Below are 72,089 nucleotides of genomic sequence, written 5' to 3'. Positions count from 1 at the left end.
AGTGCTCCAAAAGACAAGAAACGCCAAGAGAGAATAACGCGCTAGTTATTTTTGTTTTTGTTGTACTTCCAGAGGCTGTTAGGGGCCCGTTATAAAAACGGGGCGTGCAAACACGGATACAGGATACTAGTCAAGACACCAGAAACGCCGATAACAACTGAAAAATCACACAGCGGCGGAACCGAAGGCAGACACAAATATTTATCTGCGCGTTCCCACGTAAGAGGCCATACCTATCAATCAAGTGCGAGTTGTAGTCTACGTGAGAGATATATGTTCACTATCTCGACTTTTCTCTTATGTCTGTGTTTCCACGTCATGTCTTCTTAACATGAATACCTACCAACTAGCTCAGCTATATTCTATATTTGCCATTCTCTTTACTGCCGTATTTATGTACCGATTTACTGGAGTAATAATGAAAGGAAAAATTGTATTAACGCACCGAGATATATATATTACTTATCTATTTTAATTATTTATGCACAGTGTACTATATAGGTCCAAGACTGGAAGAATATGCTATGCAGCGAGTTGGGTCATCGCGCTTTAAGGCTTGACTCGTGATATTTCTGGAGAAGAAAAAGATATTACAACTTCTGGGGAGCTCTTCTCAATGCGTTCATCCTAAGGAGATGTCCCAGTCCATTTCGGCAGAGCGCATTCAGTGATTCGAAAAAGCGGTGAGCCGTGATGTCACCTCGCTCTTGACCGCGTCGCCGCACCGAACCCGCAAGCACATTCCTAGCGCAAGAAGAGAGTGGACGAAATGCACAAAAACAGGAACTTTTCAAGTCTGAATTTGCATATGAATGTGTGCCAAATATTTGAGAACGATGCAGGGAATGCGTACCGACCTTACAGCTGCGTTAGACGAGCGGCCGCAATAAATCTAAATCGATGGCTAACACGATCCAAAGACAGGTACACTGAAAATCAGATCTCTCAGGGCTGCGTTCGTTGCATTGAAGCGCATTCCGTCCGTATCATTTGTGTCGAGAGTGTTTGAAAGCTTCGCGATGTCATGATGACGCAGCAGAACAAGAACCGGAAACAGGGGGCGCGCTTCTCACCGAGCTCCCGCTATTCTGCGGCCGCTGAAATAGACAGTTCATTACATGGACACATCGAGAAGAGCTCCTCCGGCGAAGTGCTGTATTTTATTTCCATATTTCCCATTTGAATTAAAAGCAAATACTAACGGCGGCGCGCCGTAATTATGGCGCGGCGACGGCGGCGGCGGCGTGATCTCTCTTGGGACTTGGGCGGCGGCGCGAGCGGCGTGACCAAAAACAAGCGGCGGCGGCGGCGCGGCGCGGCGGCGCACACCTCTAGTCCGAAGATGGTTCGATGGGTTCGATGAGGTGGTTTACCGGGGATGTGCGCTCGACGACACGGTAGGGGCCTTCGTATTTCGGCAGTAGTTTTGAAGAGAGGCCAGTTGCAGTGGCAGGGACCGAGAGCAATACGAGCGCACCAGGGAGGAACATGGGCTCAGAAGTGGTGGCGCCACCACGAACGCTCCTCTGCCGTTCTTGTGCATGCGTTGTAAAGGTCTCGGCAAGCTCGCCACACTCTTCCGCAAGCCTGGCGGTGTCAGAAATAGGCGCACACTCAGATGAATCCGGTTTGTATGGGAGTATCGTGTCGATGGTGTGCGACGGGTGCCTTCCGTACAATAAGAAGGGTGAAAAACCAGTTGTGATTTAAGGGGCGTTATTATAGGTGTAGGTTACGAAGGGCAGAATGGCATCCCAATCTGTGTGATCGGCGGCGACGTACATTGAGAGCATATCGCCGAGCTTGCGGTTAACGCGCTCGGTTAGGCCATTCGTCTGCGGGTGCTAAGCAGTAGTTTTACGGTGAACAGCATGATACTCTTTGAGAATAGCATCGACGACTTCCGACTAGAAGACACGGCCTCGGCCACTCAGAAGCTCCTGGGGTGGACAGTGACGCATCATGAATCGGTGTAGCAGGAAGGATGCAACATCGCCCGCTGTAGCCGCTGGGAGGGTGGCTGTTTCGGCGTATCGCGTTAGATGGTCAACAGCGACGATGGCCCAGCGGTTACCAACCCATGAACCCATGTCAGAGGAAGTGGTCCATACAAATCGATGACCACGCGCCCGAACGGACGGTAAGGTAATGGTTGTAGACCGGCTGGTGACACGTGCGTTGAAGGTTTTCGGCGTTGGCAATCGAGGCAGGAGCGAACGAACTTCTGCACGTAGCGGTGCATCACTCGCCAGAAGTATCGTTCTCGAATGCGGTGGGAAGTTGTTTATACCCCAGAGTGCGCGCATTGCGGATCAGAGTGGAAGGACTCGCATATTTCAGAACGCAGACTGCGGGGTATCACAAGTAGCCACTGGCGGCCGTCGGCGTTGTAATTGCGTCGGTGAAGTAGGGCATCACGAATGGCGAAATGGTGGGCTTGACGATGCGATGCGCGAGTAGTTCGTGTTGCCGACGGATCAGTGAGCACGTCTATCAGCGAGGCGATCCATTTGTGCTTGCCCTGTTTGGTTGCAATGGTGTGAACGGAGATGGAAGAAACAACAATGTTAGGCACTGAGTAGGGATCCCTGTCGTCAGGCAAGGGGGAGCGCGAGAGTGCGTCGACGTCAGCATGCTGGCGTCCGTTGCGGTACAGCACGCGGATATCGTAGCCCTGTAAGCGAAGTGCCCAGTGGGCGAGGCGGCCTGAGGGATCATTCAATGACGACAACGGTGTCGGAGAGACTGGCGCAGTAGACTGACACCGCCGTTGACAAGTTTGCAGGCACTTTGGTGTCGTCTTTGACGAATACCTTGCTCGCAGACAATGGACTGCCTGCCGGCGTCAAATCAGAGAATGGTGAGACCTCTATTTCAGCTGGTGCGCAAGGAATTACGGCGTCGTGGTGGGAGAGAAAATCCCATCCTAGGATGTCGTCGTGAGAGCATGCAGGAGTTATGATCAACTCGACAGCGTACAGAGCATCCTTAATCAATACGCGGGCTGTGAACACCGCTGTAGGGTGAATACATTGGGCGCTGGCTGTACGGAGGTAGAGTCCAGAAAGTGGCGTCGTCACTTTTCGCAGTAGTCGGCTAAGTTTGGCGTCAATAACGGATACGGCGGCTCCAGTGTCAATGAGGGCAGATGCGCGCACACCGTCCACAAACACGTCTAACACGTTCGATGGGCTTCGCTGAGGGCTTTCGCAGTTCCATAGCGTCGCAGCCCTTGCCTCGTGGACTGCGACGACTAGGTTTCCTGGTCACAAGGGACCGGACGTGGCCGCATCGGTGACAGTGAACAGCGTCGTGGTGACGGCGAACGGTGGGTAGATTGAGCTGGGCGAGACGACGGTGACATAGGCGGCGGTAAATCGGGATACGGGCGGCTTTACTGACTGGGGATGGTTGAGACGACACGAGGCGGCTGCACGCGATTGCAATAGCGGGCTACATGACCGGCGCAACCGCACGCGAAGCAGATCGGGCGTTTGTTGAAAGTGCGCCATCGGTTCGCCGGGGTAGGTCCCATCCATGGCGCAAGATGCGGTGGACAAGGCGTCTGCTGATATGATTGCATGATGGGCTGCATTGGTGGCCTAGGGATGACCTGAAGCAAGGTGTGTGACCGAGCTTGTTGGTATTCCCTAGTGACGTGAACAGCGCGTGTAATACGCAAGGACGAAGAACCGACGAGGACTAGCCCTGACTTCCAACTGAAATTTATTAACACAAACATGGAAAAACGAGCAGTAGGCACACGTGTTCACCGCTCATTTGAAATGCGCATGACGGCAGACATGGAGAGGGAACCAAGAAACAAAAAGAATTAATAAGCAAAAACCACAAAACCGCGAAAAGATATCAGGAAAGGAACCGGAGTATGCTTAGGTTATCTGACCGGATGAAGTTGGGTAATCTATTTCTTTGTCAGTGAGGGCGATTGAAGGTTTGCTGATGCAATTGCCTTTAGCGATAGCTGCAGCTTCAATGATTATGCGCGTGCAATCCTGACGATTCCTAGCTAAATATGTGTGTTATCAAATGCTGGAGCGCACCCGCATTGTGAACAGTGCATTGCAAAAAAACCTTCTGTCCCTCTGCGTACCTCTTGGTTATGCTCCTGCAAACGTACAGGTGCTCCCAAAATAATTCGGAGCGGTGGCCGCTCGTTGGCGGAGCGCGCCGGTGAAAAAGTAGTGCCTGCGCGTGCGCGGTTTCCCTAGCAAGCGCGTCTCGTTCCCCAAAGCATCTAAATAGGTGTTGGTTTGCTCCAGAAGAATAGAGCTGGGTGCTTTTTAGCGTTTTGCGGATGCGGTCTCAACGCTCTGTGCGCGCGTATGCACGCCGTGGAGCATACGTGCGCGTACATGCGCGTTAATGGGCATCAGTGCTTTTGAAAGTCAATAGTTTAACTGGCTCATTAGTTGCGGACCATCCCGCCGCTCATTTTCGACAACACCTGCGGTAGCAAAAATCAGAAAGAGGCATACTGCACCTCAACCGTTCAATAAAGCACGTAAAAGTGTATTAAGCACCAAGTAACTTCGAGTAATTCAAAAGTCCAAAGGCTAATCTTAAGTAATTAGGGTAATTAGGAAAACCACAACAGTGACACCACACGAAACATTTATTACAGCTAGCTAATATGTTTTACTAGGCAAGTAAACGTAATTATTAATTAAATGTTTTTGACACGCGCACGATAACACAAAGAATGAAGCATAAATTCCAGACTGCGTGTTAATACTGGTCACGCCAAATTAAAAAATATTACGAGTTCCACTAATTACAATCAATTCAAGGCTCCGCAACAGCAGTCCGTAAATTCAACGATATGACGGTCAATCAATAGTCACAACTAATTAACCAAAATGAAGCAATTGGAAACAGAATGACAACGACGCGTAACGTTTTTGTCGTCAAAGTCGTTTTGAGAATCGATAAGAGGGCCTATATAGCTTTCCTTTTCTTTTTTATTTTTGGCGATGGCACTTCTGTCTCTTCAGATACGCCTGCATGATACGTTACTATAGATTTGCCATGCGTGACTGTGTGTAGCGCGGCAAAAGGTGCACGTTCATCCGACGTATTCGTGAGCAGTTTGCGCACGTTAAGAAGATGTGAAGATATAAAAACCATCGAACTGTCGCGAAATTCGACGAGCGGAGGATAGTTGACTTATCCATTCAAGGTGTTTCTCAACGCGAGATATGCCGCCTCACACAGAGGTCTATGAGTGCCGTGAACAGAATTATTCAGGCCTACAGGTCTGAAGATGGCCGACTGAAAGATGCTGCTCTACCAGGACGCAGCCGATGCACATTGGAAGAGTCCGACCGCCTCATCGTTGCTGCAGCAGTTGCGGATCCTTTTCAGAGCGTCCAGCAAATTAAGGCCGCTCTCGACCTTCAAGTCGGTGTAGTAAGAAGGCGCCTGCGAGAAGTCGGACTTCACTGGTTTATCGCTGCCCGAAAACCACACCTGACGGAGCGGCAAAGACGTCAGCGCCTTGAATTTGCTAGAGCGCATGAGCATTGGACGGTGGAAGATTGGAAGGAGGTGATCCTCTCAGATGAGAGCACATTTTGTTCAAGGTGGGACCAGGAGCTCCACGTTTGGAGGCCATACAAGTGCAGGTGTGTGTCTTTTGATTGTGTGGCCATATTTCTTCCAGACGTTTCTACGTAGAGGCACACCTTTTTTTTCCTTTTCTTTGTGCAGATACGACCCTGGATATATTTCCGAGGTCCACAGCAGCGGCCGGTGTGCTGTAAACGTCTGGGGAGCAGTAAGCAAAGATGGCCTCGGCCCGCTAGTGCGGCTGTCACGATCTTTCACAGCTGGGGCCTACTGCGAAATCCTCGACAGCAATCTGCTTCCGTATGCTCTGGACGGGCCATTTAAAGACGGGTGCTTCTGGTTTCAGGAAGACCTCAGCCCAGTGCACACTGCCAGAGCTGTTCGGAATCTCCAGGAGGAACGTGCTGTTCTCACACTTCCGTGGCCTCCAAAAGGCGCTGACTTTAATATCATCGAGAACGTGTGGGGACAATTGAAGCAAACCATGTCCCGCATGAATCTAGGAGACGCCAGTGCTGACGAACTGTGGTTTGCCATAGCTGGCGAGTGGCAGCGCCTCGGCGAGAAAAAGGACTTTATAGAGTCACCCTACGAGTCACTTCCACGCCGTATGCAAGCTGCGATTCGCGTGGATGGTGCATGCACGCGATATTGATGTTATCACCCAACGTGCCTATATTTGTCCATGGTGCAAGCATGGTATTAAACTGCATAGATAGGCCACCATATTGCCACGCGCAGTGCTTTTTGGTTTGTTCATTATGTGTTTACTTGCCAGCGTCCGACAGCGCCCGTTTGCTTAATCAACGTTCAAAGCAAAGTCCGTGTTTCCAACTCTCTTTGTAGCCGCGCGAGCAATCTGATTTGATAGAGAGAGTGCTTCGCACTTTCTTCACTAGAGCCATGTTATCGGCACAATTATATGGTATCAAAAAGAATAGCGCCGAGGCATAAAAGCCCACCAGAAAAGCGCCGTGGCCATCTTCTTCCCGCCGACGCTCGCCTACGCACGCCGCTCTGTCACCTTCTTCACCGCTTATTTTTGTCATTTTCGGTCTATTTCAGAGCACAAGTTTGTTTAAAGGGCCCCTCAGCAGCCCGCGTTCAATGACGAGACAGTTTCCTCCTCGCCTCCGCTTCCCTTTTTATAGGTGATATATCCCCCTCGCCACATTTTCTTTTAGTAGCACGGGAAACATGTCAGCACTAAGCGGTCGATCTCCGTTCTTTTGCTGCGCTAAAAATGTAACAGGGGACGACACGAGAACACAGAAGTGCGCACTTCTCTGTTCTAGTGTCGTCCCCTGTTACATTTTTAGCGCAGCAAAAGAACGATGCCGTACCAACTAGCCCCCATTGAATCCTTATTCGGTCGATCTTATCAGGATTCCGTGCTGCTCGCTAAACGCTGTTATCGCAGATTGCGCAGTCGGAAACACACAAACTGAAGTAAAATCAGTTGATCGCACACGATAGTCATGCGAGACAAGGAAGAACGGTTGGGCGGCTGCATGGGATGTGTTGTCGCAGCGCTAACAGGGACAAACGATATGCTTTTAACGCAAGGCAACGCCTATATACATAAACTAGGGAACGAATCTTGCTTGCCAGGGACGCCACGAATGCGCAGACCATGGCTGTATATTTCCGCGCGTGTGCTCCGCCGACGAGCGGCCACCGCTCCGGCGCTCCGAATTATTTTGGGAGCACCTGTACATCAAGGCACCTGCCCCTCTGGCCGATATAAGTGGGTATCGATGCTGTTGTGAAACTGCTATTTGAGGCAGCCGCGATTGAGAGCTTGTCGAACATACTACGAACGCAGAGGTGGTATTTTAGTGCTCGAGCACACCTCTTCTCCACGTTCATCAACTTAATGAAATGACGCATTTTTTTGTTTTCCCTTTAGATCTTCATGACAGTCTCGTGGGCATACAAAAACGGTCTAAACGTGATTTAGGAGGTTTTATCTTGCAAACTTCCACTGTCGCTGAATAGAAGCATGAGTTAATAAACTCTAATTTTTTTTATCAGTCTTTGTTCTAGAAAAATCTACGGTCATATACAAATCAGAGATAATGGATGAGCAGGAAATGGTCATTAAAAACAATGCTTAGAACGTTCTTAAGGAAACAAGCTATGCCAAAGGCCATAAGGTCAACGTGGGTAGGGTCAACGTAGTGCTAACTTACAGCGCGAAGACTATATTTCACTTTTGAATCCGCATGTTTGGCTTCACCTACTTCAAAACATGAACGATCGTGAATGATTTCAGCGACGTGGATTCCTGTAATATTTTGGCCAATGAAGGCATGGAAAGTTGCGGGAACTACGCGATATATTTCTCAGAATGTGCATCTGTACTCATATTGAGGCTAGCCTTCATAGTCGCCCGCGTGTATGGCGACTGGCACCAAATAAAAAAAACATGGCTGATCCCTCTGTCATAGGAATCGGTATAACACAATAGTGAAAAGTGCATTCACCGATGTAGTCGAGCGTTTGTTGTGCATTGTTTCGGCACAAGGGCGAAGGAATGAATGCTCTAGCAACAGATTCTAATATGAACGGGAAGCATCTCGAAACTCGCAACGCGCTGCTCGAGCAGAAAGAACGCACGGAAAGGACATACACAGGATGAGCGCGAACTAAGTGTCATAGCTCGATAGTTAAAGCGCGCTGTTCAAACACAAGGGAGGACGCACGAAACGAACACACAAGTATACATAGGATGAGCGCGAACTAATTGTCTCAGTTGTAACTTATTCGTGTGCGAGCAGGGTGCTCCTTTCGCAAGAGCGGCCGCTGCAGTGAGCGAAGGGACCTTCATGCTCTCTCTAACTTCACGCAAACTTGCGGTACAAACCACCCTCCATCATGAGATAAGAGCGCGCGCAAGAGAGACCACGCCCTGTGGAGGCGCGCGCGCATTGCAATGTGCGGGGCGACGACCTCTAAAGCGTGCCGTTCGAGCTCTTCGTGCCATCTCGCTAGTCCTAACGAACACACGTGGAAGTGCCACCAAAGGTAAGTGCTGCATATATACAGCTCGCCATTAGTGTGCTGAAGAACGTGCCGTCTGTGTCCGTGTCGGTTCACGCCGCGCGTTGCGGAGCGAGGGGTTGTAGGTTGGACTCTGGGCGACCAAACTTTTTCTTCTAATTTTTTTTCTTTCCCATCTGTTAGTGTATATTTTAGGACGTCATATCCGTGACGTGGAGCCGTGGTGGACCCTGGCATAAAACACTTTCGAGTTAAAAAGCGCAATATGGAAGCAACGAAACAAAATAATTTGTCTTAGTACGATGTATTGGGGGCAATGTGACTATTTCTTCACACCTAACCTACAAAACTCTTTCATTCATTAGTCCGCTAAAATACATAAATAGTATGATTACCAGAAACACAGCAATAACACTGGGAAATGCCTTAGTGTAAATTCGTTAAGAAAAAGTAACTAACGACGAAAAAAGTCACACGAGCCTTCACAGCGTCGCACGCTATGAATAAAATGACCGGTATAGTTATTGTACATAGGTTGACGAGCGAAGCATGTTTTCGACTCACATATGAGGCGGGGTGTTTTTTTGACAAAGATTTAGGTGCGTGTCAAAGTACGATGTGCTCAGACCTGGTTATTTATTCAGGCAGCTGGAGTACACAGTACGCAGTAATACAATTTGTTTGTTGTGTTAAAATGTTACATCCTTCAATTCTGAAAACCATTGTTTCTGTTCGCGCGTAACACACATTTTCTCACTCATCTCGATGAAGCCTGCATAAGGCATACATACTTTATTCATGCTGTCGTTGAGCGAGGTGTTCAAAATTCCCGAAAAGCAGCCTCAAAATTTTTCGAGAGAAGGTACTGAATAAGTCCTAGTATTGAACTACATAACAAACACTTACGAGCCACTAAAAACGAGTAGAGGAAAACTTATCGCCCATATATAGGAGGTTTGCAGTTATAGTTGAATACGTGCTGGTGTTGCGAGCATATTCATTCGAATATGAAGGACTTCCTAAGGACTATGTTCCTCTCAAATCGTAAAAAAAAATTCAGATGCATGGAGAATTCTTAGCTGCTTCAACTGCGTTTGGCCCAACTGACGAGGTACATGATAATGATTTTTCTGGCTGGTCAGATACCAGGTGGTTTACCGATTTCATTCGTCCCCTGTTTACGCTGTATGTCGTTTCGCTGAGGTAGAATTTACGTCCCACACACATGCACCCGCGTGCGATGGACTAATTGCATACGCAGTGCCACATGTACTTCTTTTTCATTTTTTAGGTAATCAGCCATTTACACATGTTACCACTGCCTTGCGCAGCTTGGACTGTAATGTCTCGGAACGTTCCCGATTTTCGAAAGGTTCTCGCGAACAGCGGCAACAATAGAAATTATTCTGGAAATTACTCGGCCACCAGTGATAACGATGGAAACTTTGATGCCACACGTATCAATGCAGACGCGCCTTACAATGACCACTTTTACCGACGAGCGACGTCGGTGCTTGCCACTTCCACTGCAGTCTGAGCGTTACTTCTATTACTGGGAACAAGTCCTCCCAGTAAAACGTTTCATTTTTACCAGCTGCGTTATGCTTTCTTCACCATAACAGCCACGTGAAACCTGTTAGAGGTGCTGGTCCTTTTAGACAATTACTGTTCCTTGTACATGTATTTCTGCCTGTGCTGTCCACGGCGGCCAGCCCATCGACTATGCAGACGAGGATAATTGCCACCACGCCCCTGTATCAGCAGTGAAACCGTGACCAAGAACCGCACCCGCACGTGCTCAATCTTTCTACACAACATGATGGCGCCTCGATTGCATCCACTGTGGCTATAAAAGACTGCTACACCAACATCCGCGCAGTGCGCACGTCGGCTGTCATCAGAACGGCGTCATGACAAACCCATTACTATTCTTTGTACAGGTATTCCTGCCTGTGCTGTCCACGGCGGCCAGCGCATCGACTATGCAGACGAGGATAATAGACCGATCTCACCAGATGATCTGCGCATGCGCGAGCTTCTGACAGCGGCACTGCCGCCATCTTAGTTGCAGTACTCTTAACGCTGCTGGTGCGGGTGCTTGCTGCGTGCTTCAGGTATATTGGCGTTTGGCATGAATCCGCGGCATATAATACGATTGAACGCGGTTGAAAACCGTGTGCGGACCTCCAATGCATGTTATTTTATATCAGGTTACACTGCATATCCGGCACTGCAAAAGCAGAGTCGACACTGCTTACATGTGGCCAGGGCGTCTCGGCGTGTTGATGCGCTTGTGTCGCTTCGGTGTATACTTATTATTAATAAAAAAAAACGACAAATCACGTTCCTGTTGTCATGAGAGCAAGAATCTTATTTAGTGAACGTGAGCATGCGAGCGACACAGGTTACACGGAAAATAACTTGCCCGAACTAGAGCTCTTCGCGACTACGAACACGGGAGAAACCAAACTGACGGGACGAAAAAAAACGCTTTTCGCGCTTCTTTTTTTGCCGAAGCAACACTTTCCGTGTACAATGTGTTATCAACGCAGGACTTCAATCACAGTGATGCGTTAAACGTGAACAAATATGAAAGAGTAGCCGTGAAGCAGGTTAGAAGTGCGTCCGCGGGACGGCGACTGGCCGCATGCCGTTTGCAAAAGTTTAACGTCACGGAAATCTTGGGAGCGGCAAAATTTTCCCTACTGCACAAGAGATGGATCAGTCAGTAGATGTTTTGGCGTCCCACACAATGTGGCGGATGAGCAGTAGACCGCTTCGGCCACCAGCGGCGGATTCAGCGGGTGGCTGGGCGCCGATATCGTCGATAGACCTACCGCTTCGAAACTGCAGTGTACGGTACGTTAAGAGCCGCCCAAGCTCATATAAGAAGCTAAGCTCTACGTTGCGTTCGGGATAATGTCGCATATTGAAAGGAATGGGGAAATCCTGGCGGCGTTGTTGCTGAGATGCTGGCACAGCCGAGATTTTACAGTGCCCTACATGGCGAGAGCTGTACACGCACAGTATGCAGTTATAAGCTTGCTTTGTGTCACAGATCTCGTTCAATCATTACACTTGAAAGTCGTCATCGCACTTGGTTAGAGGTCGGTTTAGGCATCGCTATATACTTTAGCGATCTCTGTTTTGTCCGGAAAACACGTTCTATACAATCTGCCGCCGCTCTCGGCGATCGCCCAGGCAAAGGGATCTAGCACACGTTGCATGAAGTTTTGCTATCCCTGATCGGCCCATCAGTCACGCAGAAAGATAGTTGTGACGCAATAGAGCACTGCTAACTACCACGCCTTATACACACGGAGATCACAAACACATTGAGCAACACGTTGAAAGTGCACGGTAGTTGCCACTCTGTCCGACTTCTTTGACTGCAGGTCGCACACATTCCTGTCGGAGCTTGACGTCCTTTGAAAACGCATAAAATCCCAGTCCTTTTGCTTCAGGCTTCTGTTGTAGAATCCCAGCACACAGCACGTGAGTCCACCCATCGTGATTCACCCAAATACGGCCGCTAAAACTCGTCAATGCAGCTCGCCGATGCACCAGCTGGACGCAGCTGAACGTACCGAGTACTCTATGTACCGGCATGTACTGCGGCAGCGGTGGCGTAGTGCAACTCGCGGTGACATCCGTCTATTGCCACCACGCTCCTGTATCAGCAGTGAAACCGTGACCAACAACCGCACCCGCACGTGCTCAATCTTTCTACACCACATGATGGCGCCTCGACTGCATCGACTGTGGCTATAAAATGACTGCTACGCGAACATACGCGCAGTGGGCACGTCGGCTGGCATCAGAACGGCGTCATGACAAACCCATTACTGCTCCTTGTACAGGTAGGAGATGATTATTCTACAGTTAAACGAGCAACCATTGTTTTATTCAGCTGACGTGCCCAAACTGTCTATATGCTTTTTTTGTTAACACGCGGGATCTTGCCCTGTCGTTGCTATTGTTGTGCGGTGACATTGAGCTCAATCCCGGACCGAGTACTCAGGATCTTCTCAAGCAATTACTTGATGGCCAGAAACTTATGCAAGAAAGGCTAGATGACATTGAATCTAAGTTGCGAAATGTTGACAGCATCGAAAAAAGCGTGCAATGCCTTGAAAAAAGGCTTGTGAATTTAGAACATAGAAGCAGACGCAACAACCTTATCGTTTTCAGCATTCCAGAAAGCGAGAACGAATCAAACGATGGTTTTAACGACAATGAAGTCACTGATGTTTTTTGAAAATACGTTAGGAGTAGACATGTGCTCGGTAGAAAGAATACACAGAATGGGGCGTCGCCAGCTGAGCAAACCTTGCCCTATAATACTGAAATCGTTCGACCATCGTGAAAAAATAAGCGTATTCAAAAACTGTTTTAAGTTAAAAAGAAAGCGCGTGTCAGCCTCTGAAGACTTCTCCGCTGCCACAAGGCAAATAATAAAGCACCTCTGGGATAGCGCTGCCGATCTACGCAAGTCGGGAAAGAAAGTAAGGATTGTTTAAGATAAAATTAGAATTGACAATGAATTGTTTGAATGGGATGACGAACAAATGGCTATAGTACCAGTTTCAAAGAACCAAGGAAAGACAAGGCGAAGAGATGCATGACCACGCAATCGCACCGAAAGTTTTACTTGCCTAAACGTTAACGCTCGCAGCATTGTCAATAAAACAGTTGATTTGGAAAGCATAGTCATCGCTTGGTTAAGCAGCGACATTATTGACTATGAAATTGCACCCCCCGATTACTGCATGCATACAAGCGATAGACGTTCACGCGGTGGTGGAGTTGCGATTACGTTCAAAGACTCGTTGCAGGTGTTGAGATTGCCCGACATCGTGGGAATTGAATGTGTTGTAGTCAAGTTATAATGAAGGAATGTGCTTTAATAATTGGTGGTTTCTACAGGCCCCCGAATTCAGACAAATTCTACGAAAGACTTTACTTTTTATTGCCGCACAGAAATCACTCATGTAATCTAATGCTTGTTGGAGACTTTGATGTTCCCGATGTTGCCTGGGACAATGACTTTCCCTATGCGCTTTCAAATGATGTTGAAGATGTTCTTCATGTTATGCTGTTTCATGACTTAACGCAACTCTTCAAGTACCTATCCGTGTACAGGGTACCGAACAATCGGTCCTAGGATTATTCTTGGTCAAGCACAAGGTACTACAGCGACATCCTACTATCCAAATCTTAGAGGGCGTATCAGACCATAAAATTGTATGCCTAAGAACAGGCCCGTAGCCAAGAAGTTTTTTCGGGGGGCGGGGGACTTGCTGAAAGCCTTGACTATTTGAGAAAAACGCCTATTTTCATGATTTAGTTTCGCTAAAACACCATGTGTCATCAAAATTCCGGGGGTGGGGGTCGGGCCCCCAGTGACCCACCCCCCTGGCTACGGGCCTGCCTAAGAATGCAACCAAGTTGTGTCCGTAAGATCATGAAACGGGAAACGTATGTGCCAGTGTTTGCACGCGCAAGTGATGTTGACGTACTGCATGGACTACACAGCTCATTCTCGCACTTTGAATCCCTCTATGAATCGAACAGGCATTCAGTTCACCATCTGTGGAATTTTCTCAAGAGCTTTGTGATAAAGTGCATTGATGAATTTGTACCATGTAAGCTGAAAATACCACGTAACACTAACCCTTGGATAACCAGAGATAATTCGCTTAGGACGAACATTTAAAAAGGCAAAACAAAAATTCGACCGACGCAACAAAGCCTCCACAACCAACCTGACTTGCGCACTGAGACTGCAGCTTAAAAACTGCATTGCTGACGCCAAAGCTCGCTATCAAAACGTGCAGCTAAAGAAATTTATTTCTTCGTCCCCGGCAAAATTCTGGATGTATTTATTGCCAAATAAAAAATCAACGCCTACCCTTGTCACAGACAATAATGCTGTGACTAACAGCTCAGAGGTATGGCGCATACTCAATGAATACATCTGCTCAGTTTTCACTAATGATAACGGCATAGAACCCGAGTTTCTTTTGTTTGATGATTTGCCTCCAATTGACAATATACAAATAGAAGAAGAGGGCGTTCTTTCCCTCTTGCTCAAGCTAGATGAGAAGAAATCCAATGGAACCGACAACACGTCAAACGCCTTTTTAGTGCGCTACGCGGAATGGTGTTCTCAGTACCTCAGCCTAACATTCTGCAAATCCCTTTCTAGAGCAAAACTTCCCCATGACTGGCGTTACGCCAAGATAACTTCCTTACCAAAAAAGCGAACTAGTTCATATCCTCCGCGTACAGGCCAATATCACTGTTATGCCTGTGTGTTAACGTTCTAGAACACATAATATTGAAGCACCTTTCTGTGTTCATTGAAAGCAACAACATAATAGGCAGTTACCAGCATGGCTTCCGACGCGACATGTCGACGTTTACGCAACTGCTTGAAATGGTACATGACCTTGCCATTGCTTTAGACAAACGAATCCAAACTGATTTCTTATTTCTTGATTTTGAAAAAAGCGTTTAACTGCGTTTAACACCGTAAGCTACTTATCACACTAAAATCAATTCTGAAAAATGACTCCTTGTTGGCTTGGATCGAAGCATACTTGAGCTGCAGGCACCAGTGCATCATGGTCGATGGAATCAACTCGTCGTCCGCACCTGTCCTCTCCGGCATACCTCAGGGGTCTATCCTCGGGCATCTTTTCTTTTTGGTTTTTATTAATGATATCGTCCGTGATATTCCAGTTAAGATAAGGCTTTTCGCAGACGACTGCGTGCTTTGTCAAGAACTTGACGCTTGCAGCGACCAAATTCCTTTAAATAACTCTTTATCTAAAATTCAAGACTGCTGCGCAAAGTGGCAAATGAACATAAACACGGAAGAAAACTGTGGCGATGACCATACCGCGCTCAACAAATTCCCTAAAATTCCAATACAACCTAGGCCATCACTCCTTCTTTTTTGTCTCGCAGTATACGTACCTTGGCCTTGTCATCACATCTGTTTTAAGATGGAACGAGCATATATCTTATATTGAGAAAAAGGCTTTTAGAAAATTAGGTTACTTAAGACGGGAACTAGCTAAGGCAACCCGCGAGACTAAACTAGTCGCATATAAAACGTGCATAATACCAATACTAGAATATGCGTCGGCAGTCTGGGACCCGCACAAACAAGCTAACATACATAAACACGAATCGGTGCAGCGAAAAGCTGTATGGTTCACATTTAATGCGTACCGACGCGACGCATATTCCTCAGCTCTTTTGGAAAGTGCTAAACTGGAAACTTTGGAGTCGAGCCATTACCACGAAAGAATGAAGCTGTTCTATCTCATATATAACGACAAAGTAGCAAAACAGAAAAGCAATTACATCGAACCGATTTTGCGCCGCGAAACGCGCTCCTCCCACCCTAAAAGAATTACCGAACACCTCTGTAATACTACCATATACAGGTACTCCTTTTTCCCCCGTACAATTAACGAATGGAATAACTTGCCCCCAGAGGTTCTTGAAAGTGTCGATCTGAAATCGTTTCTTCGTGCGTTACCTGCTCCATCTGTCCAATAACTATACTTCATTTTTACAGTGCGCTTTATTCTTGTACAGATCTTATTCAAAGTGATAGCTTGATGTTCAATTTTGTTGCTCCTAGGGGCGAAGCTCCTTAGGGTGTGGGTCTGTCCCTCCTCTGTAGTATGTAGTAGTAGTAGTAGGTAGCCACCTCTAGTTCTCAGAAAGATCCCTAGATGGCGCGGAGGCGCTCGCTACGTTGCAGATGCGTGCTCTAGTCCCCCCCTCCTCTCTCGCCTCGCGATGCCGACGCTCCACGCTCGCTGCGTTGCAGATGCTGCCTAGCGAGTTTCTTGATTGAAAAAACCGACTGCTAGCGCTGCACAACCGTTCACTGACCACTCCGTACATATAGGCACTGGATTTTGACCTCCAAGGTAGTGCCTGTGTGAGATTTTTCCTGTGCGTCATTAAACAATAAAGATTCACAGCGTACATGTAAAATTAAAGTGAGCTGCAAGTTGCCATGGCTCTCATCGACCGTTTAGTATAAACACGCCCGATCTCACGTCGCTGATGATGTACTGGGCCGAATTCACGGAAGATTCACATATGGCGCGTGTCATTGGTGGAAGGCAATCGTTCGATTAAGTGCGGCGATGTACGCTAGGGGGACCGTTGTAATGAAGGGACCACGTAAACCAACAGTACAATAAAAGTTTGATGTTTATTATATACACGGTCTTTCTCACTTGTTTACTTGATCATATACTGGGCGAATTACTCGGAGTATTCACGGTTTACCATTGATTCCCTCCGGAGTTTCGCCTCACTCATCATCATTCACCCCGTGGATATGCTGTACATTTTTTGGTATATTAAACACGCCCGGGTGTGCGTATGTATCGTAGCCGACTTTATTTTCACGACCGTTGGAACCTGGTGACTTCTTTGTACTTTTTACCCGTAGAACATAAGCTATTCTGCCCCGTTTTCGAATGGTTTTTGTATTGTTTTGTATGACACGGTCATTGTTGGAATTGTGGACTGTGTTTGATGTTGCTTTTTTTTGTTTTGGTTTGTGAATCATCGCGGTTTTTTTTCTTTTCTGTTGTTAAATACTACCTTTACTGCTGTATATTCCGCTCAAGATTTCATACCTTTGTACTTCCTGCACATTGTTCATAGTACCGCCCTTCCCTGCCCAAAGTCTGACATTCAGACTGGCAGTATTCTCCTAAATAAAGAAATAAATAAATGCCTATCCGTTATCAATTTCGGCTTCACGAAGTAACTTCTACTTCGAGGCGCTTCGGCGGCCACGCTGCGCTAAAGTGACGAGGACGATGTCACTATTTTTTGCCAGATATGTGCGTCGATGCTCCATATAGCTTGCACGATGTAATATGCGTTGACAACAAATCACGCGCCATGGTAGCTGCTGGCATGAAAATTGAACAAGGAGCGGCGCTATGCTGTGTTTCGGTTTCCTAAAGCAACATATTCGATATCGACAATCCACCACTGGGCCCAGACTTTATTTGCACAGCATCCATAAGGCGTGACAATCCTGATGGACTCTCCATTCACAGCCGATCATATTGGGCGTCAGCAGCAGAGGGTAAGGCTGTTCAAGAAGTAAACAAGGTGTTCGCCAAATGCATTCTCGAGCCCTCATCGAACATTTGGGCCTCGTCAGTCGTTCTTGCCAGAAAAAGTAGAGGAGCTGGCACTAAGTAGCGTAAGGGTGGGTCACGGCAGAGCCGTTGGGCACCTGGAGTGTCCTGGCTTGGCTAGGGTTTTACTCTCTGACCCCTCTTTCACAACGCGTGAATCTATGATAGAATTTAAGAGATGCGCGCTTGAAACTTTCGGTTGGCTGACATTAGATCAAATGATATTAAAACACCTAAAGGCTTTAATGGATATGAATCCATGCTGCGGGGGGTATCACCCCTATCTATATAAATGCTAAAAACATGAAGAAAGACTATTGAAAGCGAAGCGGCGCTTCGAGATACCGAGCGCTCCTTTTTACAATGGAGCTATCTGTGACTAGGATCTGGAACATAGAGTTGTTGCATAACTATAAAGAAAACCTGGAAGCGAATAAACGCCGTCATCACGAAAACGTTGGAACTATACGAACGTTGCCAGCTCCTGAGACGCTCGCTATATTTGACGGTAGTATTCAGTCTTATTCTGTCAACCTGTGCGCGCTGTTATTTGATGCGTGAAGCCGTGTTTTAGTGCAGTGTGGTTTGTGCAGCTGGCCCAAAAGGTCACAGTTAAAATTTCAAACTGTTCGTGCATCGGTTTTAGTGGGCGCGCGCTACTAATAACGGGAGCCCTATCGGCGTTATGTCTGAACTTGGGAGCCCTATGAGCAGTGGGTAAAAGCCCTCTGCTCTTCCAGCTGGGTGTGTTTAGCAAAGTGACGTCCTGCCCAAACTTTTTTTTTCGTGCATTTCGTCTACGACCGGTATCCCCTGACTAGCACAAAAACTAATTTGGCAGTACCGCCTAAGCTGCACGATACGCAATCATACGATCACCCACGACAAGTTGCTCAACTGATGTCGTGCAGTTTCTGTAACATAAAATGTCTTTTACAGGAGGGTGCTTGGCACCAATGAATAAATGACTGTAGCCTTAGCTTCTCACAGTAATCATCAAAAATACCCTGCCCTCTTGCTCGACGAAGCAAAAGTCCACCACATCATGCTAACCGCAAACGAAAAGCTTCACGGAGAGCCTCAGCGTGAGCACCAAAGACATACCCTCAAAAGAGTTTGCGGTCCATCACTACGACTGACATGGTCATTTAAAATGCACGATGGTTGTTTTTAATCCATTGCTCTACTGAAGCAGCGCCTATTGAGGATTCCATCGTGTGTAAGGCCGAGAAGCCATCTTAACCGCGAACTTTTGTTTGCTCCGTGCCAGTTTAGCCAGATCAACACGCCTGTTCACGAGCTTGCAACATGCCGGTCCTCGCATGCAGCCGTCTCCAGGACTCAGAGGAGCAGCTCACGCCTCTGTGACAGCAAGTGTGGAGTTTTTTTGAACCAAATGCATTAACCGGGAACTGTGCTAAATATCACGGGGGCGTAAAGCGCGCCTAAGTATCTTTAAAGCTAACACAGTTGGAATCCAAGTGGGGCAATTCCTGATTGTAACGTGAACTCAAAAAGGCAGTTTCTAATAAAAATGAGCCAAATGCTGCATCTCTTTCAATCAAACTGAGCCACATTGATTAAACCAGCGCTGCTTCAACAATCGTGACCAAAAGATCCAGCATCGTCTGATCCAATGTGTTTCATTTGTGTCCTCGTTGCTTTGCTATCGTGTTTACGTTCCACAATTAGTTTTTCTAGGACGAGTAGGCACTTACTGAAGGACATGATACTGTAGGGCAAAACTCAAATATAAAGAGTAAGAGGCTGATTTTACTACTTATTTTTGCTTTTTTGTGTTACTTTTCGAGTTTAGCGCTACGGCATCAAGTCCTCCTTTCACTCCAAGAAGGTATGTATGAAATTAAAGCGATATGAAATGCAAATTTTGTGCACTGATCTATTCCTTGAAGCAGAAGAAGTGATCCGAAACGGTCCGGCATAAAACGAGCTCAGAAGAAGATCTGGAGCTTTTTTCAAAGCGTTCAATAGACGCCACGAACAAGAAAACGCTGCCGACAATCCAGAATAGCGTGCTTTTGCCAGGAAGGACCACTCGCTCTTCAAATCTAGTCATCGCCATTGCGCGCAGGCGACGGAGGGCGGCACTGATGGAGGAACAAGGTTGATGTCAATTTTATCGCACAATATTGCTACACCGAACATTCGATTCGTTATAGACTTCTCTTACGTGCTAATTCAAGCCCAATTGAAATTTTCCAATCTATAAGAACCAAATACAAAGTCTGCTCCTGAAAACCAACGATACCGGGCTATATAGGCTTTAACCGCAATATGGATTTCAGATATTGAGGGCCCACCAACACACTGGCAAATAATTGTTGGAAAAGGCCCCACCATATTGGCAGTAGCAAAAAAGTAAGTTTTTATCACTTTCAATTAAAGTGCATTTGGCTTTGTGCAGGCACTAATTTCTTGCCGCGTTATCTGCTCTTTGCGTGGCCACCGACGCACCACGTGCGGCTACCCTTAAATCCGAGATCACGTGCGATGAGACAGATGGCACCAATAAGAGCATCTCTACCAGTTCCCAGCGTCGTAGCGTCAAATGGCTCGTTCACGTAGTTGGGCTGAAGCCATACCAGATTCTGTTGACCGCAAATGTCTAGAATGCCGTAACGAAAGGTCAAATACCTGTTGATCGAGTTCATCCACAAAGAAATTCCTCGTCTAAACACTTTCATCAGGCCTTTCATTCGTCGCGATTTCAAGGTTGTCGTGTGATCGTCGACCAAGAACTACAACAGCGCCACGGCCCAGAATCCTCTTTCGAGAAGAGGGAGGCATCACGCAAGCTTCACTCTTTTTGCTGTTCCTTATGCTGCGATCACTCCCGTCTGAGGAAGGCGCATTTTCATTTTTTTAAGACAACGCGATTTTTTTGCTCAAGTTAGCAAGGCGTAAAACAAAACAGCTTTACCAAATCTTTCCAGCAATATTGTAATTGTGCGCGGAGATAAGAGCCACCGAAGAATACGCTTGATCAATAGGAATGGAAAGCCTAAAATAGAGAGAAAGAATGTAGAGTTCGTCGTAGGGCCTGTTGTTGTAGCATGGAACAGCCAACGAGGGCGAGAAGAATGCGTCATCTTGATTGTCACTGTTCAGAAACGTGCCGCTAGGCCTCTGGGACGCCATTTTGGTCGACGCTCGGGCGACAACCATCATATCGCGCTCGACTGTGCGTCACTGTGTGCGTAAATGCTGCTCTTCAGCCGCGGACTTCTTGTTCGCTGCAATGGACGTCATTCCTGACGTATGGATGTTGTAGTGCACATCTCGCAAGAGAAGCACATTTTAAGAATTGCATTCAAACGGAGTGCGAAAAAACCCTCCGTGCTTGCGCTGTAGGTGTTCCTATATAGCCCTTAGGTGGCCAGCTCACCGATTGAAGCTGCAGCCTTGTTTTCATCAACGGAAGGCGAGGCGGTGCAGTTACTGAATGATGTTTACGTGCGCATAAATTGTACTGCATTGTGCCTAATAATGACCACGATTAGCTTTGGATCAGTCTTGGCCCGAGGGTGCTTGTGATTAGCGATGATAGGAAAGTTGTGCGGGAAATTCCGAGCGCCTTCAGCATCTACCCTTTAGTTTCGCGCGATTTTGTCGCCCATGAATGCTCTGATGGTAAGAAAGATGGCACATCTAATATGGTGACTCAATAGCATAGCGTAAAATCTCAATATTTTTTATCTATAGTGTTGAATAGGGCCATGTGATTACTGTAACTACCGGAAACAGTTTTTGTATCGTGTATTAGGACGGTACACAGCAAAAACGCATATTAAAACGCTGAAGTTCACTTGAAACCGCTAAAGTGTGGCCTTTGTCATCTGCGCTTCTTCCTGTGTCTTATTCCCCTACACGTCAAGAGAAATTATCTTGGCGAAGGGCCACCGCGCGTATTCACAAAAAAAAGAAGAAAACGTGTTGCGCTAAAAGTTTTAGCATGATACTATTTCAAACAATCACGATGCAGGACTAATCATTTGCAAAGCCGGCTGACCAATGGGAAAACGAACTTGCGCAAAGATAGATTTTGTGAATTCAGCCCCAGGCCTATCACCTTAAGGTTGTCGTGCCGTGCGCAGCCGTCAATGTCTAGAGAGCTGGCGTTAGCGATTGGGTCATTGGCTGACATGGGTGGCATTGACAGTAAAATGACTTGAGCCGTATACAAATTCATTTTGCGTCTGCCCTTTATTATTGAAGTGGTTGCCGGCACGATACATCTGTATATGGTACCGGAAACCACTCAAGTTATTGCCGCAAGACCCCAAACACATCATTGGACAAACACGCAGCATTTATGCACTCTAAATGTTTCAGAACCACCAGTGGTGTGCTGCCGGGCGATTTCATATTTACAATGATCCGTTAATAATAAATCGTTTCCTTTTACTGCAATATCGATATGCCTGTAACTGGAAATAGTGTTTCAATACCTCATTTTTTTTATACGGGGCTCTCTTTCTGCAACAGTATTCTCTAACTTGAAATATTGGCATTGGATCTTTTTTTGAAAGGACAACATTGACCCAACGAGGAAACAACAAGACTGTTTTTTTAAAAAAAAGCGTACGCTTTCAAACTCCAGTTGTTCTCAATCACTCATAACTGTTATGTTTAACTCGACAATGGTTCCTTTCCAAAATGTTTGTTTTTCTTTGCCAGAGCACCTAACAGGCACCAAGCCTCAAAGCCACTCTGTTTTTTGTGTTCAGGTAACATACTAGACTGTCCGCATCATTTCCTGCAGTTTTCGAACGTAGGGTGCGAGCACATCATTGAAGCACATTTACTCATGATGATGATGATGCTAACCCTGCGCATATATTGACGTCCATGCAAAAATTTCCAACAACTGATTATTCTGATAAAGATCCGTTGTGTATTCTTGTTCATACTTTATCTGCCAGCTATGTAGGTGTTTTCAACTTTCTCTTGCCATAAGACCGCTTGCGTTCAGACAGGATGGGCAAATGTGACTGTTGAAACGGTTTCTTAGTCACACTTTCACACATGCCAGGCAGCAAGATTCAAATTATGGTCAAAATAGGTGAACATCACTAGAGATGTAACATAATTTATCTCATTCGGCGACAGCAGATGCACACACTTTATTCTATCATTTTAGAGCACGTAAGACTATGGTAAATTTCGGCCCCACTTCTATGTAGAGACAAATATGCAAATAGTTCATTATGTCCCTAGGACCCTTATTCCGACTTCCACTATGTTGTCGGCCATTCACCCCTCCCTCGTTCAAATCGTGAAATAATACGTACCACGTTAATCCTGACGAATAGCGAATGGCAATTTGGCTTATTGATAATTTTGACACCTACATGCTAGCCGTGAGGATGGTTAGGAGAGATGTGATGCGGAACATGAAAGGTTAACTTCGTTAAATATTGGAAAGAAAAAAACGCCTACTGGTCGATTCCACGAAAGATCAAAAGAGGGTGTATATTTGATGTTTCCTATTTTCCTGATAATTTTGTATGTTGTGCACATATGACTGCACAGCACGAAATCACAGTTCGTTTTCAAATAAAAAATTTTTTCAACACAGCAAAATTCGACAAGTGTCGCTGGTTGACGACGACCATTTTACGAAGAGTGCGTTTTCGTAACTTCGGAACCATGCTGGCAGCTACTGAAGCTATAAATTACAAATATCTTTCTTTTTAGCGGAAGTAGAAGTAAAGAGGAAATAGCTCTTATCATTTCACAGAATTCTGAGCAAATTATGTATTTTTAAAAGTTCACGAAAAACGCTGCGTTTTTGAAAATCAGTCATGTTTGGGACGCTATGGCTACTTCTGTGAACATCTTAGCTTGTTCATATTTGCAGTATAAATAGGCCTTTATGTGAATAATGAACCTCTGCATTTGTATTTCTCTAATAATTTTCAAAGTAGTAAATTTTTATGCTCGAAACACCAAAAAGAGAAAAGTGCTCCTCGATTCAAAAATCTATAATAAAAAAAACCCAATCTCAATTTTGTTCAAAGTCCCCCAAAATGTTCTCAAAGGACTACAGAATGATATTATGAAAACACATGTTGCATCATTTTTATTAGAACAAAAGCAGAAAATGTCAAACATTGTGTTTCCAGAGCGTGGTGGCTACTGCGTAAAGGACATTTCTAGTAACAAGAAAATACAGTAACACGTCTTTTTTTTTCTCTGAGATTCGCTAAACAACAGTAATGATCTATTGTCGGAAAGTGGGAACTGTTTCGTAAAGAAAGAAAGATCGTTCCAATTAAATGCATTTGCGACACCACTTATATTCCTCGTCGACGGGCAGCATGGACATTCTCATTCCGCTGGATAATTTTTTGAGTAAATGCGCTTATATAAAAGCAACGAAGCTAAACGCGAAATTTGTGTAGCTGAGCCGATCACGCATTGTAAAAATGTGAGAAAATCGCAAATGGCGACAGTGGTGAACGGCGAGTACCGCAGTGCAACCTAAGCACAGCAGCAACACATTGTTTGCCAGGCTTTGTCGCTCTGCACGAGAAAATGCTGGGGTGTCGTTTGCGTTGGTTACACGATACATTTTTCACCGCTCGTCGCTCTCCCGCCCGGTCTCTGGATCCGCACCGTGCGGATCGTGTGGTGGATCGAGTGGCCCGCGCTACACGCCTTCGTGTAAACGGAGTAGCATGCGTTACGCGGACAGGTGCAAAGGGCGGCGCGATAGACGCCCGCCTGAGCAGACGACAGCAACGAGCACGGCTGTGCCAATCAGCCAAACACCACCTGAGATAGAAGTTAAGCATCCAAATTGTGGTTCACTTTGGTGCGATCACTGTCCTTCGCTCTGAAGGTGGCTATGGGTAGGCGTTATAGCCATTACTGAGGTTTTGTACGGACTACCTCAAGGTGCACAAAAAGAAAATTCCGCTGCAGCGGAATTTTCGTTATGTAGAAGATATCGGATCGAGTCTCTTTTGAAGAGGGTCATGAAGTAGGATGCGCGCTCAATTCAAGTGGGAAACCAGATCTGTCAGCACTGCTTCAAGAGATACAAGGAGATGCAAAACAAAGCAGATGCAATGCAAACAAAACGTGTTTTGTCCGTGGCCAGAACTGCTGCCACCAATCTTCACGTAATCGATTCTTTTACAGCGAAAGCTGTTATGAGCTCATTTCACCGGCCGTTTTTGGCGCCGTAGTTGTCCGCCGCCGCCGCCGCCGGTGTCCGTAACCACTATCGCTCGAAATAAGAAAAAAAAACGATATAAGAAAAAATTTCCAGGATGGAACGAGGTTCGAACCTGGGCCCTCTGCGTGGGAGCCCAGTATTCAACCTCTGAGCCATGCCGGTGCTTGAAACTGCTGTGCAAAAAGGTCCTATACAGGCTTCATGTCGGGAAGGAACCACATTAACATATGCATTATAACGTGCTAGAAGAGTAAAACAAGCACCAAGCGTCGCACAACGCGAATTCTGTAATCAGGCGTCACACAATGCGAATTTCGCAACGAGACGGTTGTTGAATGCTTCCAACCCATTACAAAGGGCTCCGCCATAATTCTTCATCGTCATCAGGCACAGCATCAACAAAGTGCGCATAATGCCTTACATGCGTTTAGCAGGTACCAAGGCTCTCCGTAGAATGACGAAAAATGGCATAATGCCTGCTTTCCTACTTCTAAAAAATTACAATGATTTACAGCATAGTGGGTTCCTCGCAAGTGCACTTGTATTAGTTGCCAAGGAAGCCCATAAGCGCATGATCCATTTCCTCGGGGTCTCAGTAAAGTTCTCCAGCGGAATGAAAATGTCCATGCTGCCCGTCGACGAGGAATATAAGTGGTGTCGCAAATGCATTTAATTGGAACGATCTTTCTTTCTTTACGAAACAGTTCCCACTTTCCGACAATAGATCATTACTGTTGTTTAGCGAATCTCAGAGAAAAAAAAAGACGTGTTACTGTATTTTCTTGTTACTAGAAATGTCCTTTACGCAGTAGCCACCACGCTCTGGAAACACAATGTTTGACATTTTCTGCTTTTGTTCTAATAAAAATGATGCAACATGTGTTTTCATAATATCATTCTGCAGTCCTTTGAGAACATTTTGGGGGACTTTGAACAAAATTGAGATTGGGGTTTTTTTATTATAGATTTTCGAATTGAGGAGCACTTTTCTCTTTTTGGTGTTTCGAGCATGAAAATGTACTACTTTGAAAATTATTAGAGAAATACAAATGCAGAGGTTCATTATTCACATAAAGGCCTATTCATACTGCAAATATGAACAAGCTAACATGTTCACAGAAGTAGCCATAGCGTCCCAAATTTGACTGATTTTCAAAAACGCAGTGTTTTTCATGAATTTTTAAAAATACATAATTTGCTCAGAATTCCATGAAATGATAAGAGCTATTTCCTCTTTACTTTTACTTCCACCAAAAAAGAAAGATATTTGTAATTTATAGCTTCAGTAGCTGGCAGCATGATTGCGAATTTACGAAAACGCACTCTTCGTAAAATGGTCGTCGTCAACCGGCGACACTTGTCGAATTTTCCTGTGTTGAAAAAAATTTTTATTTGAAAACGAACTGCGATTTCGTGCTGTGCAGCAGGATTGCCGTTGGGTAGATTCGAAAAGGAGCCAGAATTCAAGCTAAAAGTAGCCAAAGTAGCCACATCTTCTAACCTTATCGCCAAACTTGTAGCCAAATGGCATAAAAGCGGTATCATGAAAAGAGTTTTTATTATTGAACAATAAATACCACTTTGTTCCAGCAATAAAATAGCATACGAACACAGTTTTTTCTCCTCATGCTTGGTCTTCAAGCCATAAGCAAGTTGCAAATAAATGAACAATTACCTGCATACAGTCTATATAGAATAGAGTAATTGCCAGAGACAGAGTCAGATTGGAACATTCGAGCCAACCATTCAGCAGGAATATTAATCGTAAAAGCAGGTCGTGCTCGTGCTTGAAGTCTGCGACTTCAAGCACGACCAGCTTCAAGAAGTGATATCTGCTCGAAGATGACCGGTCCAGCTTCATTTTGTATCGGATCTCTGTTTTTGTCAAGGTCACACGAGAACACACGCTGTGCGTCAGCACTACAAAACTGGCTCGTATAGCGTCGGCACCGATGGCGGGCAGCGTTAACAGCGTGCTAGCCACGCGTATGCCAACATGCGCGCAAATTCGTCAGTTTTGATCTGCCACAAGGCGTACTTAAATTTCATCTTTAATTTGTAAGTTATATTTCCAATTTCCTAATTTTTATTTAAATTCATAAAACCACCGAATTCTTGGCCGATCCCCCATAATGAGTGTAAGACACTGACTAGGCGAACAAGAACTTCATCATTCCGTCTCGGCAGGCGCACCGCGCGTTGCGTTCAGGTGCCTCGATGAGCACCAGACTCATGGCGGGGCTAGGACACGCGCATACACTGGCTGACGCGTCAGAAAAGCTTGGAAACAAAGGGTAGTCGTCAGGCTTGCTCGGTATTTTATCTGCAGATAATGAGAAAAATTGGCTACTGAATGCGCTACAATAGAGGTTCAAAGTAGCCAGAAAGTAGCCATAGCGCCAACCTGAAATTTTAGTCGCCAGACTGGGTCGTAAAGTAGCCAATTTGGCGCAAAGTAGCCACCAACGGCAACCCTGCTGTGCAGTCATATGTGCACAACATACAAAATTATCAGGAAAATCGGAAACATCAAGTATACACAGTTTTTTTATCTTTCGTGGAATCGACCTACTGTATTTATTGTTTTAATGGCTTTGAAAGTTTCTTTCAGTGCGTCGGCGCAGTCTGTTCTTCAAGGCAGCAATTATCTGTTTCTCCTGTGTATTTATCAACGAGATCCGACGACGATGCTCATCACTGAACAAGGATTGAGCGAGCAGCCATTGTTACCGACTCGAAGACAAATATATCTGGTAGAAAAAGTTCCGCAGAAGATCATACTTTAAAATTTGGCCTTTCATCAGCAGCTTATGAACATAGCGCCATCAGTGCGAGGAAGGAACACTTGAGGCTAAAAAAAGCGGATGTGAGGCAATATCCGGTAAGAAAGGGACGTATTTGCGTGCACACTGCCGCAATGATTGATTAAAAATAATTTTTGTAGGTCACTGATCGCTAAGGGCTCGTTTCATTACCGTTCGACGTGAGTAAGCGACTCCTTGGTGAGTATGCTTCGAGCAATGCCGCGTAAACCAAAATAAACATTTGATTATACAGAGGTGTATAGGCTCATTTAAGTGTAATTCGATTTTACCTTACTAGGAAACTGAATTAAAGAGATAGTGGACAACCACCCGTCTGTGTCACCAAGGCACAAGGAAATCCATGCTGATTTCACACAAAGGATGGTTGCCAGTTATCCCTCTCGTAACTCTTCAACCACCTTGCGTGATTTCGCAGAACTCATTTGCAAGATTCTGTGTCCAAGTGCTTCGACTTGATTATTTCGCCTTCCCGTTGCCAAAAGCTAGCATCCTGGTTCAGTTGGAATAGTGACCAGCCCGGGAAAACGTTGTTGCCTGGTTCAGTCCCCGAACCAGGAAATTGTCCTTCAAGTAGAAGATTTCCTATCTCAGAAATCCGTGAAAATTTCCTTATACACTCTTAGCAAACGACCGCTTAAAACAACGCATATAAGGCGGAAAGTAGGTCAAATTTTCGACGCTTATAAATGGCTCTTTAAGCGGCCTACTTATATGGCTCTTTTATGCGGCCCCTGGCTAAGCGGCTCTTTCTTATGCGGCCTATGTTTATGCGGCTCTTCCATATGCGAGGCCACCTCGTTGCCAGAAGGCCGTTTAAAAGTGACCGCTTAGAGTAACGCATACCGTCGATTTGGTTAAGCGGTATTTCAGGTCAAATCTGTCCGGCTTATATACGGCTCAATATGCGGTCGAAATATATGTGGTACTTTTCGCAAATTTCTGGAAAAACAAGAAATTCTTCTACATTGTAGTTGATCCTGCAGTGTTCCTCTTTTTTTTCTTTTGTTCTTTTCAGCCTTCCAACTCATGAATATGCACTTAGACATCACAAGAACACTGCACAGAGAGTCACAAGCCATATCAACACACACACTCCACCACGGGGATTTGAACCCAGGCCAACCGCGTGACAAGCAGACACTGTAACCACTACGCCACCGCACCACACGATCTGGGTGGACTTCCGCGGATTTATATATGCACTTCACGTTATCTTGGACGATTTTACGATCGGCTACAACGCTATAATTCTGCGTATATGAGAGGCATCGTTCGCGTATAATGCGTGTGTATACGAGTGCACGACCTTAAGCGAACCCTCGCGGGCAGTCATAGTCAGTTTCTGTGTTGAATTATGTTTCTCGTCCGACGGCTTGCGCATCCCGCACGGAGACAGAGGTGAACAATGAACGATGCGTTTCCGAGTGCATTTCCATTTGCCGGCATCATACAGCAGCCGAACGTGCCCTGATGTGCAACCAGCCGCCAAAGAAAAGTTTTCTGCGATGTTTGACGCAGTACAGGTGGTGGAAGTCAGCTGATCTCATCTCCACTCGGCGAAGTACAGTCTCCCACGTCCTTCGCGAGCATCGCGTTGACGTCGGTGCGTTAATACTGCCACGCCCACTTCTTGTCTTGTTTTGATGTATTCGGGTTTGACCGGCAGGGCGGGTATCAACGCTCGACGCTGTCCGCGAAGCATTGTTCGAGAAGCTTCACGTCTATAGTAGATCGTTCTGTTAAGATTGCGCCCCGCACGCGAATGTTCCAGCTTTGTCTAGAGATAACGCCGCCACCAGCGATATTGCTGGAAAGTTCGATACCGCCTGTATAAAAGCAGACGCGATTGACCGCTTGTCAGTTGATCGACGGACGACGCCCTGTTCGCCGCTATATTTGTACAGCGTGTATTGCTGTAGTTCTAGTTCTCATTTTCCGGCCACAAGTTCGGCCAAATAAACAGTTTCATCCTGCAAACGCCGACTGCTGTCTTCATCGACGTCACGACCACGTGACAATACGGACAGTATTGTGTAGAGGTTCATCTCAGGGAATCGGATTAAAACACATAATCGCTTATTCGCGCAACAGATGAGTTTGGTGTAGTGCAGCGCTTACGGGGCGACGGACCAGCTTTCAGAACGGGCGCGCTCATTTCTCTCCCGAGTATAGTATAGACGTTAAAGAAACGTTGTTGTTGAGTCGAAAGAACAACGAGCCTTCGCAGAAAAAGAATGCAGTCTCCCGAGATCGAGGCTGACGGTGCCGACGAGCGATGCCGTGGAATTGTCATGCTGGGGAGGACGGCGGGTCTGAGGTTCGTCGTTCTCGTGGTTCGTTCGTTGTTGATAGTTGGAAGTGATGCTCCCCCTGGCTTCCACAAACGATGAAACGTAGTGCATGACTGGCGCGGAAAGAGCACGCATAAAATCGCTTGCATCACCCGTTAGAACATACGTTTCCTGCCAAGCGTCGCATCAAAAAAAGCTAGCAATGCTTGAAATCGAATGAAGTCACAATATGGTCCAGATTTCAAGGATAAAACCATGTCATTTCTTCAAAAGTCAGAAGTGGCCAGAGGGATTCAGAAGGATCATGTGAGCAAATATACTGAATAATGCAAACATTAACTTTAAACATTCTAATATTTAATGGGCGCTGTTAAATCTAAATAACAACCCCAAATTAAATATGCACTTGTTTTGCACCTTGAAGGTTCATGAACGTTAAGCTCTACAACATGCCTCGGTTGAGCGCATGTCAGCGCCGAAAAGCGATCTGGTGGAGGCCCTGTGTTGGGGAACATGGCAGGTTGAAGGTTGTTTTCATATTCCATCCGTTGTCGACGAGTGAAAGTGATTCATTCTTTGGCTACGAGATGTGATCGGAACGACAAGGGCCAGTATTACTTCACTCCACGTCATCCAGTCGCGTATGCTGTGAGCTTAACGACGCTTTAATGTATAAACTAGCAAAATGCTGAAAGTGGCTGAACTCGGACAGTAATCTTGACTTCTAGGGAAAGATATTCACCTGTCTTAAAAATGTGCTGTCAGTATCATCCTGCTTGATTCGGATCATGGGACACGACATGTAAAAGTATAATACTAAATAGTAGATATAGAGGAACAATTCTTATACTCAATAAGTGTCATAATTGCAAATAACAGCTGAAATAAAAAGCATGCTTTCAAACTAATAGTACACCCATAAATGTTGAGCTTTACGTGTCCCAGTCAACCTCCCTCATGTTCGATACCAGGGGCGTAGCCAGAAATTTTTTTCGGGGTGGGGGGGGGGAGTCAACCATGCTTTATGTTTGTTTGTGCATGCATTTGCTTGTCTGTGTGTATATATACGCAAGCAAAATTGAAATTTTTGGGTTTACCCCCCGCCCAACCCCCTTGGCTACGCCCCTGTAGCCATACCATGTAGCTTTACGTGCACCTTTATTTAAATATCAGCTGTCATGCAACATCCTTACCTTTGGCTAGTACAGCAGCTAATACAAACTGTGCTTGAGAATTCAAGATTTATTGCCAGTACCAACACCACCTATAGACAAAAACATTCTGTAGTAGTTCAAGCACAAGTGTTGCAGCTTTTTTTCAGAATTAGCAGCTCATATAGCGCTCACATAAGCATGCAGACATACACGTTTAAAAGTGCAGCTATTATTCATTTTTACGAAGAACTGCGCGAAATAAACTGGCACAAGGAGAGACGCAAGGACAAGCGTCTTCCTTGTGCCAGTTTATTTCGCGCAGTTCTTTGTAGTCATGAATTACCAACTTGCCCAGCGATCTATTCTTCGATGTTATCCTTTACATGCAGCCCACTTCCATGGCAGCTACCACGGCATACCATCTGTCAGACATCGTGTCATATGAAGGGTATTCGCATAAGTACTACATTTGTCCTTCGCTAAAAGTTGAGACCTGAAATGTATTTGTTCTTTTTCTGGCATTATTTCAAAACATGACCTTTCCCTTGCAGTGTTGATACATATCTTTGCAGTAAGTTAGGCATTGTGTCCAAATCCATCACTGTGCCAGACTGGCACTTATTTATGTATGCATGGGTCTCTTATTTCCATTCTGTGCTCCAAGCCTTTCCCTTCACCCATTACTGTAGAACTGTGGCATTTAGGTTTTCATATGGCAACGCTAATTGTTGTTACATTTTGTGCCCTTTCTTCAAGTACCCATGCTATTGTATGGTGCATTAAGTGTATGAAGGAACATGTTATGCTGCTGCACAGCTGCACACTGAGCAGAACAATGAGATGCAGAGCCATGAGAGAAAATATAAAGAACATTGTCACGGTACAACGCAAACACAAGACAGTGTAAAGTTCTACAAGAGTAGGACAGCTTCTTGACACAAAAAATGGCAGGCGCAAACATGTCTAACAAGACTGAAACTTGGGCTAGTTGGTTGTCCTTCATGATGAACCAGCAGCACAACCACATGCGGACAGAGGAAAGGTAGACGAAACACAGCACTCTGTTGTGTGCCTTCTTTCCTATGTCCATGTGTGGGTGCACTGCCGGTTCATCATGAAGGACAAACATGATGTCTTCGGCAAAATCCCAAAGACCCACTAGGCATTGATGTTCATTGATGTCGCCATTGTCTTTCTCACCTGCAGAGCACACACGTCAATACATATACAATAGGATGCATCGTAAGGGTTTTTCACATATATGCTCTGTTGTTGGAGTAATAGGGCATTGTGTGAACAAAATAATGAATGTAAAAATGAAATCACCCTAATATATATGCCATATACCTTATTGCTCAATTCTCAACCTCCACGTGTTCCACTTCAGCACCTGTGCACATAATGGCCCCCTAAAGGATCTGGGCAGTAGTTTCCCTGAAATGGTTTTGAAAGCTGCTATTGGATCAGATTAAGCTAACTGGATCTCATGAATGTATCCTTTCAAAACAAATAAGGGGGCAGTCCACTTGTTATTTTCTAGCAAGCTACCTTAGCAATTTGGCCTTGAACGTGTGCACTTTCCTAGCAGTTGTGTCCCAAACAGCAGTCAGTGGCCTATCGGTTATCAGTAAAAATTTTCTTTATGAACAGTCTTACAAGTTCAGTAATGCAGCACTGTAATAGATGTATCATTCTGACATATAGTTTATGCATTCCAAACCCTTCAGTTGAAATTGTAACCAGTTTCTCTATCAGTAATGACCACGTACAATTGCTATGCAACTCTCGGTGCCATCATCTGCGTGCATGGATTGATGCGTTCTGCAATGCTTTAATCATGCATCTTATCACTGGGCCTGTGATCTCACAAGTCACCTGTGTCCTTCTCTAGACACTAACAGCTATAAATATTTTGCATAACTTAACTAGCTTTTTTTCCAAGCAGCATGACTTACCTCTATTTGCACAGTCAGTAAGCCTGAACACACAGTGCACACTTTTGTAGTTTGACATATTTTATTTTCAATTACAAACAAAACTGCAACAATGTATGCACCAATACAGCGTTTGTAAACTAATAAGTGAATCTTACACTTTTACAGAAACAAGGTAAAAAAACAACTGCGAAAGAGGTGATCAAATAATTGAACAGAACGATTGTTGTTTTTCTACGCTTTAGGGGTTTCAGGCCTTCTCATCTGACGAGAATTAATTGATAATGACGTAGCTTGAGTTTCAGCACGCCTATACGTAGAAAAAAATCTACTTTCTTGCAGAGTGCAGGTCAATACATACATGGAAAATTGCACCACATAAATGGCAGGTGATACCTAAATGCCTTCAATTATAATTACTTTACTTAAACACAATAAGATAACGCAGAATTGACTAGAGTAACAAATAAGTATTGCAAGTAAGTGGGCCTTGATTGGCGCCATATATGTAGCCCTGGAAACAGACGAAGGGCTTGAGGTGTGCTTCCTGCCTGTTTCTGGCACTTAATTTGCAATATATGAGTAGAATACACAGTGAAAAAAATTCTGTTCTATATCATGAGCTGTGTAGTGCACGTAGGTACTATGATTTATCACAAATGTATGACTAAACTAGATACCCTCTATATTAGTAGGCCTGAAGTTTTAGGACGCAGCCTTTTTGTAGGCAGTGGCTAATAAAATTTCAAAACATGGGTATCAGTTGTGCATGAACGACAAGTGATATGCTAATTTAATGCCCTAATAAATAGGACTTTTCATAGTACATGCATCAGAAATAATACGATGACTGTGTATGTTATACTCCGAGGAAACCTACAAAATGAACAATGAATATGTATATATGAACACACACACATACACACACACACACACATACAGTTATTATTGTACATGATGTCTGCCACAGATTCCAATGCAAGTGTACCTGCTACTCAGGTATCCTCAAAAGAAAGAGCATTGAAAAGTGCATGAACATAAAACAAACTTACATGTCTCTAAAGTTTGTGAAAATTCAGCTAGCCAGCAGCCTTATCTACCCAGCCTAACAATGTAACAAAGAACACACAAGCGAAATAAAACTGCACAAAAAAGAACGTAAGTTAGGCGTTGTTCTTGAGCTTGTCGAGAATCTTCAGCAGTTTACTGCTTGCCGAGCAACGTGGAAAACTCTCTTCCTTGTGCAGCAAACTTTGAATTAGTCCCAATGTTTGGGCGAAAGCAGACGGGTAGGTAACATCCTTTATGTAATGTACGGTCAAACACAAGAAAAGTGTCTTTTCAAGCGTGCAGTCATCTTTCAGGGTAACACGCTCGTCCTCAGCACAAAAAATAAGCTTTGTTGCCGAGCTCCAAACAATCATGGGCCCTGGCAACCCATGGACATCTGCAAGATACTGGAAAAAAGTAATAAAAACTAATATATGTTTTATGTTCTGCACAGCACATCTTCATACAAAAAGCTAACAATTCAGAGGTAGTGGATGGATGAATGCCAGCACTAAAATATTGCAAGCTTTAGATGCAAAACCGTGCATAAATTGAGATTGTTATGGGCGTGGTTTATGCCACAGTAAATAAATCAGTTTCAGCCACCCCGATACGCAGCTATAGGTGCCACTGCTTGAAATTTTGCTAATGCATTCAAAGCAGCCACAAGTACAATGTCAGATCTCACAAGTGTATAAGCAAGCGTTTCTTTGTGTTTCGCACGCAATGTTCATATCATATATCTGTTCCATGAAAATGGGTAAAAACAGCAGCCGAATGAGTGTACTGAGACCATAAGTTACGGAAAGCAGAGCCTTGGCTTGCTTCAATAGTAGGCTGAAATGGAGGCCTGAAGCCACCCCTCAATGATGACATATCACAGGTGGTGACAGATGGCATGTGTGTTGGGCATGTCCTTTTGCACTAAACTTGAGTGCTGTAGTGTCACGCTCACAGGGCAAACCTGGAAATACCTGGTTTCTGTTTCTGTTGGGAAATGGAAGTACCACAGGACAATCAAAAAGGCCCGAATGGATTGCCTACATTGACTTACATGATTGCTTATGTGTGTACGCCTTTGTGCATACAGATGTACTTGAACTATCCTAAACTATTTTAAACAAAGGAATTGACTGGGCCCTATTCAATTGCAGAAAAGGAACTCTGCTACAAACAAGGTGGACGTAGCGACAGAGTCCACATTGAAAAACTAAAGGCCATATCCACACTAGGATACATAGCAGTTCCCACTCATCATGTAAGGTGGCTACGCATAGGCTAGTATCAATATTCTTTGCAGCACCAAGGAAACAAACTTCTATCTACATGGATGTTCTAATACTGAAATTTGACATATAATCTTTCGTTGAGTGAATGATACAAATTACATTCAAAGTCAATGTCACGGTACTTTAGCAGACTCAAAGGGCCCACTTTGTGTACAGAGATGCATGCAGTGAATGGTGCTGTGTATAGACTAATATCACAACTTTGCAGGTCCTTTCGGCTGTCAATGCACACGTCTGAGAGTGGTGCCACCACCTGCTTATTGAATATTGTCTTTCTTTCATTGAAATTAAAGCTCTTTTGCAGAAAAACATTCTTGTATTCAAAAGTATTTTGTGTTTGCATATAGCATAATTGAGCATAAAATTACCCTGAATATCTCCTTTCAACGTTGTCTTGACAAACATGTATTTGTCGTCTGGTCAGACATAGAATAGCTTTTCCTTTTTTTTAATTTCATATGCTGCGCCGAAAATTGCTGCATAATTGTGACAAAATTGTCGTGCGAAAGAAAATTCTTCAATGGAATGAGCTAGCTATAGACTTAATTGTAATTTATCAACTCTCCACCAGAAACAAATATCTAAGTTATATCTGTTGCAGTACCTAAACGCAGATAAATAGTTACATTGTTTACGAACGTTTTACGATAGTCATGCACGTACAATACTGATTCCGTTTTTGAGCAATATATGAGAGATAGATCCGCTTTAGGTGCACAATTGTAGATGGTGCTTGATATTGTTCTTGATTCGCGAACCACATAATAGTGAGCAACAGTGTTTCGCTTTCTGACAATTTGCGACCTTCATGCATTTCGAAGAAAAGGTCCGAGCAAGAGGCTCTACCGATGCGCCTTTCACAGATCTATAGAGACTCGTTAGGAGCGGTGCTTTGTTTCTAACAGCACAACACAAAATTGGGAGCATCGAAATAAACTCACCAGTCGTGCATGGTTCACGGGGCAGTGCCCGCAGTAGGAGCACCAGGCAACTTGATGTGGCACGCCTGGTTCCCCTGGCTGGCGGCTGTACGCGAGCAATCCAATCTGATGCACTCACACTCACATCGCACTCACACGTGCCATCATAACTGCACGCTCTTCTCTGAATGCCTTTGACGTCGGTCGAGGTGTACATCCCATGCAGCAGGGCCTGATCGGCACTGCCGAAACGTTGAAGCACGCCAAGACGATCGCGGGACCGAATTCTCAACGAAAACAGAGAGACCACGCAAGGAGCGGGCGCAAAAGAGACAGGACACCGCTCGACGCGCATGGGAGAGAGAACTGTAGGGGGAATAAGTCAGCAGCGTGAGCAGGGAGAGAACGCGATCAAAGGTGAAAACTTCCTTCGCACGTTGAGTTTGTAGACGTCGCGGGCGTTGTTTGCGTGACAATAGTGCGTGTTCACGAGTAAACAGAAACAAAGGCACGTCTACAATACGAACTTGTATACTTTAAACAAAAATGTTGCGAGGCGAACGAGGCAGCAGAGGCGACTGACGTAACTCGGCACGGCCGCTGTATTTCCAACGCAGGTGCTTCGCACGAAATAAGATACGATCGGCGAAGGTCAGGGAGGCGCTGGCTTTATCTCAAGCTCACCGGCCGCATTCGGCGCCAACACAGGAAACACTACACGACGTCAACGTGGACTTCGAGCCTTGAGCACGCTCGCTCGGCGATGTTGATATATGTTTCTCTCTCGCTTCTCGCCGCGGCGCCGATCTCAATTTCCCGCATGAAACAACGGGCCCTGTATAAGCGTTGCGTCCGCTCGAGACATTTTTGCGTCAATAAGAACCGGGCCCCATATAAGCGTTGCGTCCGCTCGCGGCCGCATATAGCGGGCCCAGCCCGTCACCACAGAATTCGTCACGCTTAATGGCGGTTGAAGGGCCGCTTATATGGAGTACCTTGTGGTGGAATAAAAATGGGCTGTTTATGTGCCGGACGTTATACGGGACTTGAATAAGAGTGTAGCTATGCCAGAAACGAAACGTTCTCTGTTACCCCTTGCATATCCCTTCTGCCTTCTTACAGCATTCCTCAGAATTGATCTGCACCGGAAAATGTTATTTTTGGTACTTTTATTTTGCCGTCTGGCATATTTCGCAGGGATATTAAAGCAAGCAGCGGCGTACCCCTAATATTAGGGGCGTTGTACATTGGCCTCGCAGACACGCAGATGCCTTAAAGAATACATTGCCTGTGTGCTTCATGAGTTTCACTTCCTAAGAAGAAATGTCGACTACTCCAGCCAAAATTAGCAAATTTCAATTTTATTCAATGATCACAATACAGTAGACCCCGGTGAAACGTTTCTAAGGGGACCGTGAAAAGTAAACGCAAAATCAGTGATACCTGATAAACGAAAAAAAATGTGGTAAAGAATTTTATTTCAATGCGCATGCTTGAAAAAATCATGCAACGTTCCCTGGTGCGTTTACTCATACGTGAGCAGCACGAAAAGTTTTTCGAGCACCTGCAGTGTCACGCCCATCTAATAAATGTAGTGGAGGGGTCTCAAAGACGCTGCCCGCGAACCTTTCGCTAGCGGACCGGCCCGCACATGTCTTTCTTCGTCTCATATTATTTTATTTCCTTAAGTATGTCCATGAGGTACAACGAGAAGGCTGGTCTGAAGCGTTCTTTTTGTGAGGCATGCTATGAGTTCAGCATGTCTAGCAACACCATGTGTAGAACAAAAGCTTTATATTTCAGAATCGGCATCCACATTTCAGTCATCCTGCAGATCGGTATCGATGTTTCTTGCCCCCTGACTCCAAATCACCTTCATAAATCACCTATATATGAGATATTGGATATGCTTCTTGTCAAATCATAACGTTCATTAGCTGACATCTTGTTCAGCCCCACTTCTCCGTCCCCCGCTTCAACATTTTTCACTGCCCCGGCTCTTGCGAGACTGCAAGCAGTGACTGCTGCCCGCTGGCTGAGGTGAGTTTGATACCCCTGATGTAGTGCCACAATGGTCGATACCTTGCAAGTGATTTTCGCAATGCGTTCCCGAGATCGCGACCGCATGTGTCGGCGTCTCCGAGCGATAGTGTAGCACTGCTAGTATAGCGACGGACAAAAGTGGCTTGTCGTAGGCAGTCGAACACTTAGCGATGTGAAAGTGCCGCCGAAAGTGAGTGTCGAAGAAAATGACCCCTGCTCTACGAACTCCTAAACTTCGCCACTGGTGCACGCATTCGCGCGCTCAGCCAGGATCTAGCCGACAGACAGAACCTTGCAGTTGAGAACGGTGTCATCCACATAAATGTAATCATTGCATGCTGTTACTTTGGCTCGAACAGTTGTAGGCGCGAAAGAACACAGCACACGGAACACGACCAGCGACAAGTACGACAGGGAACCACGAGAATTCCTCCTACCATGCCTCCGGCAAATAACGATGACGAGCCCACACCAATGCGCCAATACGACGACGTAAATAGCCCCATCTCGAATGCCTTACTTTCGAGAACGCTATAACGAAGTTTAACACTAATTACGTCGTACACGCCATCTTTGGAATACGAATTTCTAAGGCTACGCTTTTTTTCACGGCAACCAAAAGTACCTTATGAGTGTCTCTTGCGACAATCATGCGGCTAATGTTACAGTCAAGCCAGGCCAATCTGCGTGAAAAGTCAACATGGCCGCCCTCTGCCGGGCGTCTGCCTTTCCGAAGGTGCACTGAGGAACGGGGGCGGAACCAGGTTTATTTGTGGTGTTATCTGTTTGCTGACGTCATTTCCGTGCCTTCCTTTATTTATTTTTTCTTTTCCTCGCGCGGGTGCTGGCAAGGCCATATTTGATCGCAGGTTTGATCCCGGCACAGTCTGGGGTGCTGCTGCATGGTAACTTTTAATCGAGATTTGGCTAACGTCTCAACCAAACTCGGTCTGTATTGACCCTGATCGCTCGACGACACGCGGAAATTCGAGCCGACAAAATATGACAAATTATCTTGTAGCGATTCCGAAGATAAGCCTTGTAGGTTCCCAAATACTGACGTGAAAACTGGACACGCTTTATTGCTGGCCACTGGCTGACTGGCTGAAAACATTTATTCACGAGAGGGTGGGAGTGGTCCTTAAGGGACTGCCCCCAACAAACACTAGGTGGGTTCCCTTTTACGGGAGTACATTGGCATTGGCCGCGGCCCGGGCGCGCTCGGCCAAGGCCCGTTGGGCCGTCAGATCAGCGCAGCCGAGCAGGGCTGCCTCCCAGTCCTCCCGGCAATGGTTGAGTAGTAAGGTTAATTTTGGGTTTTTTGGCATGCCCAGTCCACGTGGAAAATGTCGCAGGAATTTTCATCACAATTCGGGCACATTCCCATGCAAGCAGGTCGTAATGCTTTATGACTGCCGGGCACAATAGCGTTTTGGAATAAAGGCGAAGGATCATTCGCTCCTACCCCTTCGTGAGGCCCTTAACTGGTTTGGGATAAATATTATGGCCGGATCGAAAAAATTGTGTGACCTCTCCTTAAATGTGTAGGCGGGATTGGGTTCAAGGTCCGGATCGGTAGGGGACGAGGACGGTGTCCGGACAGTGAGAGCGCGGGCAGCGACATCGGCCGCCTCATTACTGTTGAGGTCCGTGTGATTTTTTGCTCCCCGGGGCCTTCTAGGCAGTTGCTGTTTTGCAAAATTGATAGGCAAAGTACGAAATCTATTCCTGTTCAATATTGCGGCAGGCACCCCTTGAGTCGGTGATGACGACCTTTGAGTCTTGGCCACACGCTAGCTGTGTTCAGTCACGAACTCTGGAAAAAAGACTAGAACTACAGGACGAGTTGGCTGGGTGAGTGGAGTATTAGTTAAGACGCGCTAAAGAAGTATCATTTTGATCAGAATGCCTACAATATTGACCGCTTCCTCAATTAAGCATTGAAGGTATTTGTATTGCAGGTCGCTCCTGTGCTAGACAGTACTTGCTTGTTTTGATATAGAAACAAGCGAGAAGAAAAGTGAGTTTGTTCGCAGGAGCCGCAAAGCCCGTCTACTAACCTGACGAATTTGCTTTTTGTGTTAATGATGAGTCTGGGTTGTTTGCTAACGGCCACTTGACTGTTGAGAACATATTGTTTCCAAAAGCAGTAGCTATTGCGGACAGGAGCTGGTAGTTTTAAATGCGAAGCATTTCTCGGCTAGCTTCTGTGGCTTTGAGCGTATCTATCTATCTATCTATCTATCTATCTATCTATCTATCTATCTATCTATCTATCTATCTATCTATCTATCTATCTATCTATCTATCTATCTATCTATCTATCTATCTATCTATCTATCTATCTATCTATCTATCTATCTATCTATCTATCTATCCTGCTCTCCTGCCTTTTTCGTTAATGGGATGTATACCAAAATTTGTAAGGCATAACGGGACTGTATGACGAACATAAATGGCAGGTCATAACATGAACGCATGACATGTATAATACTACGATGGACATGATATATATACCGCGGTCTCTGTGCTCTTGCGGCCGTTTCGCTAACTTGGTATATACCAAAATTGCTATGGCGTGACAAGAGTGTATGACGAACAAAAGTGACAGGTCATAACGTGAAAATTATGACACGCATGCCATGTGTGGCGTGATTTACATGACATCGTCTGGCGGCGTTCACGGCCGTTTAAAAAAAGGAATATACACCAAAATTGTTATGGCGAGACATTTGTGTACCAAGAACACAAATGACAGGTAAAGTGAAAATCATTATATGCACACCATATACAAAATCAATGGCATGCCACGCACGTGGTGCGCTCGCCGCCGTTTCGCTAGCCGACATGTACGGAATTTGATACTGCTGGACATGAGAGCATGACGAACATAAATGCGCAAAGTCGCCAGCAGGGGATCTGGAGCAGGCGCTCAACAGCTCGCCGCGGCTGGCACTTGGGCGAACTCTTGTAGAACTCTACAGCACTCGGGAGGACACAGGCGGCTTGATCTCCAGCCGTCTTCTCTCGAGCTTCACCATCCTGGCCACCACATTCTTCCATTCGCGCACCAGCACTCCAAGATGGCGTCCCTGTGGGCACCTCTCGCTTCGTTTTTGTCTTCGATTTCGCCGCCTTGTTCGCGTTTTATCTTTATATTTTCTTCTGTGGTCATTCCGGAGACATCCTATTTTATTTGTTTGCGTATCTGAAATCTGGCTTTCCGATGTCGATGCTGATCAATACGGCGTTCTGTCACACAAACAATAATATTGCAAACAAGCGTCTTATGCTCCTCGGCGCTCGGCATTTTTCGTTTCTCCTGACATTACTACAGATCTTCCCACTGACATTCGATATTGTAAATATGTTTGACACAGAAATCCAGCAGCCAGATTTTCAACATAAATGAGAAAATTTAATACTTGCTAGTATCTATTGCTTCGCATCTTCACTGGGTAATACTTTCGTGTCGTAAGAGCAACCTAAACAATTTCGCTTTATTGTTAGATTCTCAGTGAGATTTAACGTTGCTTAGCCCCTTCAGGTGCGAATTATCATGGGCTATCTGGAAATTTTCTCGATCGCACAGCGTAATTTGAACGTAGTCTACATCATATTCGAAGAAGTAATACGAAGCTTTATGGTTTTTATGCAAGATTTTGTAATGAAGCCTTTTAGCGTGCAATTAAATAGCCACTTATTTTGCGGTCAGTCACGTTCTATTTTTACATAAAATATCAAAAAAGCCAAAAATGCTGATGGAAGATGTTTTACCTGTACTTATTTCGAGCGAAGACACAAATAATTTGCGACCCTCATCAACAATACCTTATCGATAGATTAAAGAGCAAATCGAAGCTGCTAGAGCTATAACTAAATACTGTAATTCATTTTGAAGTATGTCCAAAAAGACGACATATGTATGGGAGCCGTTAAGATTATGGAGCCAAAATCCCCGGCCTAAATTTCTTTATAGTATTTATTAGAATAATGATACCTGTAATTCCCATAAATAAGACTCAGAACCGATGTACATCTCACTTCGACGACATAATTCAAGAGAACACTTTTGTTCAAGAAAACACTTTTGCTAGTTCGTTCTACGAAAGACCCACACTGGAATGAAAGCGGCTTCAAGACGATAGCATGAACGTAACCAGTACTGAACTTTATTATTAACGCGGTAGCGTTCAAGAGCTCGTTTCGCAGAAATTCCGCTCTCGGTGTCGGCATCGGTGTCGGCGTGGTTGGTTGTGAGCAGAAAATCATCTCGCCCGCCCTGTGACCGAGAAATCGAGAAAGATGCAAATAAAGGAAATCATAAATATCATAGGTTCGAGTGTGAATCGAGCCCAGGTCGCCTGCGTGGCAAACATATGTTTTACCACAGAGTAACCCTATTGCTTGAAATTGCTTCGGGACAAAAAGCACCATATGAATGTCACGTAGTCGACGGAGTCTCCCTAACGAATGTAATATTGCGTGGCAGAAGCCTAGAATCGCGCCAGGCGTCAAAACATGTGAAATGCGCAGCGAGAGGTGTTTTAAAGGCCCACCCACTACAAAGCGCTGCGACATATTCAATAATCATGCGCTGCAAAAGCGTCGGCAAAGTGAACAGCTGCGTAGGCTGGTGCGTTGCCTTACGGACGCGCAGCTCGTCATTCGCTGTTTCGCAAAAGGAAAAAAAATGAAATGTGAAACAAATTTTTCGGATCGGGTGCAATTATAACCTGCGCCCTCTGTGTGGCGGGTTAGAAATACTTTATGCACGCTTCGTGTCGGGCAAGGAATCGCGTTAAGATACATAATATGGCGTGGCAGAAGAGTAAAATAACAAACAGTCATCACACAATGTAATTGTGCAACGAGTATGTGGTTTAATGCTTCCCACCCACTACAATGTGCCCAGCCAAAATTCTTCATCGTCATCAACCACAGCACAAAGGGCACATAATGCCTTCCAGGTGTGTAGCGGGTATCACGATTCGCCGAAGAATGACGAAAAATGTCACAGTGGGAGCTTCGCTACTTAACAAAAATTGCGATGACTTATGGCGTAGTGGGTACCTTGCATGTGTACTTCTATTAGTTGCCCCGAGACTCTACAACGGGCTCTACCAAGTCCGCTCTTCAAGCTTTCGCTGTGACTGCGCTGCGGTTTCCGCGCAGGCCTGGCGATGTTTTTTGTCTGAACAGTGGTCTCGCTCATCAGAGAGTACATTCAATGACGTACTGCTTCTGAGATCGCGGTCACTCTCTTGACGCAAAGCATTGAGCCCCCTAAAAACATCGCTATTGACTTCTGAGAAAATGAATAATATGACTTTGAAGGGTATAGTGGTTTGTGCTAGTTCCTAGGAATTCGTGGTACAGTTACATCCGCTCCTCTGAAGAACGTCTTTTAACCCTGACCCACTTTCTTAAGATGAGGGCGAGTGACTATATCACAAATCCAGGGTATTTTTTGTGATTACCCTAACTTGAAATTTTTGCATACACAAAAAAGGTGACGAACCGTTACGGAACATTTTCTTTCGTTCCGGAACAGAAAGGGAACGAAACTTTTTCCGGTGGGACGAAACTAAAACCGACACTCTGCTTGGTTAACGTTTACGTATTAACGAATCTCAAGAAATTGGAGAATATTGGCATGTGAAGCGACAGCCTTTCAGCAGCACCCTGTCCCCTCCTTATAAAGACTGTATCAATCTTCTAAGCTCTTTTAAAAAATTTGCCGAGGAACGCTATTATGACGAATAATTTATAAAAATAATACTTCCTAGAAACAGTGGAAACTATTCAATCATATCTTTCAACTGGTCCATAATGAAAATAACTTTCAATAACGCCACAATGCCTGTATTCACAAACCAACCATAAGGGGACACTAAGGAGCAAAACGATTTTTCTCATATTAGTAAAGTACTCTTTCACGATACAAAAACACCACATTTGCTGCGAGAAGACGCTTAGTAAGCGAGAAAACGCGCAAAAACAAACTGTGGGTGGCGACACCACCTTGAAGTTTCCGGACTATTCGCCGTGACGTCACATGCTTTGACGGCGCCTACTAGGGTCTACGTAGTTCCTAATCGGTAAAAATGAAGTACATCGTCCTCTGAGGGGGCCATAGGCTTGGGGTAATTCTATTAAGCCAATGGCTCGAAAATACGATAAATACACTTTGAAATCCGTGACGCCACGCGAGGAGGTTTTAGGCGTGAACCATAAAAATAAAACTTTCGACTTGATTTTCTCCTCTATTAATAAACCTCTGATGGCGAAATTAACGGCATTAGAGTTCTGAGAGCAAGATTTATCGATCTAAACAGATTCATTGTTTTTCGTTAGTCTTATTTTATTCTTATCTTTTATTTATTTATTTCCTTGTCTTATTGTTTTCGGCGCGTTAGAGATTCATAAACAAACCTTGTTTTTAAAGCCAACATTTCCTTTACCATATAGACGTGAAAAGGAGGCGTTTCAAGATATAGCCCGGCAGGAAATTTAGGTGCCACTTATGCGGCGCACTATGGCTGACCCCACAAGCAACTATACAAAGCCGATCGCTCGCGTCACACTTCTATGAAAAGGTGACGTACGCGATAGGCGCCCACATGTGGAAATAAAGCGGCGCGTGCTCGATAACCTTTAAAATTTCATGAAAGAGGTCATTAATTGTGTGTTCCTGAGCTGACTCCTCTTTTCCAAGCGAACACTTCTTCCGCTTCTCCCCGAGTTGCCTCTGGAAACGAGCCCCGGCGATGTAAGATTTGCTGTGACAACGTTATTAAACGCGTAGACCAATATAGGCAAAATGAGGAACGTAGAGCAAAACGAGGACAAGAAACCATGGTTTCTTTCCTCGTTTTTGCTACGAAATAGAATGCCATGCTTCTAAGTCGATGAGCAAAGCTGGATCTTTAGTAAATTTCAAATTTTGCCTTTGTGCTGCCAAAGCAAAATATAAACAACTAATAAGTCAACAAACACCTGCGTGCCCAACGACAAAACAGATATATGACGCACATATGCATCCACAAGCGCACACAGATGGAGAAAAAACCGCTCCAGGCGCCTGTCGGCTCGCTCGCGGAAAAGCAGCACTTCGTCGACCGGCGCATCTGCGCGATCAGCCAGTTTCTATAGCAATCGTAAAGCGTTAACAAAGCAAAGGAGTACACCGCGCGGCAGCAGTATTCCACAAGAAAACACATGTGGATATCCATTCCTTTAATACCCATAACTCAACACAAGCGCAGGAGGTCCATAAATCGTTAGCTCTCTCGCACCGAATTTCTAAACTAATCATTACTGATTCTCGGAAAGCCTGCGCCCGCTACTTCGCAGGGGAAATTTCACCCCTTGCCTACGAAATTCTGCGTGCAAGCACGAGGGTCGCCTACGCCCCTCCCTCCCCCAAAGCGCTTGGTATGGACCCCAGGTCATCATGCACTTCGAGGAAACGATGCCGCAGACGCGGCTGCCCGAGCGCTCATTCCGCAGGTACCTCATTTGAGCGCTATTGACTCGACCCCAGAAGCGCCGCTGCTCAGGTACAAATAAGTTGTAGAGCACTATCGCTTCCAGCATTGGCAGAATCCATCCCCCGCCAAGGGTCTGGGTAAGGCGGCAGAAAGAATCGTACGCCGAATTCAGACGAACCCATGCTATACCAGGCCATATTAAATACTTCGATCCCGCAGTCACTGGCACGTTCAAGCACGGTGGGGAGACAGCCGATGCCTACCACATGATGTTGGCCTGCCAGCCTAACATAGCCATTCCTCTCGGTGCCAACACTACGCGAGAGGACTGGGAGGCGACGCTTCTTAGCTGCCCCGACCTAGGAGCCCAAAAGGCCCTCATTGCGCGAGCGAAAGCAGCGGTATCGTCCAATGACGCCCAGACTGAGTATGTCACCTAGTCCGTTCATCTTTTCAGGCGCTCATACGCTCTCTTTTATGATAAAGTTTTCCACCACCACCACCACGAGCACATTTTCTTGTTTTGAAAAGCACGAAACCTTTTTTTTTGTCCTATAGAACCAACAAAATTCGCAGCCGCGCTCCCTTGCTCGTTCCCTATGACGTCAAAGCGACCTTCCGTAAGGCTGCCTTGAAACCGAAAAATGCGAGTTTATGAAACGCACTGCGACCTTTCTCATATCCTTAAACTTTTCCCGTCCTTATGAAATGGCATCTTATAGAGGTATTTTAAGGTTAGCTTGTGAATACAAGTATTGTTCTCACTCTGCTAACATTGCAAAATAATTTTCTGTGTATCGAATTTTCCATCCTGTAGTGAAATACACCTTTCTTCACTTGCTTTCGGTGCTTACCACACTTTTATTAACTGCGGTGCACTTTTGGGACCGCCCTGTCATCGTCTCATGTCTCGCGTTGTTGTCATGCCGTGTCATGTCTCGCGTTGGCATCACCCGTGTAACACGTTTGAAGCACCGAAGCCGTGCAGGATGCACGTTTGGATGCTCGTTAACGCCAGCTTCGTAAAACGGCTCATTCTTGTGACAACGTCATTAAGAGTGCTTGTTTATGAAGCGCTCAACTGGCTGCGGTGCGGTGGTAGCGTGGAACACAGACGTATGTGCACGAGCAGCTCGGCTCGGCTCTTCCTCAATAGACCAGAGGTAGTCAGGAAAACCAAGCTAGTTGGTATGAACCCACTGTGCAATAGCGCAAAAACACACGGACGTATGGAAGACAGACATACAGCCTTGCATGTATCCACTTACCTGGTCCGTGTGGGTCGTCGCTATACCACAATGAGACGAGAGGTGTTCCTATCTGTCGTGTGCCAACTATCAGCCTGCTGCTTTCCCAATGAATCGTTTTATTTGAACTGCGCGTTCTACTGTTCCGTTCAACTGTGGATACTTTAGGTGGATATTTGTAGTATGCAACACCATTTTTCCATAAGTGTATTCACTGAAAAAACCAGCCATTCTTTTCTCTTCTCTTTACTTCTATATGACAGTTTTGAGGGCATACAAAGACTACGTGATACTGGCTCCTTGGGTCTTACAACGCGATCTTCATGTTGCCTTCAATACAAACACGAGTTGATAAACCCTGGTTTTTCATCACAGCGAGCTCTATTTTAGGAAAATTTAGACTCATATATATTTCAGAGAGAAAATTGAGCAGGTAAGAATCATAACCACAATAATATTCAAGTTCCGAAGGTAACAAACTACGTCAAATGCAGATGATACAGGATGGATTCAACGTAGTGCTGCTTTGGAGCGCAAACAACATAATTAATTTATGAATCCACTGGTTTTAACGCCACCTACTTCAAAACATGAATAAGAGTGCATGACTTCAGTGAAGTGGATTTCTGCTGCATTATGGTCAAAAGACACCGTTTCCTTGAAGGCGTTTCCTTGGAATATTGTGCGAACTACGCGCTATGTTTCGCACAGTGTGTATATCTACTTGTTTTGTGGTCAGTCTTAATAAGTTGCGAATACGCGAGTGAGCCTGCGTGTCGGGCCACGTCACTTGCTCAAAGTGAAGAACCGCAATATGGAAGCAAACAAACTCATTCAGGACAATATATTCGGAGCAACTGGCCATAGTTTGTTCACATTTATCCTACAAAATAGCTTCATTTATTAGTATGGAATATATACAATAATTATATTTACCAGAAACACCGGACACATATCGGAAACTGCGTCAGTCAAAAAGTTTCTATGCAGAAGTGACTAACAACGGAAAAAATCACAGCATATCCACGGAGTGAATGATGATGAGTGGGCGAAGCTGCGGAGGTTCATCGGTAAACCGTGAATCTTCCGTGAATTCTGCCCAGTACATCATCACCGACGTGAGATCGGGCGCGTTTATACTAAGGTTCGATGAGAGTTATGACGACTTGCAGCTCACTTTAATTTTACATGTACGCTGTGAATTTTCATTGTTTAGAAAACCATTGCTTTAGAAAACATCTGGCGTCTTTCGTTAAGCAGCTGGCGTCTTTTCGTTTTGCTTTAGAAACATCTCGCGTTCTTTCGTTTTGCTTTTAGAAAATATGTGGCGTCTTTCGTTGGTTTATTTCATCAATCAACGGCGTTTTGAACACACTTTTTATTGTTTATTCACGCACAGGAGAAATCTCACCAGGCACTACCTTGGAGGTAAACAATGGCTGCTAATGGGAATGAGAGACAGATGAAATCGGCTTTTAGCTAACACTTACACTTCTACTTCTACTAATGTTTCCTACTGGAACATGCCAATGGCTGCTAATGGGGAATGAGAGACAGAAGAATTCGGCTTTTAGTTAACGCGCACGCTGCGAATTTTTTATTGTTCAACAACTCACAGGAGAAATCTCCCACCGGCACCACCTTGGAGGTCAAAATCTCGTACTAGCGTTACGACGAGTTACGCACTACGAGGGACGAACGGGTGCCGCTTTAAGGAGCTTCGCTCCTAAAAGTCATGCTAGCTTCAACGACATCCCATGCTATGAATACAATGAACAGTATAATTGTTATACATAGATTGACGTCCGCAGCTTGACTACGAACCCCCGATGAGGGAAGTTGTCCTTTCCATAAAGATTCAGGGGCGTGTTATTGTGCAAAGTGCTCGGCCAAAGATATTTTTAAATGCGAAGCGTTTCTCAGCGGACTTCTGCGACTTTGAGCGTATCTATTTATCTATCTGGCCGCCTACGACTTTGTGCTCTCCTGACTGTTTCGTTAATCGAATGTATACCAAAATTGGTTTGGTATACCATGACCTTACTACGAACATAAATGACAGGTCATGAAAATCATGATATGCATGTCATGAAAAGCATGATTTACATTCCACGGCCTTGGGGCACTTGCGGCCGTTTCGTTATTCCATATATACCGAAATTGGTATGGCCTGAGAAGAGTTCATGACAAACATCATGACAGATACTAAGGTGCAAATCATGACACGCATGTCATGTGCAGCATGATTTACATGACATAGTCTCGGGGCGCTCGCGGCCGTTTAAATGAATCCATATATACGAAAATTGTTATGACGAGACATTTCTGTATGACGAACATAACTGACACGTGGTAACATGAAAATCATGACATGCATGTCATGTACGACATTGTTTACATGTCACGCTCATGGCGCACTCACGGCCGTTTCGCTAAATTGATATACCCCAAAATTGGTGGTGTGCGTTGTGACTCTATGAAGAACATGAATAACAGGGCATAACATGAAAACCATGACATGCCTGTCATGCATGTCATGATTTAAATGCCACGCTCATGGTGCATTCGCGGCCGTTTCGCTTGCATGATATAAACCAAAATTGGTATTGCGCGACACGACCGTATGACGAACGTAAGTGAGAGGTGGCAACATGAAAATCTTGACGTGCAAGTCATGTACAACATGATTTACATGCTACGCTCATGGTGCGCTTGCGGCCGTTTCACTAGATTGATATACACCAAAATTAGTATTGCGCAATGTGGCCGTATGAAGAATATGAATCACAGTTGGTAACATGAAAACCATGACATGTATATCATGATTTGCATGCCAGGCTCATGATGCATTTGCGGCCGCTTCATTAGCTTGATATACACCAAAATTGGTATTGCATGACGCGACTGTATGGCAAACGTAAATGAGAGGTGGTAACATGAAAGTCATGACATGCATGACATGTACGACATGATTCACATGTCATGCTCATGGCGCACTCGTGGCCGTTTTGCTAGATTGATATACACCAAAACTGGTATTGCGCGACGCGACTGTATGACGAACGTAAATGAGAGGTGGTAACATGAAAATAATGACATGTATGGCATGTACGACATGATTTACATGTCTTGCTCATGGCGCACTCGTGGCCGTTTCACTGAACTGATAGGCACCAAAATTGGTATTGCACGACGCGACTGTATGACGAACGTAAATGAGAGGTGGCAACATGAATATTATAACATGTATGCCATGTACGACATGATTTACATGTCACGCTCATGGTGCATACGCGGCCGTTTCGCTCGTTTGATATACACCAAAATTGGGATTGCGCGACGCGACTGTATGACGAACATAAATGACAGATTTTAACATGGGACTCATATTATGCATGTCATGTACGGTATGATTTGCATGACACTATCATGATGCGCTTCCGGCCGTTTTGTTAACTGGATATATACCAAATTGGTTTGGCATGACAGGAGTGTGTGATAAACATAAATGACTGGTCATGCATTGTATATACCAGAAGACAAGTTTTATTGGCATGGTATATACAAGATTGTACATGCATGCATGCATGGTAAACATGCGATATATGGTGAAATGGATGCCATGGCATGAATGATTTCATTTGGCTCAAAGACAAACAAGGCGACGTATGCAGCTTTTTGCTGGCTGCTTCGCATTATATCAATTCCCACAGTCCGTAGGATCTGCCGGATTTTTTTAAGCAGTGCTGGTGCACAGTGGAATTGGAACATTTATTGCCAATGTGAATTTTTGTCCTCACGTATAACAAATGCTTAATTCGCTTATCTTGATGAAATCTCCATGAGGCCTACACTGAATATACATGATGTCGATGCGCGAGATGCTGAATAAACCCTTGTATTGGACGAGAGAACAAAAACTTACCCGTAAATACTGATGGGAAAGGGACAGCATGTCACCCATTTCTGTTACATCTGTTGTTAAACTTGAATACGTGCTGGAGTTGCGAGCACGTTTATTCTAGCGTGGGCAGCAAGTTCAGGACTATCTTCTACACCAACCGTAAAACATTTTAAATACAAATGCATACACCATTTTTGCCTGCATGAAATGCATTTGTCCGAACTGACGAGATATGTGAACATAATTTTTCGGGTCAGATAACTGGTGTTTTATTTTATTTCGTCCCACGCTTGCGCTGTAAACACCTTTTTTCAAGCAGAAGATAGATCCCACAAACTTGCACTTGCGTGTGATGTACTAGTCGCAATGCATATGTACAGCGGATAAAGAAAACTAAGCATGAATATAACTGTTAAACGTATTTCGACGGTTGCATTTGAAGTCCGTGTAGCTAGTCCCCAATACTGGAATTCCAAACACTATATCAAAGGAGCTTAAGACAACAGGTGACACAAAATATTCCGCTTTTACAAGATGTACCGCGCACAAGCTAGCACGTCTGTAGCGATGCTTTGTTTCAAGTTCTGTTCAAATCGCTTGACGCATTTTCAACAATTCAGAAAGTTTGCACCAAGACACGAGTTGACGGCTGTAAACCGAACACTCATTGGAAGATATGAAGCCTTGGAAAAAGAAGTTGACTATCTTGAACAACATTCTTAACTGAACATTGTTGAGATCAAGTGCGTTGCTATCGCGTAATATAAAGATCGCTTTGCAGTTGAAGACCATTAGCTGCCCTGCTTCTTCCTATGGCTACGGAGTTGTCCATCATGTGAACACAAAGTCAAAAGAGAGGAACATTATGGATCGCCTTTTCTTGCCGCGAGTAGAACAGCCAGCTTGTTCCATGGATCCGAAAAGCCCATTTCCGTACTCGCCAAATTGGCATCTCTGTACTGTTCCTTAATGACAAACTTACTCGAGAAGAAACGTTTGCTTTTGAAGCACAAGCTTACAAGAAGGGCAGGAGGTGAGAGCTTCTATGGTCGGACCACTACCAGATTACGGCTAGCCAGAATAGCAGCAGGAGAGACTTATTTTATTGTGCGAGCACGACCATGGGGTTTTCAATAAGTACCGTGTAACTGATAGTAGAGCTTTTTCGCATTATCTTTTATTGCAATAGTGAAAATATGGACACACTGGAGGGGTCTTTGCCGTCAGCGTAGCCGTTGCCGTCGTCTTCATGTTCCATAAAAAGTCCAAATTCATAAGATCTCCCCGCGCATTCCATGTTCTACCCGAGGGTAAACGTGTGCGAACGGAACAATTAATGAGGCTTAAGCAAAGATAAAACGAGCCGGCCCATCTCCGTCGCTCTGAGGGCGCATGCGATAACAAACCTCCGCGTGTCCGACCTGCCATCGAATGCTCAAGCAGACAGTAAACGACCAGCCTGCCTTCAACGAGCATGAGGAGACGGGGGTCGCCCATGCTCTGATTCTAAGGGCGTTGTCGCGATCGCTGGCGCTCGCATTATCTCGGCAGTCATCGGGTTCCTGATCGTATACCTTCTACGTCCGCGCTCTCAACGCGAAGGCACTGTGCGAAAAGAGTATCTCTCCCTGGAACGGCGGTATTCTCTAACAGCAGCGTTTTGTAATGTTACGCGATATCGGATCTGAGAGTTAGCTTGATGCCTTGCTTCGTACAACATTAATATTGTATGCTATTGCATTCATTGCTTCCCCCTTGCGGTGAAAGTGCGATTTTTCTTTTTCTTCGTCTCGTCTCCTTTCTACGCATCTGTCGTTCATCCGCTTTCCCGCTGTACAAATAATTTCATTACTGCCTGACATCCATCACTCTCTAGTTCATTTCAATGTCTGTCGCCTTCGAAGGAACAACAATAATACTATTGATTTCTTTCACTCCACAAAATACCCTTTTTCTTTATATGTGTATCACATACCTTACTTTCTGATGTCCATGGTAATTGTTAAGTCTGTGACATACTCAGCTGAGTATTGTAACCGCGCATCTGACATTGATGGATACTCAGCTATTTTTTTATTTTTTCGTGACAATAAATACAACCATGCACTGGAACTTTCTACTGACATTAGAAATTGCGAATCAGTTTAGATAGAAATCGAGAAACCTTTTCTTTCAGGTCATCAATAGAATTTAATACTTGCTAGCATCCATCATTTTTTTTCTCTAACAATTGCTCTCTACAAAACAAAAATATTTTGTGGTAGGCGATGTCAACATCGAATAATTTTATTCCAATTCGAGTTGTGCTGTTACTTATCCTGTTGATAAGTGATAACCAAGTGCATGGACGCTCTCTATGGACTAACACTAGGTTTTAAGATATTGGTTGTTAAAACTAAACACTGTATTAAAGGAAGCCGCGCATATCGAATACCTAAGAATAAGCACTCTAAAGCCAAAATTACGATTTTCAGGTCCTGGTAAAAGGTTATACTAACTCCTGCTGCATATCGATGGGTCTTAATGATATGTCTGCTTGTCTTTTTGTTTCCCTTTTCAAACTACTTTAGGTGTAATACTTCTTTATGCTTACATTTGTCATACATAAAGAAAAAGCCTTCTCTCGGCATTCGTGCACATGATATCAAGCTAGGTCATAATTCTCCGCTGACAGAATATTATTCTTCTGTTTTTGTTCTCTATACACGGTCATTTGTGTCTGGCATGACTCACTGAAGAAACACACCTCAGTTCCAGACAACCAGAACCAAGCAATCCGTATTATAATTTTAGCCCTCATAAGTCTAATCCTAGCCAATCACTTAGGCAATGCAACATGTGATGTATGAGAAAGCTATTGAAATTTTATTGAATTTGTAATTTAATATCATAAATCATCAGTTATATTTTCTTAGGATCAACTGTGGCTTACTAAGAATCTGTACACAATTCGCGTTAGAAGGAAGCCTGTTATTTCCAATATTTTCTTCACGTGGAGAATACTTCGAGCCGGCTGTATATGTCGTCTTCCAGCGGGATTTTGTTAGCGCACCAAGAAACCCCAAGAATACTTCAGATAAACTGTTCGCTTTTTATACAAGCTAGACCATTTAGGCGAAACATCGCAGCCATTTTGACGACCGTTTCATATATATCCAAAAAATCGTGCTAACTTCTTGCATTGAGACACCTGAACTTCTCGAATATTTCGGAGATAAAAAAAATTTGGTCATGTAGGAGTCTTCCGCATTTCGAATAATTTATTCTGAGCGTATTGTATTTTGCTTCTTTGACAAATTTAGTGTACAAAATAAGGAAACGCGTTTGTGCATGTTTTTATACTTAATAATATTACTGCAAATTATCTACAACATAGACCTCCAGAAATCTTGCCAAGATCTTTGTGTAGTTTTGCTCAAGTAGGCCAATCGAGCTTGGCTGACCTTTGTGCACCAAACGGATCTGGCCAACCGTTTAGAGCGTTTCTTTTTGTGCGTGTGTGTGTGTGTGCGCGCGCGCGCGCGCGCGCGTGTGTGTGTGTGTGTGTGTGTGTGTGTGTGTGTTTCCAACTGTTCGTCCTTTTTTCCTTATTTTACTTTCTTCTTTCCTAAAAGAGTAGGCAGGCGTTGTGCCCCTCTACGTGGACGTTGCCAGCTTGCTCTCTCTCTCTTTTCTCTGCGTCCTTGTGTATTTTTTGTGTGCAAATAGAATAAACGAATAAATAAATAAATAAACTGTGCTGTGTATGAACATCTGAGCAGTCGATACTTCCTCCACGGAAGGTATATTTTGCGTTTTACATGGTCAACATGGCTTTGTCACCAATACGGCGTGGTTGTATTTTCCTCTACAATTCAGGCACACCAACTTAGGCGTAAGGTCAGGCTCTAATTGAACCTAGTCATATGTCACTTCATAATTGATTTTTAAAGCGCAAAGGAGGACATACACAAGACAGGACCCACGGGACGGAGCACCACTAACAACTGATTTTTATTCGCAGAAATGCACATACATACTGTTGCCCTTAGCGCGTGCGCAGAAAAATGTATCGCCATCATTGGGGGCGGGTAAAGCATGTTGAATGAACTTTTTGTGTGATTTATTAAAAACGATAGAAGTGTCGCTAACGCACATGTCACCTTTTTTATCGATAAAAAATCACAGCATATCCACGGAGTGAATGATGATGAGTGGGCGAAGCTGCGGAGGTTCATCGGTAAACCGTGAATCTTCCGTGAATTCTGCCCAGTACATCATCACCGACGTGAGATCGGGCGCGTTTATACTAAAGGTTCGATGAGTTATGACGACTTGCAGCTCACTTTAATTTTACATGTACGCTGTGAATTTTCATTGTTTCGAAAACCATTGCTTTAGAAAACATATGGCGTCTTTCGTTAAGCAGCTGGCGTCTTTTCGTTTTGCTTTAGAAACATCTGGCGTCTTTCGTTGGTTTATTTCATCAATCAACGGCGTTTTGAACAAAATTTTTATTGTTTAATCACGCACAGGAGAAATCTCACCAGGCACTACCTTGGAGGTAAAGAATGGCTGCTAATGGGAATGAGAGACAGAAGAAGTCGGCTTTTAGCTAACGCTGCGAATTTTTTATTGTTCAACAACGCACAGGAAAAATCTCCCACCGGCACCACCTTGGAGGTCAAAGCGTAAGACTGGTTACGCACTACGACTACGACTACGAGGGACGAACGGGTGCCGCCTTAAGGAGCGTCGCCCCTAAAAATGCTTCCATTAAATCTCTGGCAGTTTGGTCCGTGCTTCTGGCGATAACCTGCACGTCAGTAAATCGTGGTCCACAGGAGCTTAACGGGCACTGCCCAATGTGCTTAGGCAAATTGGTGCCCTCTTTATCTTGCTCTACATTCCGTTCGTGCTCCCTGATTCGTTCATTTAGGCATCTGCCGGTTTGTCCAATATGGGAACAGCCGCATGCGAGATGAATCTCGTACACTACACCTTCAGCACATTTTGTGTGGGATAGCCCATGTCGAGTTCCACAGCCTCTTACATTCTCGATGTCTTTTTCTTCTTCTATTTCAGGGCAAAGCCTTCCGAGCTTCCTAGGCGCAGAAAAATCGAGCGGAACACCATGGCTGCTCGCAACATTTTTCAGGTTGTGGGCTAACTTGCGCACGGCCACCGGTCTGACGTCTTCACGAGGGGCCTCAGCAGCGGACCTAGGGACCATTTTCTTCATTTTTTGCAAGAGGCATTCAGCGACTCCGGTGACGAGCAAACCAGGGAACCCAGCTGAAGCCAGCCTGGCCAATTGGTTGTCAAAACTAGACTGCATCTTGTGAATACACGAATTCCTGAGGGCGGATTCCAAACATAGCGATGCAATTCCCCGTTTTACTAACTTTGAATGACATGAGTCGTATGGGAGAAGCGCCTTCTTTGTACGAGGGGCATATCCCCCACAGACCTGATTAGCACAAAACACTATTTGCACATCTAAAACCTGCAGGTGATTACCATTAGGCAGTTCACTCGTAAATGCCAAGCTTTTTCCATGTTGTCTGAATAGACATAAAATATGGTCCACAGCGTCATCTAAGTTAACGCTTCCGACCTTGATTAAAATGATAAAAAAAATCGTCCACGTACCTAAAAACTTTAAAAACAGTGTTAGTAGGCAAAAGCTGTTGCAAACCCGGTCAATTTGTGAAAGGAAAGTATCACATGAAACAGGCGTGACACAGGATCAAATGTATATCCTTGTGTTCTGCCGATAAAACTGCTCGTCAAATGCGATAAAAATTGACTTCAGATAAAAGTTTAAAAGGTTTAAAAAGTCATCAATGGAAAGGCCAGCAGTGTTTTGAAAGGAAACAGGGTTATTTCTTTCAATACACTCTCGAACTGCAGCAAATAAGGCCTCGTGGGGAACGGATAAACTAAATCCACCACATCGACGGAAATGGCCCGTCCAACACCTTCGCGTGTATGGAAAAATTCGCACAGATCATTGGACCTTTTCGTCAAAAATGGGGCCTCTATGTTTAACATGCGCAAGTGGTTCAACAGATAAAGGCTCAGCTGCTTCTGCCATGACCCTTCTCGGTAACTATTGCTCTAAACGGCAAACCATCATTATGTGTTTTTACTCAAAATAAAACTTTGCGTGCGCTACTTGGCTATCATACACGAAATGTGCTGAAGGGGTAGTGTACGAGATTCCTCTCGCGTGCTGCTGTTTCTATATCGGACAAACCGGCAGATGCCTAAATGAGCGAATCGGAGAGCACGAACGGAATGTAGAGCAAAATAAAGAGGGCCCAATTTGCCTAAGCACATTAGGCAGTGCCCGTTAAGCTCTTGTGGACCACGATTTACTGACGTGCGGGTTATCGCCAGAAGCACGGATCAAACTGCCAGAGACTTAATGGAAGCATTTTTATTCATAAAAAAGGTGACATCTGTGTTAGCGACAGTTCTATGGTTTTGTGTAAATCAGAGAAAAAGTTCATTGAACATGCTTTATCCCGCCCCAATGATGCAATACATTTTACTGCGCACGCGTTGAGGACACCATATATGTATGTGCATTTCTGCGAATAAAAATGAGTTGTTATGGCGCTCCGTCCCGTGTGCTATCTTGTGTATGTCCTCCTTTGTGCCTTGAAAATTAGTTATGAACGTTCACCAAATTGCCCAATAAAAAGTTCTCCTAAACCATATGTTACTTCGAGCGCGGAGAAGGTACAGCGCTGGGGCGCCTCGTAGACACTTTTGGTGTACAACCCCAGCGGGAGAAAATCATGTCCGCACAAATTCTTCTGCACCCCACTCAATAAAATACATGCGGGTTTTGTGGGACACTTCATACCTATCATGAAAATTTTCGCTCGCCCACTCACAGAACTTCTCACGAAAGACGTGCTCTTGAATGGGTTTTATTCAAGCAACAGCTTTTTCACACATTATCAAAATGCAACCTGCACGACCGGAATAGCCCACATGGACTCGTCCACTCATGGACCCGTCCAAAACTGATACAACGGACAGGAGATGGGAAGTGTCTTAACGCAACACTGATAAGAGCACGATGGTGGTATCGCCTACCGTAGCCGCCTCCTCACCCCAGTGAGTGTAACTATTTCATTACACAGCATGGATGTGTTGTTCTTGCCTGGGCAGTTTCAATGTTCCGCACATATCTATCTTCTATATGTGTTTTAGGGGCGAAGCTCCTAAAGCCGTGGGTCTGTCCTTCCTCTGTGACCGGTTTGTAACGACCTAGTTGGGGCCACCTCTAGCTCGTGAGAAGCGACGTTGACGAGTGAGACTCTCGTGCGTGTTCGCCTGTGTGGCCTTCTTTCTTCTTTACTGCGCGCGTTCTGGTATGCAGTAGAAGAAAAAGACGACGTTTCAGAAGTAACGCGCCATGAGGCTAGCTCTTGGCACGCTTTCTCTTTAGCTCGGAGTCGCCAGATGGAAAACAAGGCTGCGGAATGGAGGGCACGGAAGGCGGCGGCAGCGCGCGCTCGCAGACAGAATCCTGAGGTGATAGCCCGCGAGGCCGAAGCTGCACGTCGACGCCGCGAAGCAGATTCCGCCGTTCGAGCCCGCGAAGCCGCAGCTGCTCGACAAGCTGCACGGCTGCGGCGAGAAGACCCCGCCGTTCGAGCCCGCGAGGCCGAAGCTGCTCGACAAGCTGCACGGCTGCGGCGAGAACACCTCGCCATTCGAGCCCGCGAGGCAGAAGCTCGCGCCAATGCAATCGCCATGCCGCAGCGCGAGTTCGCTTCGCCCCACTCACCATCATTCACCACGTGGATATGCTGTGATTTTTTGTTTTTGTAATCACACAAAATCAGGTGCTCTGCCGGCTTTCGCCACTAAAAGATCCTCCTGACTGCTTCGTCACTTGGCTAAGTGACCGCAAGGATACAGCTATACAGAGACGTGCAACCCGGGGCGCCTACATCAGGATGCAGCCTACCTCGTTAGCCGCTAGATGTAACAGGTACTGTCCCTGACTCTGAAACTTATGCTAGCGCCTGCTGCCTTCCTTAAAGAGCCCCTCACCAGCCTCTGAAAGCAAAAAAAAAAACGAGTGGAATATTCTCTCCTGACGTTGCTCGTCTTACTGGCGCACTTCGTAACGCACTACACTGATTCCCGTGAAGTATATACAGCACATACTATCGATTGTTCCATATACGCGATATATAAGGTGTGAATTGTCTTCCGCACTACTTTGCCATGCAGCCGGCTAACCGTTCTTTCTTTGCTCGCATCACTGTCGTGCGCGATCAACGAATGTCACTTCATTTCCTGCGTTTGCGACTGCGCACACGGAGATAGCGGATAGCCGACGAGCGTGAAATTTTAATAGGGTCAACGCTTAGTGCAGACATGGTACACGTGCTTTTGAGAAATAAGCAGCGAGGGGGAGATATGACCTGTAGGAAGGGCAGCGAAGGCAAGGAGGAAACCACTCCTTTGTCGTGAAACGCGGGGGGGTGAGTAGCCGTTAACTGCACGACGCGGCGCGATGCGTCCTTGCGCACCATCATCGGCCGCCTGAAATGGTCACCTTCCGACAAATCCCTTTACTTGTTCGTCCACCAAGATAGCGTACTTCACCCAGATGTCCTAGCCTTGCTACTCGTTATACCTAAACACCTCTGTTCTGCACTTCTGCACGGTGAGAAATGCAAAAGGACTGAGCGTTGGGCGAGTTGGTAAAACATTACTATGAAAAACTGCGCAAAATAAACAGGGACAAGTGAGACACACGCACAAGCGCAGACTAGCAACTGGAAGTTTATTGAAGGAAACACAAATACAAGTAACAAGAAAAAGCACGTGAACGATTAGAGGTTGGAGGTTAGTTAGTTTATCTCTAGTTTGTGTAACCTAAGCGAAGGCCTTGCAACGCACATGCTGCCGTAGTTGTGGATGTTGAATGCCTCAGACACTTCTCGCGCAGGCTATCTTTATGCTTAGACAACACCTTTGTTTCACGCAGCAACGGGTGACATTTGCAAACTTTGCAATGCAAGCATGGATTGGATGAAGGCTGAGCCATCAGCGAAGCCCTGTGGTCCATTAGACGATTGTTCACGCACCTCCGGTTTGCCCAACATATCATTTTCCGCAAGACAAAGGGATATGATAGACAACACCCTTGCCGCATAAACTAACGCCTCCCGATGATTAACTTGACATTCATTCCACTTATTTCCTTCGCCTTTGACTTGCCTATCTACTGCTGCGCAGACTCGGCCCAACTTGTTCCTAGAGTGTGACCACTGATGACAGGGTGGCCACTGATAAAGATATGCCCATCGCCTGCATTCCGTATCTTCATGCTTTCTCCAACCGTATGAAAAAGGTGGGAAACCGGCATGGTGATAAGGTGGTTTTTTTCGTCTGCATAAGACATAACGAGTTGGTGGTTTAAAGCCGGCCATCCATTACCAAAGGCACACATATTACTGCGCGTATTCCCTTACGAACACGTAGTGGGTGCAGCGCACCTTCCAAAAAGTATCACGCGCGTTATTGCTGCTGGTTTAAAGCACGCCACCCATTCCAAAGGGCATACACATTAGTGCGCGCATTCTCCTACACACACGTAGTGGGTACAATGTTGTCATAAAAGTGCTTTTGAAGAGGGCGGCACCCTTTACCTTTACTCTAGTTATGTAGATTGTGTGTGTGGGTGCGTATGTGAGACCGGGCGACTGAACATATTGACAAGCGAAATAGAGCGCGATGGGCATGGGGCCGGATATCGCTAACGCGTTCAACTCTTAATGCGATGCTTAAACGGCCCCCAATTTTTACTGCGATATTGCATCTCGTACTGTGACTCCTGTACGCAGGACGCGTGTGTTTGTGAAGCACCAAAGTTAATTTCAGTGCAGTTCCAAGAAATCGAGTGCCTTTGTGGTCGAACACCTGCTTTCCAAGCAGACGGCCAAGGTTCGATTCTTACTCGAACCTATGATTTTTTATTATTTCTTTTTTGGGTCACGGGCAAGATGATGATTTTTCGCTCACAACCAGCGACGCCGACAGCGACGCCGACACCGGAATTTCGGCGGAACGACCTTTTTAACGATATCACGTTAAAATATTTTCGAGCGTCAATAGGGAGAATACCTAGGCCAGTTTATATATTATTAACCCAAGGAGCATCCCAGTCTGGTTAAGACACTGTTTATTAGCAACTTTCTTGCATGTGAGGTAATCATACAGGCCCTGTTCGTCTTCCGATAAATCTTTAAGCTATCACATTTCTCGAAGAAGGAGTGCCTCGTCAAATTCGAGCCGCTTGGTTATGGCGTGAGTACCTGTGATTCAAGAATTTCAAACATTTTGCAAGTTTTCAGCGTCAGAAGCCCCGGTGTGTGGAACCACACCACGGTTGATTCCTAGACAATCTCACAGCTGTTAAGTTACTCGCGACAAACAAGATTCTTCAGAAGAAATAACATCATTATTCAGATCATGCATAATACATGACGTTCGCCGTTTTTCAGCGCCTCAGGCGCCCTCGGACGAAGACCTTTGTAGATCGCCTGGTCTGACACGCTTAACTTCCGCAACCGCTAGCAGTAGTTAAATGTTTCTTTCCTTGTTATGAAGTAGGAAGGTTCTTTCGTAGCTTTAAACTGCTGTCGTAGCATATCAACATTTTTGCACTAATAAAACATTCAGAGGTTGTCTCTTACGCACAAAAATAGATTAAGTCCAAAGATTCCTTCGTTCATTCTTAGTGTATGATCTGTTGTTCTGTAAAACGGAGAGCTGGGCGAGTTGGTATGAATTCATGTTGAAACTTTTTTAGCGCGCACAAAAGACGGAGGACACAGAAAGAAGCGCTCGTTTTGTGCCTTCTTTCTGTGTCCTCCGTCTTTTGTGCGCGCTAAAAAAGTTTCAACATGAATCTGTTGTTCTCTCGTAGCTTTCAGGGAGGAGGACTTTTGTCCTTCGCCTGGTTTGACGCGCTGCATTTCCGCTGCGGTAAGCAGACAATGCGTCGTAGATACCCCGTATTCCTCGTAGGCGGCTTTGCCATTTCCACGATCTATTTGCAGCCACAAATGTTTGTTGTGTTAGACAAAAGCGTTGCGGTGCCCTCATATGTCATCTATTTCGGAAGCAGGCAACTTTTGTGTTCTTTCTTAGTATATAAACGCTACGAGTTCGTGTATTTCCAGCTTTTTCCAGGCCTGAGAGGCTGTGAGCATTTTGAAAAACAAATGACGTTCGCTATGTACACGCGCCATGCGCTTATGTTTTCTGTCCTTATGGCAGTGCTCGATTTTGGCCACTCACTCAACTACGTAATTTGGCCCGTACAAAGATATGATCAAGACATTACCAAGGCAAGTATTTCATGCAGTTTCTACAGTGTCAGGATGGAGCAGAATACTCATAATTCAGACTTCTAACAATTTGTCACGCAAGATTCCTGTAGAATATCGTGTAATACTATAAAACAGGAACCTAACTTTTATGAAGGGTGCGGGCAAAAGTCCGCTGGTGTATTGTAGTGTTCACACTGTTGTATCGACGCATTGGTTAACAGCGAATGTTAGAGCAGTGGTATGTGCGCAGCAGGGTGAAATGTCCTACGTGAGCCGTGCACAGATTCCATCGAAGCCTCTATGTCGGCGAGTGCCTATAATTATCCTAGCCGCATATTTTTTAACACTGCAGTATATTTGTCGCTGCAATATCATACAGCCATCTGTAACATGCATCCATTACGCATGTAGGCCGTAGATAATGATCCTCAAAAATGCTGAGCTGAAGTTTGAAGAAAAAATGAGGAAGAAGCCTAATGATTAATGAAGAATCACGGTAGGGTGTCATAGAGTATAAGTGATCGATGATACGTTTACAAAGAGGTTTTAAAGGTGGCTATAATGTTGGTGTAGTGAAAGGTTTCTATTGGCCATGTGATTTTGCCGAATATAATTTCTTATGTATAGCCGAGACGCGATTAACACATGTCTATATCGCTGTTAGGTAAATGTCACTGACATTTAATTTACACTAGTCCTAATGCTCGAGGTGGCGCTTTTCCTTTGTCAGAATAACTCCATCAAACCATTTCGTGAGCATCTAACCCAATTTATAACAAATTATGCTACGGCAGAATACTCAGTTGCAGGTGAGGCATTGCCTAATTTGCCCAATGCACGCTTGGCGTTGAAAATATATAGTTATTTTTTTCATCTGATAAAACCACTCTTGATTGCGAAAACATATAGAAACACTCCTTGTCGAAATTGGTGCCCCTCAATTTATCTGGGAGAGATCATCATCTTAACGTTGTTCCTTTGAATTCATTGAAGGGATTGTCGAGCGTTATCCCTTTTCTCATATATTAGTATTTCGACTGACCTTGAGGAATCCTTGAGAGAGCCACCAAGTGATGAATTCGTTGAGGGGTTGTTTATTTAGGTTCACTATTGAACTATGTTACTGTTAAAGTGTTTTTCAGCAATTGATTATTGCTATGTATTCTTGCATATATTATGTATTTAACTGATATAGAGTACGTAATATGTATGTACTCACACTCGCGATATCTGGCTATGCGGGATGGTCGTAAATGTGAGTAAATGAATACAAAATAAGTCAATGTTGTGAGTAAATGAATACAAAATAAGTCAATGTTGTAGTGAAAATCCTGATAGCGTGCCAGTGCGATCTGAATCCTGCTCGCCATACGCTTTGATTGCCAAGATCAAGGGAAGTGAGTAGAGGTATATAAGTGTAGAAGATCGCAGATTGGCCTAGTTCGTCGTGCCCCCACTGTTCCCTAAAGCTGTTTTAGGCAAAGTAGCTAAATCAGTACCCACGGCTCTACGGAGTGCAGCGTAAAAGTGCGAAGCGCAGCATCTGCTGATGCCGTCTTTACAATATTTTGACAGACACGTAGCTAGAAATATAATATATTTAGGTCTGGAGCTGACGCAGTCCAGCTGTAATCTACAAATCCTCTCTGCCTCGATAATTTCTCTCTGTTTTGTTCTTACAATAACGGTGTCAAAAAAAGCGGTTTGCAGCCACACGTGCTGCAGTGCAATGCCAAGAACTCATCGCGGCCATTCGTTGCAAGCGTGTTCCCGGAGCCGATAATTAATAAAGCGGCCAGTGTGTCATATTTACTGCTTGCCACATGAAAGAGGTATCTGATAGATTACATTTGCTGTACACTTGGCGAACTGGATTGCATGCCTTTTTGAAACACCTCCTTTTGCGTTTGAACCATCCTTAGTGCAAAAGTACGACAGCTTTTTCGGGGCAGAAAAAAACCGCCTTCACATTGACCCACTCCCCAACCTTTTTCAAGGTATGGGAGACTCCATGTGGATACCGAACTACAGCACGCCTCTTAGGCCTTACTGGCTTAACATGTGGCAGGGCTTGTTCCGAGATTCGAAGCTTCTTGACCAAACTTTCCGCGACGGAAACCTGCATGTGAGAGGGGTAGCCGGCATTAGAAAGTCGTTTGATTGCTCTTTAAAACTAGCGGCCATTAGATGCGGGCAAAACTTTTGTAATACATTGCGAAAGCACAAGTTTACAATACCTCTTTTAATGAGTTTTGTATTTGCGGAGTGGGAAGAAATTAGAGGTTTGAAAATTGAAGGACATGTCTAAAAATCTGAACGTGTTTTTAGTTGGCAACTCGTAATTAAACAAGGAGGGTTTAAGCCGCTCCTTGATGAAATTGAGGATGTCTAGGGCACAGGACATGGGATCATAGTTAAGAAGAATCAGGAAGTCTTCAACAAATCTAAAAATGCGCATGATTTTCTTGTCCCATAGGTCGCCGGAATGGTTTTCTCAAGCTTGGTTAAAAACAAGTCCCTTAAGGTTGAATCAATACATGGCCCGGTGCATATACCCACCTTTTGAAGGTGGGGCTCACCGTCCCATTGAATAAAGCTGGTTCTCAAAATATACTAAACGGCACACCAGCGCTGTTCTGAAACACTATACTACCAAACTTGTCAATGCATTATTCTACACAACAAAGAAGTGAGTCGTGAGGCAGCGTGTAATAGAGGTCGTTTACATCAATGGAAAATCTGCACATGTGCTGATTAGGACGGTGGCGGATGAAATCAAGAACTTGACCGGAATTTTGACCAGAAACGGGTCATCTACCTAAGGCCAAGCTTACTTTGCAAAAAAAAAAAAACGCCACGCGTTTTTGCCACGTGCCATTTTCTGGAACCATAACATGAAATGATTTTTCAGGCTTATGTCTTTTTACACTGAAGAATGCCTCAAGAAAATCTTTTTCGCTACTTGCTGTGTCGCTGGCCAGTTTACTGAGGTTAAGCTTTTCACACAAATTTTTAGCATCAGACTTGACTTTCGAAATAACAACATTGTCGTTGCATTTGAATACCCATGAAACAGCTTCGCTTGCGTTGGAATCGACAAGGTTGAAAGAAAGAACGTATGTACGTACATGAAGTTGTAGGCAACTGTTTATTGAATTTTATTTTTGTATTTGTAAGACAACAGTTTATATTTATATATCTGTTGTGATTAGATCAATTATTTGTTGCTCAACGACTATTACTCTTTTCTTTATGTACTGTTTCGGCAGCGCGATTTACAGGACAAGAAAAAATAGCGTCGCGTGGCTCGAAGCTTGCGATCTAGGCGATTTCGCTGGGCATCTAAGCTCTGTTGGCGAGGGCCAATAACGCTCAACATTAAGTGCAGCGCTCTAACGCAATAAATGTATAATAATAATTGCTAAGGTTTTACGTCCCAAAACCACGATATGAGTGAAGCGGTCTGTGCCTGAAGCATCAACGCGGAGCTTCAGGGAGAAGAAGAAGAAGAGGGGAGGTGGAGAACAGAGATAATAAATGCCCAAACATTTTTTTTTCTTTACTATAAATTATCTTTTTCGCATATTCATTTTAACTTATTTTTTCACAAAGTCTACTGCCGCACGCTTCGTGGCCGATCCCCCGTAGTGGGTTGGGCTATTCCCCCAAGGAACCAACCAACCAATAAATGGCGGAATACATCCGTCTCTCTCTAGCTCAATGTCTCAGTAATTTACCTTAGAGGAACGCTACATTTTGGCGCAGCCGTCAAGCGAACATGTGGGTGACATTCTTCGTTGATCGAACGTCACCAAGTGGGATAACCTTCTCCAGCTACCAAGTGGAAAGTGAGCCAGCGAAGAACCTTGCCCGCGATGTGTCAACCGCTACCCTCGTCGAGTCGGTGCTGCAAGGAGCTTCAATCAGCTGCGAAGAACTTCTAAAGACGGGATCCGCCAGGCTGGCCCTGCAGCTGGACGAGCTCGAGGACTTGGTCTTGAAGCCTTCGCGCCGACGCACCGTTGAAAAGGAAGCATCGGCGGAGGTGAGCATTTTTACGAACCTCATCGAACAACAACAACGACAGATGACGCAGCAGACTGAATTTCTCGCAAACGTAATGAGATTGCATGACCACCGACGAAACATAGTGGAGCCAGATATTTTCGAGGAAAGCTCCGCAAGCCCCAACTACTGGCTTTCGTTTTACGAATATGCATGCGGAAAAAATGGGTGGGTCTCTGACGACCAGAAGATTGAGAATATGCGCCGCTATCTTGGTGGTCTAGCTAAAAAGTGGTATGACATGCAACTTCTGCTTGAACCACCAGCATGCTGGGAAAACTGGAAAATGATATTTTTGTCAATTTTCCATCGCAACGCTGTGGAATGTTGGGACGCGGCTCTGCGCTTCACCTACCGGTGTGGTTCGTTGCTAGAATATGTTATTGAGAAACGGCGCTTGTTGTACGAAGCGGAGCCTAAGCTCACACCACCGGTAGCGGTAGCTTTAATTATGCAAGGACTATGCGTCGATGTCCGAAGCCAAGTTCAAATAAGAGACCCGAAGACATTTGAAGATCTCCTACAGTGCCTGGAATTCGTGTCGCCAACAGCTGAATTGCCGCAAGAATTACCGCCCTGTAAAACAGAACTGGTTTCTAACTCAGCTGAATTGAACGCACCACATGAACTGAACGCCTGTGAGCAGTTAGTTCATGTGTCTAGCTCGTCACCTTGTCTAAAGAAAAGTTCATGCCACGATAGCAATGGTCATAGTGACACACTGTCAGTACCTCAACTGTTGCCGCTGAGAGAACCAGAGTCCTATGAAGAGCCCCAAATGACAGGCTTGAACGATACAGTATACGTCGTGTCCACTTGCTTGCTCCACGTTCCTGTTAAAGTCAATGACGTGGAAATGAAAGCCCTCGTCGACAGTGGAGCATCTGTGTCGATAATGAACAAGAGGCTCGTGGACGTCAGGAGCCTGCATGCTGGAAGGACTCTGCGCGTTCAGGGATATGATGGGACTGTGAGTTCTCGTAATGAGTGGACATCTGTAGTTCTCGAATTTCAAGGCCACAAAGTTACAACCGATGCGTTGGTGCTGGCAGATGTCACTTACGAGTTCCTACTATCTCGCCCTGACATAAAGAAGTTAAAGATGAACATTTACTGGGACGACAAGGTTCTAATTGAAGACCGCCTAGGAACAAAGAATGAGATAGAGGCGCCTCGACGCTTAAGACAAATTGACTGTGAGGAAGACATACAAACAAAGTACCCAGAGCTCTCCTGCATAGGAAACTATCCTCCAGCGATACGATTTCATGAGGTTCCTTTCGACATCGCGGACAAAGCAATTGTTCGAAGAAGTCCGTATAATATGTCCCGTGAAAAAAAGGTATGGTTGAAATCAGAGTTACAAGCGATGCTTGATGCTGGCATTATAAGACCTTCGGTGTCGCCATTTGCATCGCCAATAACTATTGCTCCGAAAGAAGACGGCACTTTTCGTCTGTGCACAGATTACAGGGCTCTCAACCAGCAAACTGAGTTGATACCATACCCAATGCCTAGGATTGATGATATCATTGACGAGACCGGTGGTTGCCGTTGCTTTTCACGATTAGACCTTTGCAAAGGCTTCTGGCAGATTCCATTGAAGGAAGACACAAAGAAGTACACGGCGTTTATTACACCGTTTGACTTATATGAATACAACAGGCTTCCATTCGGGTGGAAGAATTCCCCAGCCTGGTTTCAAAAGATCATGAACGAAACCCTGAAGCCGTATTTGGGCATATTCTGCAATGTTTACATCGATGACATAATTGTTTATTCGAAGACCAAAGAAGAGCATCGCGAACACCTGTCCTTAATTTTGCAAGCTTTGAGTGTTGCAAGCCTCAAAGTGAACTTTAAGAAAAGTGCCTTCTTCCAAGAAAAGGTAGTCTTCCTCGGAAGAGTCTTCGATGGGTCCACGAAAAGCACAAAGCAGGAATCCATTGAGAGAATCTCAAAATTGGTAAAGCCCTATGACATACATTCACTGCGTGTGTTTCTGGGTCTGGCCGGACACTTTCGGTCTTTCATTAAAGACTATGCTATTAAAACAAGATGTCTCACACGCTTGACCCAGAAAGGTATACCGTTCCAATGGGATGGCGACTGTGAAAGGGCTTACTCTGACCTTGTGAAGATTATATCGTCGGACCCTATCCTACGGATACCAGACTTTTCCTTGCCGTTTGTGCTGAATACAGATGCATCACATTATGCGACCGGAGCAGTCCTGTACCAGAAGCTACCAGACTTGAATAACCAAAAACATTATGTAGTAGGGTATTACAGCTACACACTGAAGCCGGCTGAAGTGAACTACTCGACCACAGAAAAGGAAGCGCTGGCCGTATTGAAAGCTGTGCAGTATTTTCGAACGTACCTAGAGGGTGCAAAATTTACCCTCTTTACAGACCACCAAGCATTGACTCACCTACTCGGTATGACACAACCAAAAGGCCGCATCGCTAGGTGGGTAAATTATCTGCAACAGTTTGACTTCGTCGTGTCACATCGTCCAGGTCCTCTACTCACTGATGCGGATGCGCTGTCCAGGCTTCTCATACCAACCGCAGTTGACAATCCTATACAAATTAATCACACAAAGCTCTGGGAAGGTACCGAAGAAATGAAATTCATTAATGGAAAATATCAGGTGCCACCAACATTGATTCCCAAGATTCTGCATCTTTACCACGACACCCCCGAATCAGGCGGACATGACGGTTTTTGGCGCACGTACGGCAAACTACTGAAAAGATTTAAGTGGCCAGGTATGAAAAATGACATCAGGACCTACATTCGTACATGCCACGAGTGCCAAACGAACAAAGTCAAATACAAACAGCCCACGGACGTTATGATAACGACAGATCACTCCAGCGTCCCATTCGATGTTGTTCACTTGGACTTCGCAGAGCTCAAAAAGAAAGGGGAAGGGGTCAGGAAGACGCAAGCTTTCCTTCTCGCTATCGATGAGTGCACAAGAATGGTTACGGCCAGGGCAGGAAAGGAAGACGCCAACAGCATCATGGCTCTTCTGAAGGCAGAATGTTTTCGGAATACGAAGACATTAGTTTGCGACAATGGTCCGGCTTTCCGTAGCACAAAGCTTTCCAAATGGGCGAACGACCACGGAGTGACAGTCAAGTTTTGCGCACCATACCACCCAGCTGCTAATGGCCTCGCTGAGCGTGCAATACGAGACATCAAGCAGTACATGAAGATGTACCCGAACTTTCCTGGCGGTTGGAAATGCTGCCTCGAAGCCGCCGTGAGACATCACAACCGTTCTTGCACTAGTGGTCTTGGATGCAGTCCTCTTTTTGCCGCTTCAGGGACTGTACCGGTGCTTCCAGCAGACCGTGAACTGGGCCTTCTTGAAAACCTGGTGCTTTTTGAGAAAAAGAAAACAGAAAAACAGCAAGAGGCGTACAAAAAGAAAATGAAGAAAAACTTCGACAGCAGACGGAGCAGTGACATACCAGACATACAACCTGGAGACTTCGTCCTGGTGCGGAAAGGAATAAGGAATTCTAATGATAAGTTTTGTGGGCCCTTTCAAGTCGTCAAGACGGCTTCGCAACGTGGTATCTTAAAGACCATCTGGTACCTGGGAGTCTCTGGGCACACAGAATGCGCCTCCATCAGCAATATTTTTAAATATTACACCAGGAGGTGTGAACAATGAAGTCCGGGAGAGTGAAGCGGTCTGTGCCTGAAGCATCAACGCGGAGCTTCAGGGAGAAGAAGAAGAAGAGGGGAGGTGGAGAACAGAGATAATAAATGGCGGAATACATCCGTCTCTCTCTAGCTCAATGTCTCAGTAATTTACCTTAGAGGAACGCTACAATGAGTATGAAGGACGCCGTAGCGGAGGGTTTTGGAAATTTCGACCATATGGTGTTCTTGAAAGTGCACATAAAATCGATGTACATGAGGCTCAAGCGTTTCGCCTCCATCGAAATGCGGCCATCGGCAGCCGCGATTCGATTCCGCGACCTTCGGGTCAGCAGTCGAGCACCATCGCTACGACACCGCCGTGGTGGTTCCCTTCCAACGAAATGCGACAGCTGGAGCTGGGAGCGAAGCGTGCACAGTAACAACTGTACCGTCACGGTGCACAGAGAAATACCTACACACACACGCACAAACAGATTATATGTATATGTACATATTATCTCGTGGTCGTGATGTTGACGAAGGCCGCAGACGGTGTGCTCAAGACTAACTATTCATTTGGGCGAATTTATGCCCGGGAAATGAAAAGCCAACGTGCAAGCGATTCCCGCTGTAAGCTGATATCGCCGCGAAAAATCGTCAGCAGTCGATTAATCGGATCTGCGATCAGACGCGTCGGCATTTTTGCATGCGGCATCCAAGAGTCGAGCCTTTTCGCTGGTGACCGCGCTTATTCCAGAATCAACTCAACTGTTCGCGTTTGCGCGCTCAAGCCTATTAGACGATTCTAAAATAGTCTGGAAGGTTCCCAGACATTCGGGAGTGGTTTGCGAAAGGCAGTCGTTATACGTGTAACGGAAGCACAAGGATGATGTTACTTTTGTCGCAAAATATTGGTATGCCTTGCATTCGAATCGTTTTTGGCTTCTTTTACGCGAAAATTCAAGTCCAAGTGAAATGTTCCGATCTGTAAGAGCCAAATACAAAGTTTACTCCTGAATACCGACGATAGTGGGCTATATCGATTGTAGCCGCAATATAGACTTGATGTATACAGGGGACAGGAACACACTGGCAAAAAATTGTTAGAGCAGGCTCGACCATATTGAGTGGAGCGAAAAAGTGCCTTTTGTCGATTTCAGTTAAAGTGCATTTCGCCCTTTTAGAAAAAAAAACGCCATATATTTTCACAGGAGGACGCGCTAGTCGCGTCGGGCTGTGATTAATATTACATGCTAAGCTCATGTCACCTGAAGTACACAGCACATACCTCCAATTTCTGTGATCTCTCTACATACTAAGCACATATTTAGTGCAGTAAACTTTAAACCTAGTTTTGTCTGCTTCCTCAATACACTGACATTTAGATTAATGATTCGAATTTAAGGAAACCACATTTTTTGCTTACCAATTCAGCATAGTAATCGTAGAATGCTTATCTACACCATAAAAGATCTTATATTTGTGGGAATTCTTCGCGCATATGCAGTACTGAATTATCAATAATAAATTTAACGCTCTGATTGACCTGTGCGAAGTACCTCCAGCGGTATACTGACCACTGACGCTATTCTATTACACATCGCCGGCGTTATCCATGCAGTTGTAGTTCAAAAACGACACGCGCTACCTATAGTGACCTCGTATTCACAAGGAAGTGTACGTCGATGCGGTAATATGTTTGCGCTGCTAAGAATAAATAAGATACTAAATAAAAAAAACATGTTAGTCTTTGTTACCAGGTGGAGGGCATCAGAATCTATGCCATACTCAATTTTACCAACCGAAAAGACAGCCAGTTATTCGAGGTATACATAACGGAATTTGAAACGCGCTAGGAATGTCTGCAACGGAGACA

This window comes from Rhipicephalus sanguineus, chromosome 11, assembly GCF_013339695.2.
Source record: "Rhipicephalus sanguineus isolate Rsan-2018 chromosome 11, BIME_Rsan_1.4, whole genome shotgun sequence".
Taxonomy (NCBI): Eukaryota; Metazoa; Arthropoda; class Arachnida; order Ixodida; family Ixodidae; genus Rhipicephalus; species Rhipicephalus sanguineus.
This window is presented reverse-complemented; position numbering follows the sequence as displayed.